General features: G+C 32.6%; 1 long non-coding RNA gene across 1 annotated transcript; it reads right to left on the reverse strand.

Annotated features, from left to right (window-relative positions):
• Positions 1 to 508: 508 nt before the first annotated feature.
• LOC150096817 (uncharacterized) lies at positions 509 to 50,925 on the reverse strand. Its single transcript, XR_016549833.1, has 2 exons — positions 50,655 to 50,925; positions 509 to 1,426 (listed from the first exon to the last, which is right to left on the reverse strand). It is a non-coding gene; the product is annotated as an uncharacterized LOC150096817 (long non-coding RNA).
• Positions 50,926 to 72,089: the final 21,164 nt, after the last annotated feature.

Raw genomic sequence — 72,089 nt, forward strand, 5'->3', positions numbered from 1 at the left:
AGTAAGACTAGCACAGAAACTACAAGCTTTAATTTCATGTATTCAAACAGGTGGAATGGATTGAAAAATTATTTTTGAACGATTCTCTGTACAAGAATGTAACCATTTAAGTGAACCCACAATGGCTGCCAAGACATGTTCTTTCATTGCTTCTTCCCACACGAAACAACATGGCTTGCTTCGTTAATAAATGCCCGAATATTATTTGTGATTACAATGAGAAACCTCGCAATGGCTGTGACATAGAAAATGAGCTAATTAACAACAAAATTTATGCGAGCCAATGGAGAGCAAGAGTTTCTACGCTAGTCCGCCTCGTAATGCTTTTGGGATGTTGTGCACAGATGCTGGTGGTCTTAAGATTTTCAAGTTATTCACACGGGAGGAAACAGAGAAGAGAAGGTAACTAAATGTGTTTTGTTTTACCATAGGATAAGTGTCATTACTAGTTACCGAATTAAATAAATGCACACACGCACACACACATAAATAAAAGACAGAAACCAGATTAAGATAAAGAATATATATTTATTAAACCTTTTTTTTTTTTGAAGCGAATATTGTTAAAATATTCGCCGTACATTAATTTTATAAAATTAGAAAACAATTAATTGATAATACACATAACGAAGATCATTTTAATATGATGCTAACAGTTTATGCACATACAGAAAATGTCATCTACATATATGCTTATGAAAACAAAGACTGTTGGTTAGCTACATAGAATCTTAGCGTTCTAGAAGAAAATAAGTACATATATAGATTCTTAAGCTGACTTATAAACACCGAAATAAGAGGAAGATTTTTCAGACTCAAATGAATTTAATTTTATGGCGTGAATACCGTAACATACGCTTTTGAGAAAATAAAATTCTAATAATTTTCGCGTTTACTCTCAAGAGGGCGTACTGGATACTATGATAGTCGAACACATTAAATTAATATTTTCATGAATTGATACAGTTAAGAAATCCACAAAAGAAAAAAAAAACAACATTAAAGAAATGTACAAATACTAAATTCACAAGAAAAACTACAACCATTGCGATTTCAAATATACCAAAAATGTATTTTAATATTTAAATATTTTGATGCATGTGAAATGTATCAAAAACCTATTTTGATAACGTCTGAATCGTTCTAATACTTGTAAAAATATCGGGAATAAATCAAGATAGTTAAAATAAGCTTAACTGGATTAAAAATAAAATCATTAAAGGGAAAATCAAACACGAAACCTAGTTTTGTATATTGAACGTTGTTTGACACGAAAAGGACTACCACCAGTTTATTTCATAGCACAATAAGATGTTTTTTTTCTGATATTCAGATAACTCTGCTCGCATCTAGTCGTTAGTATTTCATTTTGCTTACATTCAGATGTCTTTTAACGGAGGAGAGATGGAGAAGACGTAATCTGTCCCTATACATAATTACAAAAATAAAATAAAATAAATACATTTCTTGAAACATAAATAGATTTTAACATTCATAATTTTAGAGCTATTTATGTAATAGAATATATATAATTTTCTACGTTATTCGTCCAAAGCTATTCACCATTATTCGGACTTAAACGAAGATCTTATTATACTAATGCGATGCTCTGTATATTTATCTCAGAATATTTATAGAATACTTATTAATCTTCTAATTCCAGAGAAATGTACAGCCATTTCTTTATGGAAAAGAAAAGAATAATTAGGCTATTTAAAATCCACAAGCGAAAACAGAAATAAAAGTAAGGCAAAACTGTCTACAAAAGAGAACTCAACATGGATCTTAAATACACAAAGAAAATAACCAAGAAAATATCTTTTAACAGAGAACCATGTTAGACGAATCCCAGACAACAAGATATGTGTTGTTGCTCTTTGTTCGAAAATCACGATAGACGGCCAATTTAAATTTTTTTTTTTTTTTTTTTTTATCATTTCCCTTCTTATTGCATACATACGATTTTGTATTAGTTCGGATACCATCCAAACGAATGGGAGTTCCTTGCATTGCTACTTTTCATGCATTTAAATTACTGCATTCATTCTCTCTAGGGGGGGGGGGGGAGAGTCTTGTAAAATATTCAAGTAATCCTGATCAGAATCTGTTATGAAGGATTTCAATATTTTTTTTATTTTTTAAAGTAGTAAATATTTTCAAGAGTCACCTGAAAAACACGCCTAGTTTTATACATTGCCCTGTTAATAAACGTATCTCGTAGCATTCCCGGTATCGATGAGTTCTTCGAGGTTATTTAAACGCTAGTCATTCCCTAAGACGTGATTTTAGATGTATATTTGACAACATCCTTTTCAGATGTTTTTTTTTTATCCACACTGATAACATCCAGAATAATTAACGGCTTACAAGGCTGATAAAAGTTGTCTGCCGAAGTAACAACTTGTGTTTTAAGAAAAACCAAATAATCTTGCAACTAAATATTTCGTGAATACTAAAACACGCAATTATTTTTCATTCGCGTGTACACATTGCAGTACACGTGAACAGTATTACATTATATCCAGCAGCCATGTTAAGTCACATAAGTTGATACGTGGCAAGTATATTCAGTCACTAGTCCATTACACGCCTTTATCTCAAATGACCAGCAAATATGCTTATCTTTCCTAACTTTAATGTTAGAATAAGAATGGTTTGTCTTATGAAGCTGAATATATTTTTGTCGGTTACATCACGGGGGTTCTTTTGAATGGTTTACTTGTTTTAGGAGATGTAAAACCCTATTTTTTGGAAGGAAAAATCCTGATGCCAATGTATGTGACCGGCTAACTCACTTTGAGTTGAAAGTTTTATACACTCATTTTTGCATCGCCAATGCGACTGAGTATACACAGTAAAGTAAAAAAAGGAGAATGTTAAGTCTTATAAAACAAGTAATTATAAAAGCTTAATGGATAAAGTTGGCATGATCTGGTTTTCCTATTGAAAGGACAAAACACGGAGGCATTAACAATTTGAAAAAGAGGAATCGTGATTAGAAAATAAGAATGATGTCATATTGAACGGGTCTGAGCCTGTAGATTTTGATATCAAATTCAGAATCTGATATTTTTTTTAAACTCTTAACCAAAATATCCTTTCGGATAGCATTAATGATCGTGAATCTTGAAAACTATACGTTTATAACGAGTGCGAATACGAATAATCTATGAAGTCCGTTAATAGTAACGCTTGCAAAGAGAACTAACAGTCAAACCTAAGTACTACAATAAGCAGATTCCATATTTGTTCGACTCGTGCTACTTTGACTGACGGAAAAAATAAATACGCAGTTATGGTTTCATTTGATCTAAGACTCTTTAAATATATGTGAGATACTTCTGAACGCAGGAGACTTCGTAACTCACTCACGAGGAGGTCCCAACTTTTGCCTTTTGGAAGGGAACATCTTGTTCCCATCTCATCCATGAATCCTTCACAAGGATTTTCAACTGTAGGTGAAGTAGCCGATCTCATACAGAGATAGAAGATTTTTTTTCCCCAACGGGGCCCATGAACTCAGCTACTCAGTCATTGTTAACGGATCTAGTAGAGAAATGGTATATATGCTGCTTGCTTTGAGCAGTGATAGATTCAAATGAAATAACTGAAGAAGGCATAAACACATTCACTGTTTATAGGGATTTCGAAGTTCTTTCAGTGAGTTATTATTAAAGGAATCTTTCTAGGATTATTTCTGTCATGTCCCTACTAAAAAGGTTAGTTTTCCAAAGTTTTTAGTAATATATCATGTGATTAGAGACATTGTTTAAGGATACAACATTGCATTTAATGATGAAGTTGATAGAGAGAAGAACGTGAACAGATTTCAAAACACGTGTTAGAACAGAAGAACTTTAAAAAGTAATATGAGAACTGAATTCTATAAAGTAATGGCCACATCTATGTTAATACATAGATCAGAAACATAGAATTAAAAAAAAAATTTTATTATTATATAAAATACAAAAATATCCTAACATCAGCAAGATGTAAATAATAAGATCACATGAGAAGTGAACATATCAGAAAAGAATCGAATGTGTGCATCCTAAATGATAAAGCAGCAGAATGTATAGAAAACTGGAAAGATTGTCGTCATACTTTCCAGTATGGAGATAGGAAGATTACCAAGATAATTTTCCAGGAAAGCGATGCCATAGAAAACCAAGATACAACGAATTCAGAAACAGGCTTCGTGGACGAAGAAGAAGAAGATTTTCTAGACTGAAGATTCGAGTAAGATTCTACGATGAACATTTGCTGGATATTATAGATCCAGTATAGAAGATTGCTGCCATTTTAGGCAAAATGTCGTAAGATGAACTTAATGGAGTTCGGTATATTGCAATTTTTGCAATATACAGAGAAAGAAATACAAATATTTTTATTTTTGATTTATTTACGGTTATTGTATTTAGATTTTGTATTCATAAATACAAATACAAAATTCAGGCATCAAAAATTGAAGTTTAAGGAATACTTGAATGAAAAGTAAAGAAATAATGACAAGCTATTTCTGACCAAATCAAAGACGATTTAGGAGGAATGGTTCAATGTACAATACATAACATTAAGCTAATCGCTCAAATACTTCGTATACCGTACTTTGATATTTATTTACTTTTGTTGGCAGCAGTGGATGCAGAATTATTAATAATATTTACTCTATATTCAGCTATATATAATTATTCATCAATTAATTCACGTTATAAATTATTTCTAACCAGTCTGTTTACTTGGTGTACAGATTTTAGCCGTAGGCTCAAAATGATTATGATTTTACCAATGTACAAATAAATGTACCTTAATGGATGCTCCAGGACATGCTCTCAATGGATGCTCTCGTAATGTAAATGTAATAAACAGAATTTTTGATAAACAAATAGACATACTACAAGATGACGTATTTTGGAATTATTAAATGTGTGTCCAAGGATACGCTGATATGTATAACTGGAGCTCTATAGAAACGAGAGAAGTCTGATATCAAATCCATGTATGCATAAACAGTTAAAACGGACAACTGAAAAATATCTTCAGTTACAATCAAACTAACAGTTAAAATGAAATCTTGAGTAATAAATAAACAGGGATACTTTGGTAAATTTAGAACTTGAAGGTACATCTAAATACTCCAATTATATGCAGTGTACGCCTGTTAATTCAAAAAGAGGAGCTCCATGGGACTAAGAGGGAATAATAAAAATAGCACATTTAGTGTCATCGAAGAATAGCCAGACAACTGTATGAACTGTCTCGCATAAAGCCAAGCTATGTCACAACATAGAGAGAGAGAGAAGGAAAAAGCTGCCTCTTTACATGTCGTACATTCCTTTGCCACTTCTCTGAGGTATTCTGTAGCATCTTATCTGACAACGTACTTCGGAATCTGTTTAACTAATCGAATACGGATTCAAAGTAGCGGAAAAGTGAAGCACCTTTTAGACTGGTTTTAAAATTTAAATATATCAAAGAATACAATTCTTCTCGTGGTACAACGAGGACACGAAGTACTATTTTGCGAATGTGACCTTTGCTCTAAAAGAACAACGAGTAGGCTTATCGCTGTTTAAATTATGGAGCAGGTCAGTAAAGTGTGTGTCATAAATTGTAATGGAAAGAACACCTCTCAAATTGTTGACAAAGGGGCTACCTAGTTTTCTTTTTTCTTTCTTTATTTTTGTCTTTCATTATTTCCTTCTTTTACTATTCGTTTCTATTTTTTTTTCTTCCATTGGTTTCTTTTTTTATTCCATCTTTACGGACTTGCTCTTATAAGATGGGTGGAAATAGTGCAAAATTACCAATGGAATAAAAGGTCGACGAAGAGAGAGAAAGAAAGATACGCTGCCAAGGCTATTGAAAGTTGAAAAACAGGAATGTCATAGAAAGAAAGTAGAAATACAAAATCAAGGAAATAAAACGAAGATCGTTCTATTAGCGAATTAATATCACGAGTGCCGAGTAAAGATGAAACAGCTATCCCAACGAAGCATAACTTTGGCAGCTAGCTAGGTCGACAGTGTCCTTGAACGTGCCAACCCTGTGGGCGATAAAAAGGAACCACACGCCTACATAAAAATGTGACGTTAACAAACTTGCTTTGCGAAGAAGAGGAAGAAAAAAAAACTGTTAGAACGGCGCAAAAAAAAAGAGAATCTTCCAGTTATAAAAGGGCTCATGGAGAGCAGTTATTTTTAATATTCCCATCATGAATATTAGGGATTTTGTTACCATATAGAAAGGAAACAAGTGCATTGGTAAAAGTATTGTGTAAATTAAAGAATATGGAACAAAATAAACTTAGTTCTATTTATATGAGCTCATTAAGATCTGTGTTGTGCCATAATTTCAAGCAAGTCTGTAGATTCCATTCTATTGACTCAAAATGTATGCAGCACGACCATCATTGCTTGATCCATACGGTTGAACTTAAGATTTAAAAATAATACAGCAATTTGCAAGATACTTTGTCCAGTCTAGTGTCATGAGAGAGTTGAATTTAAACCTTGATGACGTTTTTAAATTTAAAAGAAATAATAAAAAAAGACTTGTATTTTGCATGTATTCATTTCTCTTGAACTTTTAAGGTTTTATAAGGAGTACGTTATCCACGTTTGCTCTTATTTGTTGGCACTAATACGAACATTGCGAGACTTTTTTTTATGATTTAAATATGGAAATAAAGTTCTTTATTCATACGGAGAGGGAGGGACTCCATGTAATCTGGCGTCAAAAGTTTGTCGGCTTCACCTTCGGATGTACTGAGCCATCCCGCTGTAGGTTTTCATTTAATAAATAGCAGCACAAAACCAAGTACATGTGAACATATCGAGATAGGAAATGCAAGACAGAAAAAAAGAAAATGTCGTATTCATTTTGGTGAGGAATCCCACAGCGACCATACTAGTCCGATGGATTTCGACTCGCCATTTTAAATTATGACTTCTCTTTGATGGTGAATACGGCAATGAATTCGTTGCATTCTTATTAAGAAAAGCATATTTCAATGCACTTTAAAATTGACTTGGTGAATAAATATTCATTCACTCCACTTTCAAGGGGCTCACTGGAACCATTGACTAGAATAACACTACACTTAAACCATTAAGTGCGCGCTAAACTTTACGTGCCCTCAACCATTCAAAGGCCTTGGTGCTAAATATCATACATCTCAAATAAATATCTTGCGTTGAATATGATGCTAAATATTTTTTGATAAAGGAATTCGTTTTCAAGCAATCTTTGATTCTTCATCTCTTTTTTACATTCATACAATTCATTTTTTTTAAATGAAGCAAATCATTTCCCCCCCCCCCCCTCACACACACACATAGATAGCATTTCGTTAACCTGAACATGCAGAGTAATTCAGGCCTCATATTTTAAAACCCGAGTCTCTCTCTCTCTCTCTCATTTCCTGTGTGGCATTCTTGAATCTAAACTTGGCAAGATTAGCCAACACACGGTACTCATTTCATTTGAGTGGCAATGATTTCCACATATTACATTTGATCTCCTAAAGATTCAGTTTACTGTCTTTTATGTACCCTGCAATCCTTTTCCGAATTCTTTTATGATTCTCCTCACCATTTCTTTTACGATTTCTCAAGCGAAGTATTATCTCAAAGGACTGCCCACCTTCCATTTTATGTGGGGACACTAAATTTTGTCTTCTTTCTCCCCCCCCCCCTTTTTTTTTTTAAATCAAAACAAATTTAGTAGGCCTGGACCAATGTATTTATCAAACATCATTATCATCAAAGATTTATATAATCAGTCTTTTATTAGAAATTTCTGTGTTCATTTTATAATTAAAACCTAACTTCTATTATCTAGATGAATTCTTTGAATAGTCATTAAATTGATGACAGCTCTCTAAGATTGATTTCTAGGTTCTCGTCCTCCCTCTTAGAAACCCCGATCTTTCGTGAAGCAAATCAGCCGCAAGAATACACAATAAAAGACATAAATACATTGGTCTCATAGCTTTTAGATGATTTGGCCTAAATTCCAAAGCAAGCTCTCCGGTCAAGTTTCGTACGAAACTTTTAGAGTTTCTGTATTTGGCTTTGAAACGATGTTGGGTTTAATATCCACTTAATTTATGTAATTTTGCATCGACGAAGTCATCGGTTCCCAACCGATGGTACGCGTACCCTAAGAAGTAAGTGCTGGGACGTTCAGGGGTACACGAAAAACAATCAGTAATGGCGGAAAAACAAGTCAAGTTAACAAAATGCAAAACGTTAGGCACTGAACAAAAGTGTCAGTATTTAAAAAACAACCGTTTTAAAAACAAGGGATACAATTTACAGAAATGGGTTTAAAAGCCAGTGCAAGAAAGGTTGGGAACCACTGGCCGAAGTGAAGCCTTATGGCTCTTTATTTTAGTAAATAAATTCCAAACATCTACAACAAGTGTCTAATTTTCTCTACTTGTTCGGTACTTTTGCTAATTCTCCTGTTTATAGCAGTACTCGTTCTATTCTACAATCAGTAACAAATGAAATTACAAGAATACTCATGACGGTAGTGGTTATCAACTATACTCTCACTAGATATTTTAACTTCGAATTATAAAAATAAAATGATAATAGATGTGTGTGGCTGCACACGAGAGCTTTATTATACTTGAGTTACAGATATACTTTATCTAAAGTATAGCTATAATTATTAAAGATATATGTAAGTGTGAGCCTCCATAGCTCAGTCGATATAGAAGAAGCCTATAAGACTTGGACAAAGCCTGTAAGGACGTCGGAAAGACCTGGGTTCGGACTTTTATCTGGTCTCTTTCGAAAGGTAAGTTAGCCGATTTCATACGGAGGTAGTTTTTTTTTTTTTTTTTCACCCCGAAACTCGGGTTTTTCGTCCCCAAAACCAGCCTCGTGAACACACGCATCTACAGATATAGGACACACCGGGAGACATAGGGCCACCTTATCTTCGAGTTACGGTTGCTGTTGCGAAGTCCAAGCACAGCTAAGAACCTTAAGGGTTTGTGAAGCTTAAGAAGAAGAAGATATGTAAGTGTCTGTACCCTAGAATACGAATGGTCAGAGTATAGGATAAGAACCCATTATTAAATTACGAGAATAACATCATTTAAAGCGATTGTTAAAAGTTGGGAATGCCAAAGGCAGGTGTTTTAATGAAATGCCCCATAGCCATCGGTCATGATTTTCTACTACAACCCTCAACAAAAAGAAACTTAGGATTTTTTTATTTTAATTGAGGTGGTCTAGTTTTACCTCTTTAAGGTATCTTAAAGGACACAAAGCGTTAAAACAAGTGATTTACCATTTGATTCTACATGTTACGTCATTTTGAACGTGTATGATCACTCGTGCCACACTGGGTTTTGGAAGTGAAGCCTTCTGCTAGAAGGTGGTAAAGTTGCAAATACCCTTTCTACAAAGACACGACAATCAAAAACATCCATACCCCTGGCGGGACTCGAACCCGCAGCCTTTTGGGTGGAAAGCGAATACGCTAACCACTCGGCCACTAAATTCACCAAACATGTTGAAAATGCAATGCCATCCTAACTGACTTCTTCAATACTTTCGTGTAAGCGTATAGAGATGGTGATGTTGTGACCGAAGGCTTATAGAGATTCCTTTCGTGTAAAGTTAACTAATCTTCTTAAGATTAGAATGGCATATTCATACAGACATAAACTAATGACGACATACTAACGGTTGTTAATATGCCGTGATAAGATTCCTGATTTGATAGGGGTCTTTTCGCAAAGAGTAAGAAATACTAGAATGAGTTTTTTCTTTCATTTTATTACTAACAAATACTGGAGTACTTTTTGTGTTAGTTTTATTGTTATCTTTTCATGCTAGGTCTAAGTTGAAACGCGAGAGTAATAGTTCTTGACGTAGAGCCTCGATTGGGCTATCGCCTAAAGGGGCTAGAGTGAGCTTGGAGTAAAAGGTTGCAGTATTCCTTAGGTACTTCCACTATGAAGGATTCCCATATAACTAGATCAGTTATTGCTTGGGTATTTTGCAGCTATTAACAACTACCGATGTTACTCTTTTAGAGTTACTGGCAGAATATTCAACCTCTTCTTCGCAAAATGGCTATGATTTCTGTCTTCTCCTAGAGAAACGGCGCGATATCAAGCATGTTCACTAAACAAACAATTATTATTTAATATAAGATTGTTCTTAACTATAAGAATGCCAGCAAATACAGTATATTATTATTATTATTCAGGTCTCCATGGAGTCAAAAGACTCATCGTATCTCTTACTGAAATTATAAATAAGAAAATAAGCACTCTACTTTTATTCTATTAATTAACCAAATAAAATGATTTAATTTAAATGATTAATTAATAAATACAATGACTACTATTTAAAAATTATAAATACACTAAATTTTGCAAATAAAAAAATTTAATTTAATTTTTTTCATATTTTAAATAAATATTTAAGTCATCATCGCATAATAACTATGAGTGGAATTCTACAAAAACATAATGGAATGCCCGAACTTAAAGAATTAAATCTATCCGATAAACTGACCTAGCACTAGTAACTCGACTCTTTTATTTGTGAATGTTTTACTTCTGTAAAGGTAACACAAGAATAGTTGTGTTCCGAATTACTAAGTCAGCATTCAAGAGTTTATTTAGACCTATTAGCCAGCAAGCCACGGGCTTACAGGTGTATGTAGGAGAACCAAACATGCCCAGATGCACTTAGTTAAGGTGAAGTAATCCCGATGTTAGGTCGAGTGGAATGATTAGATTGAAAACATCGGAACAAACCGAGTTTGCAATTCATAGAAAAAGCAACCGAGAGATTTTTGCACGATGTTAATGAGTCTCATGAGGTCAAAGGAAAGATTAAGGCTTACCATTAAAGCAGTGCACAGATTAGCGGGAGAATGGCCGAAGATAGATAACAGAAAAAATGAAATGGACCTCCTTGTGCGTTAGCAAAAGAAAGTGGCGAAGAACTGTTTGAAAATTCAACAAGAAAAAAGCAAAGAGGATAAGGTAGATGCTAGTAAAGTGCCTTACGCAGCTTCAATTAAAGCGATTGAATTAAGGGCTTCTTTTCCACACATTAACTAGCTATTTAAGAATAACTACAGATCCAGGCCTTCGTCTAACCGTGGTTCTTTCCATTAATACATACTGTTTTATATAAAAGCTGATGCTCAAGTTACCAACACAAATACTTTTGTAATGAGCTTTGATTCCTTTTTGCAATCCCAACATTTTATCGTGCAAATAACTGAATATTAGTTGTTGCTCTGCAACTGTATTTAGCAACAAAGAGCTACCATTTCGATCACATATTACTGAGTATGTGTGCGCGCGCGTGTGTTTTCAGGAATTGGTTCTTTCCTCATGATCTGTTTGTAATGTTCCCACTAGCGAAGGAGTTGGGGGAAAAAAAGCATCGCATCACAAATACATCCTAGTGTAAATCACTGTAACATATATTCATTCAAATATTTCAGCAGCGATTTAACTTTATTTACATAACTGATGAATATGATGGGTTTCATGGAGCTTCACTAGCAAGCTACGCCAACGACATATCCCGAGGCGCTCGCGGTATGGCAAGTTACACATTACTTCGACGGTGAAACTTATTATTACGAACTTTATATGGTGAGACCGGCAAGCTCAACCAACGTTAAACTGAAATACTTTTTATTACTTTTTATTAAGTTTTTAAAATGCATTTTCTTTTATGAGAGTATTTTTTAAACACACTTCTTGGCACTTGTTCATCGTTCTTATTCAATTTTTCGCGATTTACGAACATGCAGTGGTGGGCATCTAAAGTCGCAAAGAAACTGCGATATCTGTAAAACTAAACAACAGCAAAATAGGCGAATAGACGCTTAATTCAGCATAAATAATTCTGCTTAATCTTTAAAATAAAGCCATCGATACGCTTTAGATGGAAGGCCAGAGTTTGAATCCTGTATAGGACAACAAGAAGAAGAAGAACCCTCACATATATGCGAAGAATGCGTAAAACATAGAGAGAGAGAGAGAGAGAGAGAGAGAGATCTGGCTATCTTACATGCAAGAATCCACCATATGATCTTTTAATTCGTCTACTCTTTGTTAGTCGAGCTCACGCAAAAAATTAAGCAAGTTTGACCGCGGTTAGTAGTTGGAAGGGGTTCAATCGTTCGATACTGTTGGCACACTCTCCCTCGACGAATCTTTGGACTCCCTGGAGGTGTCACACAATAATAATAATAATAATAATAATAATAATAATAATAATAATAATAATAATAATAATATCTTCATTTCCGACTTATTCTGAAAACGTAAAACTCTGTAATTGTTCAGAATTCGGCAAAACATCTGCTGCCTTTATTTGAGCAAAAGGCAGATATGCCTTGTGGTATTATTTCATGGTTTTATATTAAGACAAAGCTTTAGATGAACAGCGTCCTTTGGTCAGAAATATGCGAATTTTTAATCCAATCTATAATGCCAGGAATCTTCTATAAGGACTGGTAGGTTGTTTAGATAAATCCAAAGTATGAAGAGAATTATTAGGCCTAAAAATTCAGTGTAATCACGTGTGCTCTCTGGCTGGTTAGCATATTTTGTGGGATGAAAAACTGTTATCTTGGTAGGAGACTGCTAATATACCTTCAGTTGAAGAATCATCATAAGCATTTCTCTCATACTGCGATGAGATTCGTAGTTAGGAAATTCCCAACACTTTAGACCATTGACGGAGGCCTTTTATAAGGATTTTTGAACGGAAAGTAAGTTAGCCGATTTCATATAAAGGAAACAAATACGTATCACTTGCAGAAGCATGCAATTACCAGGTATAATACGCTGGTCTGATGGGGTTATTGACTTAGCACCATTCAAACCAATCCCAGTTTCGTATCTTCTAAAATATTCTCGTGAATGCCTAAGTTCGGTTTGGTTTAGTGCAATTGTACTTGAAGTAACACAGGCAACCCAGTGATTCTCTCACTGGTTTGCCCGTTTTCTTGGAGTTGAAAAGCTTCTACTTTCATATGAGATCGCTGATTTACCGTTAACCTGAAAAGGCCGTATTAATTCCTTGCAAAGTATATGAGAATCGAACCCATGTCTTTCTAATAAGAGGACAAATGTTACTTCGGTCTCTTCAATAAACTAATTCTTATTTTCTTATGAATGGCGATTCTATTTGTCGATCTCAATGCAAGCCACAGGTAGATATGTCCTAAAACAAAAGTAAAAACATCTCAAAATACTTTAACTTATAATTCTAATTACTAGTAGTTAATATTTTGAAATTCTTTTGTTTTAGGACAGTTATCGACACAGCTAATAATGACACTGCATGATTCATGCACCGTCATTACAAAAGTAGCGGTATGAAGTTATATATGTGACTCTGCAAGTATGAATCTATCACATGAAATTTCCAAGTTATGACGCACATCCAAAATTCTGCACAACTAACAGAAGGTAGATGGCGCTACAATAACAGTAATACAGTTTAGCAAATTGTTCTGCTTGTATTATAATAATAAGTTAACGATAACGTGATGTGTTGTCTTTACGTCTCTATTTTGCCAAATGAAACGCACAATAGTTAATAAAGTTAGGGTTGTTTAATCTCATTATTAGTATATACTTCTTACATTCATTGTTCTTAGGCTGGTTTTTGTAAGCATACTTAATTCTAAGCATAGCTGCTGAAATGGCAACCTTCAAAGAAGGCGTATAGCTTTTAACTGAATCTCTCTGTAGATAGCGAAGATGAAATTTGGTCAACTTGTTCAAGATGTTAAAACGTATTTGTCTGTAGTTTATGACTGACATTACAGACGACAAGAAAGAACAAGAAGATAAATTCGACTGAGAATTGCATATCTTGTTCTGAAACAAGAACCCACAGTGTCTGTGTTTACACTGATATGATGTAGCATTCTTTAGTTTGTATAAGAGGGGGCCATTTATCATTTTGATAACCGGACTGGCTGTTACTATGTTACTGGAGACAGCTGACAAAGAACTGGCTTTTTCAATCGCATCTAACTGTGCGTTTACCAGGAATTGGCTCCACAACTCTTTTCCTTTCCACACACACACACACACACACACACACACACACTGTAGAATGGCCACATTTCATACTTTTGATTTTATTAATGACGCGTTAGACAAGCTTGCTAGGAGAAGCCACCTTCGGACGTTACATTCTTAGACAGTGTCCGATGATTATTCATTACAATGTATGCGCTGTCTGAGTACACACAAATGGATAAAGGAATAATACTGAAATATGTTGATAAAGACTGACGAATTTGAAACATTGTTCGAAAATTGAAACTATATCTTGCAAAAATAGTTTACTAAGATAGGTAGCAATAAAGAAGAGTAATTTGTTAAATAAAACAAAAATAAAAATAAATAATAAAAAAAGCAAATTATTTTAGCAGAAATAAATTTTTAATGGTGAAATCATTAAATCTAATTATGCAGCATTTATGAAATTCAATAAATTTTGATAAATAACTAATAGTAAGAGGAAAAACGATCGACCGTGAGATGTGGAATACCCTCGGAGGGTAATGGATGGCAATGCTGTAGCCAATGAAGTTCGAACTGAGGCTCGGCTATTGCTGTTACCCTCTTGCCATGATCAGAGCTTTTATAGCTCAATAACATCTTATCCTTACACTGTCCTCTACAGATAACGGGGAAGATAAAAGCATTCTTGCTTCGCCCCTTTAAGCCAGTCCTTATAAGGACTAAGGACAGCTGTTACTTTCATAAGTAATTTATAAATTTGTGGTTTTTCATAAAGTTAACGTGATCAATATACAATCAACGAAATAAATATTTTATATAATAAATTATTTCGTAAAATAAAGTGCAGTGTGTTTAAGAATACAGTATATATTACTAAATACACAATTATGTAGAAGCTGTTCTACTATTTCAATTTTAAGGTTTTTTTTGGTGGAACATATCCAGATTTTTATAGCTTTTAAAAAATCCCAACTTTTGGTTCCCATAAAAGTTTCCCAAAGATTTGAGAAAATACTAGACCAATAAGTGAATAAAAGAGAGGTTAATGTGGGCGAAAGAGGAAAACTGCACTTATTCAAGATTATTTACTGGTTAGGAAAAGCAAAATGAATCCAAGGTTGTCTGCTGTCGACTTAGAGACTTGGCAGTTAGTAGGATTAACGTGTTATTTCATAATTTCAAAATACACATCCCATCTAACAATATTACAGTAACAAAGTTACAGTAGCAAAGTAAAAAAAAAATTTAGTAACAAAGATTGTAATCAATTGGGTCTTGCATATAAAAGAGGGAGAAGTTGTTCACAGATTTCGGCAGATATTTTAGACTTTTGAAGGCTGTAAATAACAGAAAATAACACAATTTAGCTAAACATTTAAAATAAAGTAGGCAAAAGAGCGGATCGTTTATGAAAACTTTATCCAATATAAGAAAAAATTCAGACGCATCTCACTGGGCTTCAAGAAAAGGTAAAATTCGAACGATGCGCCAGAACAAGAAATGTTGGTCTCTGGTTGAATCAAAATTGAACGATAAATAAAATTCTATAGCTGGTCTATTGCGTATTATATAATAGACAATACTGATTGGGATCGCCCAAGAATCGAAAGCAGGTTATAAGAAAAGTACATTCATTAATCAAAGTAAGCCAATAGGAAGAGGTGGTTTGGTGAAATCTCAAAACCTATGCTCATCCCAATATTTTGTAAATTTTTTTACAATTTTCTACCGACATGTTTTTATTTCTTCCAATTTCGCTGGCATATTGCTTGGAAATTAACCAATATCAAGAGTATCTTAGACAAGATATCCAATGTGCATATCCTAATTGCTGATTCATAATGAAGAAATCCATTGGAAGTCATCGTCTGCACTAAATGGAAGGTCACTGACTTCGTCATCAGGAATCGGCAATTTAGAATTAACTACAACAGTCCTGCAAATCTTCTTAATGTCGCCTGCCTCTGGACACCTTTGGAGAACACCAGGTTGGTATTCTCAATGTTTCAACAGTAGAGAAATAAATTAATCCGCACAAGCCGAATTTTCGTCAAGTTTCTGGGTTTGGTTTTTTGTTTCAGTTCACAATAATTTTGGTTTCCTTTTAATATTTTCGCTTTTGATATTCTGATGTGTTACCTGTCTCTACGATATTAATGTGGACGAAAGAGGAAAACTGCACTTATTCAAGATTATTTACTGATTAAGCAAAGCAAAATGAATCCAAGATTGTCTGTTGTAGACTTAGAGACTTGGCAGTTAGTAGGATTAACGTTTCTGATATGACAGTCCGTCGAAGATTGTTTGAAGCAGGGAGGACTGCCCACAGAAGAAAAAAAGGGTTCCATTGGGAAAAGTATACAAAGATTGGACTGTTGAGAAGTGGAAGAAGGTCATATTCTCAGATGAGAATCATTTCTTAGTCTAAGGAGGGTGAATATCCTATGTTCGCAAATCAGTGGCTGTCTTTCCACCGCCTACCCTCAACAAACTCCTAAACACCCCAGCTAAAAAGATGATGACGATCCAGGATCACTTGTGCCTGTTTACGGTATGATGAAAAGTGACCAATACATAAAAATATGAGAAAAGAGTGGTCCCACAGATCCAGAAAGACAAAGAACTCATCTTCCAACAGGATTGAAAGAGTTCCTCAAAAATCACAAGATCCAATTGCTTCAGCGGCCAGGTAACTCTTCTGACATTAACCCAATAGAAAATTTGTGGGCTACAGTGAAAAGAGATTTGGAAAATTAAATTGTGAAATAAATGATGACTTAATATAATCCATTATAAAAGTATGGTTTCGAGATGCAGAAATAAGAAAAATATGTTCTACGTTGTTCGAGTTCATGACTAAGCAAATTAATAAACTTATCAGGAACAGAGGAGCACATATAAATTATCAGGGGGCATGGTAGTTTAATTTTTGTATTCTTTTCACTCTTTCCTTTCATCTCACAAATATTTCATTGTTCATAGCAATAAGATCCAAATAATATCTATAGCCAACTTCTTTGAATACTGATTTCCACATTATCTTCCACTATGAAAAAAAATCTATCTTGAAAGTAATTTTCAAAGTTTCGAATAAAGAAGAGGTTTTCCTAGTATTTTTTCGCTGAGTGCTCAAAGATTTCCGTAAATGTATTAAATGCTCTAAATGCTTTGTAAATCCATTCCTGTAGATTCGCTGCATATCTTGAAAGGGCAAAAGTTGGCAAAGGACTGGAAATGTTAACGTTGCAAAGTGGGAAAAAAAAATGGATGGTCAGAAACTTGAGGAGAAATGAATAAGAGAAACCTTCTGTGTGTTTGGGGATGGACTGTAAATAGGTGGTGAGAATATACTGCACTCATTTCAATAGATTTAATACAGAATAGATGAGTTATTGATAATAGTTCGGATGAATATGGAAGCATTCAGAGATGCATGTGGCGGAAACTAAATGCCTGTGAAAGTTGCAGTCATTTTAATATCCTCTAAAGTCAGCTATTGGATAAAATCTCATCGTAAGTGAGACTAAAATTAAACACATATACAAGGAATCTGGAAGTATAAAAATAACGTTGGAATATAAAATTATTGAAAAGCGGTTGAAGATATTAGATTCGAAACGTTGATGCATAAAATGGTGACAGTAAAACATGCATAAAACCGAATCTCTGATGACTGGGATTGAGTTCAAATACCAACCTACACAAAAGGTGAAAAACTAAAGTGAATTACAGAGGAATTTTAGTGCTGAATGTCTCCGAAAACTTTAAGTCAAGTAAATTACAGAAAAAGGTTAAGGATAGGTTGCTTGAAATTATTACCGAAGCTGTTAAAGCTGTCGGTCCAGTACATTTATATCTGTTAACTACGTCTGTTCTTTTAGCCAGTTTGTTTCCTTGAGGAATCAAAACCATTCCGCCTTTGCATGGGTCGGACAAACTCACTTTCAGTGTAGAAGTTCCTACAAAGGATCTTCGTGTCATAGACATGATTCGAATCCTATGGATGCTACAGAAAAGGGAAACTATCAAACGCAAACTGGCAAAAACACTTAAACTAATATAGACGGTGAAGTCTTCTTTTAACATTTAGATAAACAGCCACTTCATCATTAGGATATAAGAAGGAACGCATCTAGCATTCATAGATTATAAAAAGCTTCTGACAAGACAGACAGAGATAAACTCTTTGGTATACTAAAATTACTCATATAAATTTCTTAAACGCACTCTACAGCATTATAGAGAACAGTAAAAAGCATCAAAAGAGATAAGAACAGAACCAAAACATTCGAAGTAATAGGAGATCTTAGATAAATTTTAATTATTTAGGCTATGACTTTTAAGTCACAATGAAGATTTAGATATTTCTAACAAAATCTAGAAAAAGTAAGTAATAATAAACAAAACATTAGGGCTAGCAATCGTTACCAAAAATAGGACTAAGAATATATAATATTTTATCAAACCCAACAATAAGAGGCAGAGATAAGAAAAGAATCTTTGAAGTAGAAATTATATTATATTATATCACAAGGATAGCAGGTTATATAAGACTACATAAAAAGACGAATAGACATATATATATATATATATATATATATATATATATATATATATATATATATATATATATATATATATATATATATACTGAAAGAAACAAACCAAACACCAATAATGGAAACTATAGAAAAATACAAAACCACATGGAAAGAGCAACCAGTGTATATCTCAAATATCCCAAAGAGCAGTTGCAACTATATATATTAAGATGATTGAGATATATTAGGTGTAAAGAAGATTCGAGTGTTCGTGGACTGTATGTTTATTAGAAACATTAAATCTGATATGAATTGAGGCAAGCAGATTAAATACCATTCTTTTATATATGCAGAAGGTAATTTTTCTAAGTAAATTTTGATATTTCCCGCATATCTGTTAACACACACTAGTATCTGTCACAAACAAAATTTCGAGTACTTGTTACTTGCTTAGTGATTTACATTATAAATAATAAAACTAGAGTTCAATTGAAGCATATGATAAAACTGGTAGCACATTTTAACTAATTAGGTAAGAGTTTTATAGAAAATAGTAATTTAAAGGTGGAAACAGACAACGGAATTACAAGGCTAGCATGTTAGACGGCCAGCTAACTTCAATAAATACAGAAAAAGTAAATGGAAATTCAGTCACTATACTGTAACAACACAAATAAAATTCATCTGGAAATCCCTGATACAAGTGCTTTAAAAATTTGAGAATTACACGAATGCAAGTTCACGTTATCAGGAAGGAACTTGGTATTATTAATGTTCATGATGTAGATTTAAAGAATGAGAAAACAGAACAACAAAAAAAGGAAGATCAAGGTTTATGTTACTGTTACTAGTTTGTGTTAACAGATATGCGAGAAATATGAAGATTTATTTAGAAAAATCATCTTCTGCATATATAAAAAAATGGAATTTAATATAATGCCTTATTTAGTATCAGATTTAATATTTCTAAATAAAGTATAGCCCAAGAAAACTTGAATCTACTTCACACCTAAAATATCTCTCAATCATCTTAATACATTTAGTTGCAACTGGCTATTCGCGTTACATATACATACATTGCACGGTGATCCAATTATAATCTGTTTACGAATATAGAAGTGGAAAGGTTGATTAGAATCCCATAAAATTATAGATCTAATATAAAAACTGTTCATAGAAAAATAATGATAGGTTATGCTAAAAAAATTTTAATGTTGTAACCGCAACTTCAATATGTATTTCAGGAAATAGTGATAACGAAAAGAGATAGCGAGAATTAAAATGTTTGAAATAGTGGAACAAAAATATATTTCATAATCCATGTTGAAATATTGCTCTTGATAGATGTAAATATAGCAAGCTAATAAGTAGACCTATAAGTATTTAATCAAATGATAACTATATTATCATTTTTGATAAATACATACATATTCAAATAATTAACAAAAATTCATTATTTTTAAAATACATGAGATGATTTCAACAGAGAAACTTCTCATTAAAAGATATTTAATTGGGAATGAAGCTTAAAAATTACACGATTTCTAAGACTTAACTACAATAATTAATGAAAAAAAATGTGAGCATCTGATCTTGTAATCAAATAAATGTTTTTTTTTCCCTGCAACCAAACAAATCCACGAAAAACACATAATATTTACATATAAGAATGTATTTAGGCATAAGACCAACTTCCTAATCTTCAAATTATAGTTACAAAAGGCAATCTAGATAAATCGTAGGTCTTAAAGAGCCTCTACGATCCGTAGATTATTATTAAAGTATGTCAATAAAAAGAGGTAAAGGAAGCTTTTAATTTTGACAAGAATGAGTAAGTTCTAGTTTCAGCAGTGATCGTATCAGAATTCTGTATGATTGTTACTTTTGCCAGATTGTTACTCTGGACAATTTTGGGCTAATAAAGGTGCTTGAGTGGAGCAAATGGTTAATTATTATCACCAGCTAATAATACCTTGTTTCTAAATCAGCTAGAAACGATAGTATTTCCAATATGATTGGAGTTATGCCAATTCTCATTATGACTGGACTCAGTTTTGCTTATTGTTCTAAAATGCATAATAAAAATTCGTTTTATTTACATTGGCAGTATCATTATTACAACGTCATTCTCCTTATTACGAAAGCCCTGACAAAGCTATTGTGTTGACGAGATGATTCGACTGGCATTTTTCCAAGGAGGAAGTAATACGAAAATCCTGTTCACCTGCAGAACAGATATCAAATTTCCGCATATCATTACTGTGCATATTTATTATTCTCTATTTTCTATCTCATTCACTCAAAACAACCTTCTATTTAAGATCGTTTGTTTGCCATTACTTTCCTAAAACAAGAATTCCATTCAAACCATAAGTTTTTATCTACTAACGATATCTGTACGTGAAATTCTTTCCACTAAACATGAAGCGTTTGCCAAATCTCATGATTGGCTTAAGTTTTTGCATGCCCAAGCCCAATATTGACATCGAGGATATCAGAATGTTTCTGTTAATCAAATAAACAGAGAAAAGATTATTTCTCGGATTATTTTCAGTCGTGATTGCGAAACATATACATACAAAAAGAAAGCCGATCAGAACAAAGAAATTATTTATCATTAAAAATCATAAACTGCTGACAGGAATTTCTGATAGTTTTTCGATTAAGATTTATCCATTTAAGATCCTTAAGGAACTCATTCTGAAAGGTGGATTCATTAGGAATCCAACTAAACTTGTCCTATGTGTCTAGAAAATATTCGCCGACCTTTTTTCTCTAAAAAGACTCCATCATGCTTCTTTCAAAAAAAAAAAAAAAAAAGATCTTATACTGGTCTCTCTCTCAACCCCACCCCCCGGATCAGTCCTGTTTTGTCTTCAAATTCCGTCTCTTAAAGTTTTTTTCCTTAACCCTGCGAAGGTTGCGGCTGATCTAACAGATATATTACAGTTTCCATACTGTTTACGCGGTCAGTTTTGGTTTAACGCGTGTTATGTAAAGGTGTGAGATAGTTCATAGTAAATTGTATCTGAGAGATACCGCGACCTCCGATGTCAGTATAGCATTGATTTAGTTGTGTTTTCTTTGTTTCTTTAATTTCTAGATTGTAACTGAAAATAAATAAACCATCATGTATTATATTTGCATTTTTTTTTTTTAAGTTTTATCGCATTTTAGCACATACTAGTAATGAATGTATCTCTCAGATACACGCCACCTGAGCTGCAATTTTTTCGACTGCGATCTCCACACGGTTACAAAAAACAAGATACCACCCTATGTTGTCTCTCACGACAGAATAGGATAACATCACATATCTGTCTTTTGAAATGGGGATTCTTTCTATGCTATCTCAATTAAAGGATCCCATTCTATTGCTGTGTTCAAAGACTTTTTCTTTGCAGGATCCAGAGGATATCATTTTCTGCATCGTTTGCTAATATGCTTATTCCAAAACTTCTCTGTTTGATTGGTCTATTAGCTTTATCAATAGTCTGAGGTTGACGTTACTCCTTTTTTACAATTCTATTTGTTCAACCGCATTGTCGGTTGTATACTTTGTAACAAAAATACACATTCACCAGCAAAATAATTAACTATTTCTCTGTTTCTGTTTCTCTATACAGTTCTATTTGTTTTCTTTTTCATAGCGAAGCATCCTGTCATCTGTTAGAGTTCACATGCGCTATCACCAATCAATACTACGTCGTCAGCAAAATCTCAAGTAGTTACTCTTCCACTTTTTTTTACAATGCTTCTTGTGTATCCTAATCCACGTTTTCCCCGCTACTTCCAAATGTGAAAAAGCACAGTTTGAATTACAAGATTTTCTTCTTTTCCCTTGTCTATCATGCTGCTGTTCTTGTACATCCCGATTGGCTAACCGATTATCAGGTGATCCTAATTCCTCACATTTCCTTGGATTATTTGAGCAAACTCTTATCCACAGGATTTTGTGTTCAGCTTCTGGTTTCGCTATAAAACGAAAAGATGCTTCATAGGGGAACAAGGATGCTTTTATGAGGGGAAGAAGGGTCCTATCTGCGATTTATTTGTCTTACGGTGGAAACAAATAAATTTTATTTTATTATAGTAGATTTAGTAGATATGATTGCAACTGCAGAAAGAACTGGGTTTCAAATTCCATCAAAAAATAAGAGAAACCTATTTAAATTAGTTAACAAAGCTGAATTAGCGATCCCAGGAAGAGAATCTACAGATTTTTCATTGAAACCAAAGATAACTAAAGATGCCTAATACAACGAAGCTTTCTATGATGTTTTAAACTGCTATAACATTTAACATAGAAATTGCTGAAAATCAAGCCTACAAACTCTACTTTTAGATGGTCATTACAATCGTCATCAGGAAAAAGAGGACTGCTGACATTTCGATATGGAAAGGATGTTTTGACAACCGAAAATCGCTAATATCAAAATATTCAATTAGAATTTGAACACGTGACTGTTCATCATTGTTTTTGATATTTCGGTAATCCAATTTCCAACATCTAACAGACCGTTTGAATTTGATATATCGAATGAAAAAGCACTATCTTTCATTAGGCCTCAGACGGACAACATATTGATGTAAAACTGTGTCCATGATTACAATTCTAGTCCACACAGGACGTTGAATCATAATGACAGACCCGTTTGAAGTTCTGCATGGTCATCCAGTGTCTAATAGAGGAGAGTATACCTAAATCGTTCTTCCTATTATTATATTGCAAGTTAAAACAGCCTACTGATTATACTGCAAGACAGTGTTGCCACAACAACGAACAACTGTATTATAGTTGTTCAAATTTCAATTTTTTTAAAAATTGAAATTTGAACTAATCCTCTTCTTCTTCTTCTTCTGATGATGATGATAGTTAAAATGGCTTCGCAATGTTGAGTTTTTTTTTTATTTTTATGGAATTATGAAAAGTAAAAGTGGTATGTAAAAGATATTTTTATTTTTTTAAAGAACATAAAACTATACTACTAATTAAAATAGAAATGCAAAGAACTGAACGCCTATAGAGATTGATAGTCTTCTAAACTTAATGCCTACTGTTCAACTGAAGATTTTTTTTTTTGCCAATCTCTTCTTAGTATCCGATAAAAGGGTTGATATAATCGCTCAACGTTTTGACTATTATCAATTGATGTAAACTCACAAACACTTGATTCTTTATATTTTCTTTTTTATGCATCTATAATAAATTTTTTTTCGACAAAAAAGTGATGTCTCTATAGCGCTTACGACATTTTCCCTTCAGTAAGAACCTGGGTTCAAATCCCGTTTGGAATTCGAGGAGCATTTATACTAACGTTCATCAGAAGTGAATTTGTTGGTGACATATCAAGGGAGCGGGGGTTTTACTCTCGGAAATTTGAGTTTTACATCTCCCAAAACAAGCAAACCTGACTAGATGAATACAAACATACACATAGCTATGAGAACAAAAAAATATTCAACTTCTCAGTGATCTGTATGGAATAGTAGAAAAAAAATACTCCATTATGAATTTTATTATAAAAATATAATTTCAAAGATTTCGAGATTAGCGAAAAACTCTCAATGTACGCGTATTGTTATACTTAAAGTGCATATTTTATTTATTTCATGATTGCTATGTCGCATGATTGTCTATTTGACGATCATGTATTATGATTAATTTTATGAACGAGAACTTTCTAGTATGGCTTATGATTTCGTAGCATATTATGAGAACTGCATCTTATGTATGAGTGTAGCCTAAAATGAATATAGCTACGCTACGCTTCTCTAATGAAACATTGATGACACCTCCGAGTGATTAAAATTGAAGTAGATGATCATCCAGCTTCTTTGTATATTGGTCGGTCATGCAGTTTCATTCTTTGGTGATAATATAGAGATCGTCAAATACGATTCGCAATCCTGAAACAGTTCATAGGAAAGATCTCAATATTTTTATATCTGCTCCTACAGCGTACAATAGCTAAAGCCATGGATTGTTTCATGGTAGAAATGCTACCCAAGATTAAAAAGAAATCTGATTCAAAACGTATTGTTCTCGTCTCATAAATATCAGAATAGGAAATCATTATCATTATATGGGAAAATATGGAAATAAAAACATAGAAAGGATTGAGATAAGAACTCCTTAAAGCTGGTTTTCTTAGAATTAATTTTCACAGAAATATGGAAGCAACAAGACTGAACAATATTTTACTGAGCGTCTTATGCCAAGATATACATGTTTCGAAATCTTATCGACTGCTAGATAAAACTCCCGTGATGTTCTCATAGTATGAAATGGCATGTTTTACTGTAAAAATATGAGTAATCGTAGAACAGAATTGCACAAGATAGGAGAATTAGAAACAAGCTGATTTTTTTTTAACGAATAGTAATTGTTCTGCAGATCTTGCTTCGAATGGTTCCTGATTAACTGCAAAACAAAGATCAGATGCGGCACTGAAAATAGACTGATTCTGAATCAAGATGCAATGATTTTCTACGAAAGGATTCATCTTGTGTTCTAAATATAAAAGGATAAATTAAAATGAAGATATTAGTTATGCAATCTTAAAGTCACGACGATATCAACAGTAGAAATGCAACTAGTTAATGTGCCACCAGGGAAACAATCTTAGATTCCTGCCTACCACTGATGTGAACCAGTATTTCGTAGCAACTAAACTAATAGAAGCTTGGTTGCATTTAAAGTGAGCACATGATCTCACAAGACCATTTTTAAGGTTCCACAGGTACCTGCGAAACAATTATAGATTCTTGCTCAACAATGAGGTGAGACGATGCCATCTACTTTTTCGGTAACAGCTACATTCTTAACGTTCTTCATGTTGCCATTGCCAATGACCACAGACTTCTAGGGCTAACAGTAATTCATTCTTTTCATTTTGCGCTTTTGTGTTTAACTTAAAAGTTGAATATATTTATATATCTCAAATAAAATAGATGTGCATTTTTATCCAAACATCGTCTTTCAGAAACTATGGCGAAAAACTATTAAAAGCAGAGCTGGCTGTAGAAAGACCTAATTTCTAAACCATACAAGTATTAGCTCTAAATTGCAGTATAAAACACTTGAAAACTCTATTATTTTAGTACAGGCTTGGACGTTTGGCATATACAGCAGTTGGAAGACATATATGAATAACAAACCACAACACGTAGTCTGGATTCAGTATCCTTCCTGTTTTTTTTTTGTTTTTTTTTTTTGAAAATACCATAAAACGTCAACCGTTTAACTATCACTACAAACTCGCTTCTGGAAATTAAAGCGAAAATGAATTTTTTTAAGGATTAATTCTTTACACTATCTTGCACGTGCTTTTGAAACATCCAATAAGTAACGATGGGAGGGGGGAGGGGGGGAAGGACAGTTCTTTTGGAACAAACTTTCAGAATCGTCATAATTTAATATGACTGATCATGTCGAAATATTATAACTATTAATGAGAAGCTTCTGAGGTGATCGTAGTTATTTTACGAACAGATGCGCATAGAGAACTGAACGGAAAACAGTGGAAACATTTATAACTCTCTAAAAATGTCGCGATATTTTCTATTGTGCGCAAAAGTATATCTTGATTTTTATGTGAATAAAAAATCGGTCCGTTTTATGAAACAGACTGATTTTCATAATCAACACATCAGTTTATTTAGAACATATCTGATTGTAAAATAGCGATATTATTTATATTTTGTTACGAGGATTCAAAGATTTCATCAGAAACATTTTCATAAAATTCAACCTTTTGACTTCGTTTCACGCAATCTTAATTTTTTAAGAAAGCCTCGAGGTCTGGTTGGATCAATTAGTTTCCTTAAGTTTAGATACGAAACATGCTAACGAAGCAGGTTCTGTAAAAAAAGCTCTGACTTATTTGTTTTGTTCCTTACGAGTTAAAAGAATTCTTTTATTTTTAATCGGATACATTCTTTACGTATCTTTGGCAAGATGTTCAGAACGAGAACATTACTAAGTTAAGCTATTTTACCTTAAGGACAACAAAATTTGTGCAGAATCAAATACAAAATGTCACGAACTGTCTTTAATATTGCAACATACCGAACAATTTAACATTACATCGAAAATATTTATACTGGAAGAGAGAAGAGTGGAACACAGAGGCAGAGAGAAAGATTACTAAATGAATTTGAGACAACCAGTAAATATCAAAAGTCGACAATAAAAGAATACAAAGCTATAGTATTAGTAGCTAGGCTAGATAACTTTTATAGAGGATGAAAGATATCTTCAGAAGCAAAGTCCTAGTTGGCTGGAAGAGAACAACATTCGACTAGGGTATCAATGCCTGTACTAAAACATAGAAGTGCAACCTGGAATTTAACGAAGTCATGAATTACCGGTGAGAATAACGTAGAGAAAAAAGGAAAGAAATATGCTCGATATAATACCTAAGATAAGACACCCTCTCAAATAACAAGAACAGCAAGTATACAAGATCTCATCCAAAACGTCATGTATTCAAGGTGGAGACCGACTAGACTTATCGCAATATATATAACAACAAAGATGGTTTAAATTACTAACAAAATGAAGACCTATGGGTGGTAGAATGCTGAAGAAACTTTCCTACACATCAAAAGAAGGTGATAGTGTGAGGATTAACAATGCCCAGTCAATGAAGAAAGCTGAAAGAAGAGCGGAATAGAGAAAATTGGGGCAAATCAGCGTCCGACAGTGGGCTGATCCAGATTGAAGTAGGAGAAGAAGAAAAGAGCAAATACAATCCTATGAAGTTGTCTCTCTTTCTCTCTCAAATCATGTTTAATGATCAGTTTTCTGTAACTCGTCTACTTACATCAACTTGAATCTTTCCACTTTTGACATCGTCTTTTTATGCATTTCATTTAATTTTGTTTCTCCTCAGAAGTCAGAAACTTTTTAGTAATTCAATGAAATAGTTTGAAACGTATAGTATAAAATGGACAGCATTAGTTCAACTTAGCATTTAAAGTAAAATTAAAATTTTGGAGATCGGCTTTAATCCAAGTAGGAGTCAGCATGTTCAAAGATGTAAAATTCAGGATGACAAAGTAAATGATAAACAGAAGGATCTAGTTTCACAAGCATCGATAGATAATGTTAAAAAGAGAAAAACGTGCTTTGGAAGACAAGAAACGAGCTACACTGTAGTTTTAAATTTAAAAAAAAATGTCCATTAATTAATATTCCTGTGACAAACTGTTGCGTGCCGAAAATCAAATTGCCAAACAAATATGAAGTATAAAAAATCAGGTCAGCAAATCAGTTCTTTGCCAATAATAATGGCTAATTTTATAATGAAATGATTGTCAAATGATTCAAAACAGAAAGCTGTGGAAATAAAGAATCTGATAGAAAAATGAAGACACATAGGTAGCGAACTCTTTGGCGAAGATTAAAGCCTTTTGTGTGTAGAAATATAGGACTTCAAATATTCGGTAAATAAGTAGATATGAAAGTCTATAGTTTTACAACCAACATTTCGAATTTGAAATATTCAGATGTACAAAAAATCGTATGATACTGCTTGTAACGTTAATGCTAAACAGTAATCATTATGACACAAACACAATACAAAACACAATACTAATTGCTTCAAAAATACAAACCACCACATCAAGACATCATAAGGGCCATCGACATCCCTACTGCAAGAAGCTATTTCTTTTTCTTCTTACAGAAACCTAACTAAAACTGTAACAGAATTTTAATACCTCTAATAAAATAGACTTTAATAACTTATTTCTTTATTTTTATACTGATACAGCACAGTTCATCGTAAAAGACAGACTCAAGAAAACGTAAAATTGCTAAATATTTTGTTCACAATAAAACACTAAATTATGAACAGTAATAATCAACAAAATTAAATTATGCATTTCCTCTTTCTGGTTTAATTTAAACATTAAATTTCATAACGATATAAAAGAAGTTGATGTATTGAGTGACTTCTTTTAGAATGCATTCGTATTTCGTCGGGCCTAAAAGTATGCTAGCGAAAGAGCGATACATTTCATTGGTCTCCAATCAAAGAACAACCATGGCTTTGAATTGTTCTGATGTTTGACAATATTCCCAAAATGTTCAAAAATATTTGAATAAATATTGTTATTGTGATACTACGTAATAGTTTATTTATTTTTGATTCGCTTTGGATATTCATGATCAAAATCGCTGTATGTAATATACCTCAAAGTAACAGCTCCATAGGACTTGGCCGTAACTGTAACACATTTAAAAAATGCTATGATATTACTGATGTCTAATCAACGTATGTACCTTGGCATGAAACTTAGTTACATTCATAATCTTTTCTATCATTTTGATAGAGAAAAACCCAATGCTCATTGCACAGATTATATGCCATATGTATGTTCGCAAATAGGTTTGATTGTTGTACGCACAGTTAAACTCCAAGTTATCAGCTTGTATTCAATAGAAATGCCCTTCGTAAATAAAATTCTAGTCAGAGTCTTATTCTTGGATTAGACCTTTAGTTTCGTAAATGGGGAGTATAAATCACAATTTCAAATGAGGACTGAACAAAAGAAAACCAAAGTAAAAGCTAACTTCTCATCAGAATCATAACTATAGAGGAAGGATTCAAGGTGGAGTCCTTGTAAAAACTTTTCACTATGATATTCCAAAGATGGACAAGAGAGAATGTCCTTAGAAATACTCCAAAGCATGGACATGAAAATCAAGCAGAACAAATAGTGGATTAATAGTGGTTCATTTTGGAACATCACATCTGTGTGATGTCATGATCCGAAATGTGGCACTCCACAGCTTATTCAAGACTCATCAAGGATTAAAGGAAATTTCGTGTAAGAATAATAAATACAGCGTGTTGGAAAACCTTCATGATCATGTACTTAGCTTTTAGATAAATAAGTCTAAACAGTCGTCCATAGCACATCAAGACATCATAAGGATAGGAGAGTTAAACATGTTGTGCGAATGCCACTAGCAGATAACACTGTTATCAGATTTCTACTTAGAATGCTAGTTCGGTGGGACAAAAAAAAAAAAAAAAGGTTCAAATGAAAAGTGAACCTTCTATTCGCAATAAATACAAAAGATTACTGTGAAAAGTGCTTTTTTTATCATGACAATACTTGAGGTCGTTCATTTTATCGCCAAACCACACAAACACTTGAAGAAAATGGTATTCTTTACTCACTCTTTAGTACACACCAGGATCCAAGTGATGATCACTTTTTGGGTCTTATAAAAACCCACTTTTCAAACATTGACGAAATCCTAGAACCAGTGCATACTTTGCTGGAATAATCAGAAATGTTCCTTCACTTAGATGGCATTAAGAAGGTTCTGAACCTACTTAACCAATGTTCAGAAAAGACTGTACATCTTATCTTCTACATTCAGTATAAAATAAATTGACTTTACTTTGATTTACCTCATCAGAATTTAAGATCTGTTGTTCCATAATTTGACCAAGTTCATGCGTAAAATCAGAGTCAAAATAGCTTTTAAGAAATATTAATAACGACTGGTTTTAAGTGTTTGTCAATTTAAGAAATATTCTAGGAAAATTACGAAATCTTAATAAAAGAAAATACTTCACGAAGGAGTCACTCAGAAAGGCAGTCGGAGATGAAAAAATAGATTAAGTGAGTGACATCTCATCATTTCCCAGTGGAATTACACGAGCATAACAAAGGAATTGCTTCACTTTAGTTGATGAGAGATCATTGGATTGCGCTATGGAAGGAACTCATATACTAAATTAAAACGACAACTGGAAAAGATCAAGATCCCAGAGAGAAATAGAAATCTAGTTGAGTAACAAATAATCATAGATAGAAAAAAATTAAAATGTGCCCGACTAATGATAAGAAAGATCAAAATTGGCAGATGGATAAAGCACTTCTGATATAATTACAATACAACGTTTAAGTAATTACTTAGATCAGAGGTGTAGTATAGGTGACCTACGGATGGATGTTTACCTCCCTTTTCTCTTCGTCACTCAAAATTATATTATAGGTATAACGAGAAAAATAAAGAAACAGCAAACTATTTCAGGATTGCTTTTGTTTTTAATCACTAAATATTATGCATCTCCTATTGCACTATTATAACGTATGCATTCAACAAAGTATATTTTAAAATGAATTTTGTGCAATACTGTAACGGTGTTGTTCGTTTGTAACATACGTTATTTGGGGATACATTTTTATCCGTTTACTACGGATAACAGTGACATCCTCGTAAGTGCCATGATGAATACTGGTGAGTGTAGTCATCTATAATACCACTAAAATATATCCAAAACTATTCTACTCTAAATGGAAATATAAGTAGAATATTGGCATTCTTAAAGGACAATTCCATACGGCAAAGTATTTCATAACAAATTGTAGCATTACATTTTCTTAGGCTTACATGACAGTAGCGATCCGGTATAGCATCGATAGCCTCTTAAGCCTAACAGTTCGTAAACCAACGAAATACAATAGTTGATCTACTTTGTTATATGAAAGAAATGTATGTTGATTGTAAGTAGTTTCACTGATGATGAACGATATTCGCGAGTGCAATATATCAATTAAAATAAATAACACTTTTTTATTTACTTTGAAGGAAAGTAAATGCAAAGTCAATTTATATAGGTAGTTTACTTCTAAATTTATTTTGGTTTTTATTTCCGTTCCTAATATTGTTGACTGCTCTTTGCATCAGTTATAATAAGAGTTGAAGGAAAAGTTGTTAATTAATAAGAAGACTGATAATACATTTTAAGGAAATGCAATTGATAGTTCGATTTAAATGCAAGATGACATATTTCTAGACCATATAACTAAAATGTTCGCCATCGAGTGAGTGAGCTGGAAATATTCCAAATTGCTACATCTTTATTTATCATCATCCTTCGGTAGTTTTATCAGTGTTGACAGTTCTAAGTGTGTAAATGACAAAATAATCTCCTTTTTTTTTATGACCGCAGTGTTAATCTCACTTGAGGCCATTTTATCAAGACTGTGTTACACACACTTGCATACACACGTTGCATTTATTTTCAGAGAAAAATGAGCAGTGGTCATTTTGTTCAGGCTTCATATAAACAGCAACAAAACAGTATTTTAGGATTTTCCAACTTAGTCATGATGAGTAATGAACGCATAGAATTTTTCACTGTTCCTTTATAGCAAATAAACATCTGTTTGACAAAGGAATAGAATTACTGCCTTAGAATACAAATCTAGAATTAAAACGAGACCTAGAACCCGTTGATACTACTTACAACTAGAATTAGAACACTTGTAGATAATTCTCCTGTGTCCAATTTAATAAATAGCCGAACAAAATCCGATACAAACTGCATCTTTTTTTTATTCTCATGCAAAACTGATTTACTATTTTGAAATCGAGTTGGAGCATACCTTCACAAAAATGAATACACAATACACATGCTTGGAATTATAACAGCGATACAATGGTCATTATTGAGATCATTATTTGGAAAGTAAATAAAAACTCCATTCAGAGAATAAAATTACGAGAAGTGCAGACATATAGAAATCATGTATAGAGATTTAATTTTCTGGAAGTTCTTTACAAAAGAAACTTGGCAATAGTAAGATCACTTGCATCTACAACGAGCGATGGATATTTTAGATTTGATCTTGCAGTGCCTTGTGCAGACAGAAAGCACGCCCAAAATCGTATAGTGCCGTCTGAATTTTTTCGTAAACGGCTACAATGCATCACTCTATCGACTGTAGGTCGTTGACATCTTTTGAGATGTGGGTGGTGTAAGAAAGTGAGTATAAGTTGCTTGCAAGTCACCAAAATTGTTAAGATTGGATAGAGTCGGATTTTGAAGAACGCAGGCTGTGAGTTAAGTTTATATCTAAGTCGTTTCGTTTCTTGCAGGTTTTTTTTTTTTTTTTTAACTGTCGATTTTCGTGAACAATATTTTGGTGAAGAAAATGCATGCTTACCTTTCAAAAAAGATGCAGTAAATAATGTTACGGTTTATATTAAAAAAAAAAAACATACGACTTAATTGTGATTCTTTAATATCTCCTGTGTTATTGGGGCGTTTCAAGTCCCTGATAGATTAAATCTTCAGAAACAAAGCCGGTGTCTTAACAAAGGCTTTTTTTTAATTGATATCAAAGCAAATATCATGATGAACATACTTTATGCAGATGAGCAAAAAATCTCATTGTATTTGGTTTCAATCTAAGCCGTCAACACTAACATAAATGAAAGCATACAGATAAGAAAAATCCACAGTTGTAATATAGCGATGTCGTTTTAAAGTATGACCTTGTACGTTATCTCTACAAAAAAACAAATCCCTTCAAGGCATGCATACCAGTGGTTTCAAAATAGTGGTAGCTATATATTACAAGGCCATACCTGTTTACGTAACAACATTTGGAATTCATTTGTTTTAGTCATCAAGCTAAACCTTCTGTTGCGAACAAATGGCAAAAAAAAAAAAAAAAAAAATCGTATTCAACTACGTTACTAAACTTTAACGAAATGAGAAGTTAATGGTTTACTAGAACTGCTTGCCACCTGTGAAACATTCCGCTACCAACAGATGGCACTTATGCTCTTGCTAATTAGTTATTTAATCCTACTTTCAAATCGGATATCACCTATTTGCACTACATATACTACAAAATGGTATGGCTTGGAAAACATGGTACAAAATATTATATTTCTAATTTTCGTCTTATTACTTAAGATTATACCCACAAATTTTGCAGGGTGTGAGAGTGTGCACGTGTGTAATAATAACTGAAGGCTGTTTATTAGATGGCTAACTTTCAAACAAAGCGACCTTTATTCAAGCATCTTCAACATTGCTATCAACGCTAATCTGGAAGCACTCGAAGATGGTTAATGTTAACCTCAAGTGCAAACACAACTTAATACAAGGCTGGACAAATGGCTCTTAGGTGGAAATCGCACTTTATTTATTGAATTATTTTTGATAACTCTCACTATGTGCTAAGATTTCTTCAGAGACACTTATGTGTACAAAGAGAATTTTGATCTGTTCGGTTTTTTTCTTCATAAGGCTCTTAGTTATCTCCAACACAGGAAACTCTGTTGTGCTTTTAAGTAAGGATAGATGTGAAATCTTTAACAGATGTCATTCATGATTTCTTTACTTTTGAAAAATTTCGCCAACAGCTTCATAAAGGATGCGAATTCGGTAACGAGATCAAAATTAACTACTTATTCTACAATTCTGCATTTGTCCATTACAATACTCAATTAGCGACGGATAATAAAAGATACATATAATTTAAAATAGACAGTATTCACATATACATATACGGCGTTTCCAAACCGGGCGTCAGGTTTGAAAAGTTCAGTGAATATTATGAAAATAATTTCCAATATTTCAGTAATGATCTAACCTACAATATAAAGGCCGCTGCCACAAGGCACTCTTGACACAACTGTGAAGAAGCATATTATTGACTTTAAGCAAAATGTTACAAATAACAGTCATATGCTAGCTACATCACATGTAGCTAGCAGATCGTCAATGTAATAGCAAGGCATCGCGTTAAACTTTTGATAAATGATAAATGACACATTCTTGTCCAATTTTTGCTATCATACAAATGCAAATATACTTGAAGTATTTGAGAATTATTAACTATAAAAATTCAAATCATAAAACCTCTTAGACGCTTAATCATCATAATTGATGATTGTGGCGCTTGTATAAAAGCAAAAAAAAAAAAAAAGTCATGCGTCCGTTCATAGATTAAAAATAAACTGCATATTATCATTACATTACAATGCATCACTGTGTGGAAAAAGAAATAATCAAGAGAAATTCTACTGATTTAAAATTTCCGAATTTAAAAAGATACGCTCCTTCTGGTACTAGTAAAAATTCAAATGCCTGTTGTGCCAGTGAACGGATTATTTTAAATTTTAATTTAAATGCAAACTGAATGTACAGTTGTATATTGTTTTAACAGACAGAAATGCATACTGTTCAGTAGTGTTTTCCGAATTAGAAATTCCATTCTATTAAATATTTGTTTATTCCATGCATATAACGTTATTTAATTCTCTTAAAGAAATAAATCTGAAAGTATTTCAGATTAGTGACGTAAGTGCGCTGAATTTTGATATGAAAATCGACAGGAAGACAGAAAAGGCAACTACATTCTCAGTAGTGAAGCTATTGGATAGCGTTACATATTGTTATTTTAACGCAATATTTAATGAAAACACGATTAAATATGAAAACTGATAATACAAATAAGAAAAAGGTGGTATGGTGGGAGATAAGGTGAATAAAGTTATGTGGAATCAGAGAGAGAGAAATCAGTGAAAACAAGCTAGAAGTATACAAGAAAGCTTGGTTAGAACTAAAACAGTTCTAACAGTTCTAAATCAAAGAACAGTTCTGCATGATTGGCAAAATTATATTAAAAATCATAATATCAGAAAGTCATCTGACATGATTAATATTCTGAAATGTGTAAGCAGAGCTAAGGTCACTTAAACAGAATGTACGATGAAAGAAGACTCAAAACGTAAAAAGATCCAGACAAAGAATACCGAAGGTGCAGATAGAAGTGCTTTAATACATCAAATCACAGACCTGATAATAAAATACTTTGAAAGGAAATTAGTAATGACACCGCAATTATGTTGCGCTATTATAATATCTAGTACAAACATTAGGATGATTGTGATTTCGTTGCAAAAAGTAGTATTTACTGCAGCATTTTCGGATATATTATAATATCACAGAAAGGAAGACGTAATGGGATTCTTAATTAACCATATCTAAACATTAATAGCACAGGATTCGTTTTCCTAATGAAGATACACGAACGGATTACAACACATTTCTTGGTTCTTCTTGAGTGTTTCAGTTTTCCATTTTTTGATATATTTTTCTTGAGTGTCTTGCAATTATAGAATTCAGATGTCGTGCAAATCGGCCTTTTCTAAATAAGCATTCACCACTTGCACAATTTTGATAAATGGAACAATCTTTTTTGTTCATTTCAATTAAATCAAGTGAGACCGTAATGCTGATGAATATTATGCTTAAACAACTGAATGGGAATGCCTACTTTCAGTTTGCAATCTCTCAATAGTTTAATATTCTATGCTATTTTCGGCTTGTTGGCTAACAGCGTAACGTTTGTTTTTACTGCTCGGCGTTGAATCTCACATTTTGGCAAGCAGTTCCTAAAAAGATTAACGCATTTAGCGTGACTGCTAATTTCCCCATCTTCCTTTTCCGCGATTAACTTTTCTATTAATATATGTGGGAAAATCAGGTCTTGAAAGAGAATCCTGTCTGTAGCTCAGCAGAAATCTCAGTACATCTTATAGTGTTTTTAGACCTGAAATAGATGCACAGTACGTACGTTCGATATGAATGAAACTCCACCTTGTCCAGTACTGTAAACATAACATTCATACGCATCTTATTTCTAGTTATATATATATATATATATATATATCTTTGAAGACAAAGACACTACATTTATGTAGTCTTCGGGACAGCATTTTAAAGATCGAACAATAGTTAAATTATGGCCGCTTCTAGACTTCTTTTACGATAATTCCACCTATGATTGTTCCGAAACATATAGTATATTTATACTGTGGTATATTAATGGTAGATAACATATGGGAATTTTGCTCTGGAGATATGCAAACAAGGTGCGTTGTATGGTCCACTTTACTTCCAAAAAGGAAGCGTGTGATCTTACGAAAACACCAGACAATGAAAGTCGTGTGAGGCGAAAATGAGCGATGCATATTTCTATTTTGGTTATATTTAACAATACATGACGAGCAATGCTGAACTAATCGATGGAAAAAGTTCCAAATATTTCGCTCTTTTCTGCAAGATTATTACTGTTGCCTCCTTCATGGCTACAGATGTCACACAAATTGGACGTCTCCAAACTCTTATTCCAATTAATTAATGGGGATAATGATTTCACGGACCACGCCCACCAACATGACCACTACATCAAACCAATTCTGATCACGTGATATACATTCCTTCAGCAACAGCTCCCGGTATAAACATGTTTTGCTTTTATTATAAAGGGCAGATCCGAGACCGATAATATTTACTAGTTCCTATTTTATGTGGTTGATAACATGAATCGCGGAAATGTTGTTGATCACTTTGTCCACTGTAAAGTGCTTCAAATAAACTTCTTTTTTTTTTTATACTGAGGCGATATCTTTGATTCCAAATCGGGAATTCATATGACATGGCCAAACTTATTTACTTTAAGAGATAATTTCAACACTTCAAGGACGATTACTTTATCTTCCCTCTATTTAAACGTGAGACTGATATTTATGTTGTACATCTATATAAAAGAGTTTACGAAACTACAATAGACAATAGTATTATTATTATTATTGCTTTCCTTAATTTTGTCAGTTATCCAGATGTTAATGCTCGTTAAGGGTAATGAAATTCGTGTTTTGGTTATTATCTACAGATTTAATGAGTCTTTCTATTAATTGACACCTCTGGTACGCCCAGTTAATAATAAAAAAGACAGTTAATTTCCTTGTATGGGTCTACATTTGAACATCTCCACCACCAGGACACAACGGACGCAAAATGACTTGAATTCTGATATATGTACGGAAAGTGCATATAACATTATTGTTGCTTCCTTCTTATATTTTACACAAGGGAGTCCAATTCTCAAACAATGGTGATTGAACAATTCACATAATAACTACACATTTTCTAAGCGCCTCATTTACGCATTCTCATGACTGATTTCAATTCCACATAAACAACTGATGAGCATTCCAGCCTTAACATTTTTTCTTTTTTTACTTCCAACCTAAATCATCCAAACATCAATTCTTGTAGGAATTTTACCAAATTTTACTTTTAAAACCTTCCTTAAAATTTCACGTGCAAAAATCCCCAAAAATCATGCTGCTTAAGGTAACCAACAAATCATTCTCTATCAAGCTTGATAGTATTCGTAGGAAAGATGGATAAGCAAAAGATTGACAAAAGGTCGAAAAATACAGTTGAAGTATCCAACGACATTTACTAATCTATAATGAAAGTTTTGTCCATACACAACTGTCAGTTTTGGCCTTTATTTTTCGGTCCGTCCATTTTGATCTATCGTGTTCTGCTTCAACGGTAAAGAATAGTTCTGATAATTGATTGTTTCCACACCAAAGTCGGGTATTTCTTTCAAAAAAAAAAAAAAGGTTTTTTAGAATAGTGGCAGTTTCTTGCTGATCAGGTTGACATAATCATCCAAAGAAAGGGCGAAAACACTTCTTAGATTACTACCATTTGTGGGCTAAGATAAATTGGAAAGGTCTAGAAACCAAACGTGGTCTTTTCACGCTTCCGGTAAATAAATAAATAAATAAATATATATATATATTCATGCCACAGGTTGCTGGTTGCAAGCGAAGACAGTGTCTAGTTGACTACCGTCTCAACGAAGTCCAGTTTACAATGTCGAATGATCACTGTCTGCAGCTATCTGCAAATATTTCAAGCATCTTAGAGAGCTCCCCAAAAATTCTGCAGAACAAATTAGAAATAAGAAACTTTTATCTATTATTTTTTCAAATGAAAACATACTAATTAATTTGAACTTATTATGAAGACCGCATAACATTAGTCATGTGATGAAATGGAAGGTTATGTATAATAATACAAAACCAAAGAGATATATTATATAATATGGCAGTATGTGTTTACAAATTGCTAATTCTGTTTTAAAATCTGTACCGTCATAATAGAATATTGCCAATTTGCACATAATGAAGAAATGCAGTTGATAAGAAAATAATATAAGCATATGAAATAAAAAAAAATTATTAGAAATTTAAGTATATATGCGCAGTGGCAGGTTTTGCGATCATGAAAGATATATATAATCAAATTTGATCACGGATTCTATCATGCTTGATAAAATATCATCGCCCACGGTAGTTGAAAATAATAATTTCAATAAACCATCCTTTGCAATTGCTTATTTACATCTTTATGGATACGTATTTGCTAATTATACTCACAATAACATCACCTACAATTAACAATTTGTAGTTGTAAAATATTGTAGTTGTATTCGTCTTTCCCAATTTTAGTTTCGACATGCAACGTAAGCAAAAAATAAGTAAATAGAAGCTGTTGGCCTTGTGAAATAAGGCCTTCATTTTGGATAATAATAATTTGATTTCATTATTAATAAAGAAATGCTATATAAACATGTACGCGACAACCAGAAGCAAATATGAATAGAAATCAGTTGATTTTATTAAGAGAATAGTTTTGATGTTTTATTTGTTTCAAGTTTGTATATTCACCTGCTAAGTAAAAGACTGAAATACCTGCTCTCTATATAACTCAAAGCGTCGTTTGTCGTAGCCCATTAAAAACCAACATCCCATTATTACTTAAACAGTATTTCACTTACTTTATGAGTTAAGTATACGTCTCGAACTGACCGCTTGCTGTGGTATATTATTAGAATTCACCTTGAACAATAGCGTGCAGAAATGTTAAATGCTTAGCGATGACTAATGTCAGTGGTATGAAAAGCATAATATTGGCAAAGAAGTCATAGAATTCACGACCAAAGCGCATGTGCTAATGAAATAAAATTTCGCTTAAAAAAACACTTAAAATCATGCAGAAATACAATGGAAAACAGACTGAAGAAGGATAAATTTAAAGCGTGTAAAGGCAAATAGAAAAATAAAATAAAATTGTAAATACTGCTCATATTAGTTATAGCAGCTAACAGGCAAGTGTTTCGGAGGATGTGTAGAATGCGTCTTCCCTCTGACCCTCTAATAGCTTCCATTATATTATTATATTCTAATAGCAGTGCTTTGAAAACAAGCATAAATATTGAAAATATAAAAAAAAATTCTAATGTAACTGAACAAATACATAAAAAAATAATAATTTCAATTAAACATTTTAATATAGAAAGAAAAATTCAGACAGAAGCCACAAACAACATTGAAAAAATTGGAAAAAAAAAAAATAGAGCGTTCTGTAAGTTTGTGGGCAGATGTTCCAAATCTTTTTAAACAAGACAAACAAGATTTTAAGCGTTTGAGTTATATATATATATATATATATATATATATATATATATATATATATTTACACAATGGACTATTTATGTCATGCTTATGGGTTAAAAAATCTGAAGATATTAACGAAGAAAACAATAAAGATTTAAATTCGATGAGTTTCAATGTATGGTGAGTGTTATACTCCAAGGCAAGATGATGGCGTTTGAAAAAAATCAGTAGGCGTAACATTGAAAAATATAAACATGTAATTAGAACGTAATGTAAGCAAGAACATTTTGAATTTATACATAAGGAAAATGAGGAAAAATATGTAGGCTAGATAATTATCATATGGCAAACAGAGGTTGCTTGTAGCGTCAAAAACACTGCTACAAACAATTAAGCTTAAAAGTGGAAACAAGAATTGATATCGGATGAGAATTACACAACGAGAACTGCAACTCACAGCAATGAGAGAATGAAGACAATTTTTTTAATCTTAATGCTTTCATTTGGGAGTAGATCCATCTTAAAGGGATTCAGATAGAACACACCGCGATGTCACAGATTCAGGGCAAGAAGCCAATTACATTTGTTTAGCGAAATGTATATGACGTGGGCTACTAATCAGTACAATTTAGAGTGACTAATTGAAAGTTGTAAAGGTTAATAATGCAGGTCTCTTTTATAGGCTTGTACACCTCTTTTTGTTAGAATATATAGCAAAGCTTAACGCGTTCTGTTGCTCAAAAATAATGTGTAGCAGGAATCGAATCAAACAGCATCATTACAACAACTAGACAAGAAGAAGAAGAATATTGAGATTGATGAGGGACCAAAGCTTAGCTTCTTTATAACATTTGTAAATAGAAATATCTAGTATGTTCCTCTAATCACAGGAAGTGCATAGGCCTACCCATCAAAATGATAGTGGCCAATGAAGGAATAGAAAAAAAAATGCATACTAAAGCTTCTAAATTACTAATGGCTTCTAAATTATTCACATGGCTACCAGCATTTATGTTTGGTAATTTGCTATTTGGAAATGTTTAAATTAATATTAAAATATATCATCATTTTTCTGTAAGTTGATTTTATGTCTTAAACGTAGAGTCATTTAAGCCTTGAGAGGTCCCGAATACATTCTCAATGAAACAGTTTTTGAATTTCATCGCATTACAAAATATTCCCATGTAAGTAAACCGGCATTTTATAAGAAAACAAAATTCTGGAGTAAAGTAAAACATAATGTTGCTTTTGCCAGTTATGCATATGTAAAAAGTGAAGACCTCTCTTCAGACAAATAATTCTCGGATTAAATAATTTCAAAATAGCAGTTAAAAGAATAAATGCTAATATTTGATACAGTGTATGAATTGTCACACATTCTGTGGACATGAAATTGCGAGAGTTAGATTAACATAGATTTAAAGATTCGTTTTTTTTTCTTCTCTCCTTTAAAATATTTTTGGATCACAATTATAAGCATTTCAACATAATTTTAATTTGTAATACTTAATTGTTATGATTCATCATAACATATAAAAAAAGGCTCACGAATTTTTCTTATGTGTTACTACTTTAAATCGGTTTTAAGTTTATAGTTCTTACTGCCATTACCCATTGAAAATAAAGATATTTCTATCCCTTGAACACAAAGACGTGCAGGGATATCTTTACTGAATACAGCATATCGCAAAAATATTTTAAAAAAATGTAAAATATCAGAAAAAATTGTAAAAAAGCAAATTATCATTTGCTAAAGTACACTGAGTTAATACTAAATCCATTTTATATAAAAATGGTTAAAAATACCTGAGATATGCTTGCTTGTTATCCATCACTGGAAAGGGCTAACATACCACTGTACGTAAGTACATGCTATTTTTATGAAGATCATTAGCTACGACATCATCTTCACATAGAACGTTAGGCAATATCTGTTTCAAAAAATCTAAAAGGATACGCTTAAAGATGTTAAACTGGCGACGATTTGACTTTTTGCAAGACCAGCTCAAAACGTCTATTCAAAAATGAAAGGGGTCACAATATGAATAGGGATTAAAAATCCTTGTAGGCTGGTAATAAAAAAATCTGGCATAGCCTTGACAATTAGAAATAGGTATGCTATTCGGATTGGTTTACCTATATTTAGTGAAAACCAAACTACCTCAGTTTATGTGAAGCTAAGCTATAACCACCACTAACAGAACAAATGTTTTATGGATGTTTTAATAGGGAATCCAACACCTGCAGAAATAGAAGTACTCTATTTAGTTCCTTATGTAGATCTCATATGATTTAGATCCAGCACATGATACTACGCAGAAAAAATTCCTCCAACATTAATTTGGCATGTTTAATAAGGAAGCCAAACCAATTGGCTTTCTTTCTTGCTTATAGATAGCAATATACAAATATTGCCTATTACAGTGCATATGATTTTTGAAGCAAGTCTATCTATATTTGTCTGTTTATTAAAGTTGTTAAGCTAATATTATCGAATAATCCCTCTGTGTAAGTTACGACAAAATAAACATTTCGAGCCAATGTGAATTTTCTGTCATTCCAATCTGTTGATTTGGATTACTATCCTTTGTGATACAAATAAAATATCGCAAGTAAAAATAAAATAAATGTATAAGTTCAAAAGCAGCAGAACTTTTAATAATTAATTTATATTTTATGCATGAATGGAAAGGATGAGATGAAGATAGGATATCGCCTTCTGTGTAGGGGAAAAAAAATTCTGGAGACACCCAAAGAAAAGTATAAATTTTGCTTCAAGATACATATGGCGATTTCACTGCCAAGCACGCTGGTGGATCAGCAGCAGAACTAACGAACAGCCAGTTAGGGTTCGCGCAGGAAGATGTACGAAAATCAGTTGGATTTTTGCATCTGATTCAAGTCAGATAATTATAACTTCAGCATATTAGCGAATTCCGGTGCTGATATTTCTAATGGAGTCTTCTTTGGATTCCAAAAGCAAATAATTATCTTTAGAATTTCCAATAGCTAATAACAGTTTGCAAATATCTTCTTGCAAAACCATTTCTTTAGGCTATTTTTATTTCATTGAAATATTTAACACATTTAACAGTATTATATCCATTAATAGCAATAAAAGTGGCACATTATCTTTCACATTAAACAGAAAATCTTCGCACAATAATTTTCTGTATGCTGGATACGTAAAAAAAGCATTCTGTATTTTAAAAAAAAAACTTTTGGGGGCGAAATTTTTATATATATTTTATGAATTACAAAAGAGAGATTAAATCACATAAAAACCAATTTTCCACTTAGTTTGGTATCATCATTATCATCAAATTTATTGCGAATTAACTTCCTTTTCTGGATAACAATCAAAGGAAGGGAAAAAATAGAATGTTGGTCAGATTTGGTAGAACCGGTTAGGTAACTTGAGACTAGCGAAACATGTTAAATACTTTGATAATACCTGAATTAATGAGGAACAATCCGATATCACCAAAATCTGCAGTGGGTAAAAAACAAACAAACTGGAGTTGAAAATTTATGTTGAACAGAAAAAAAAAAGTAAAAATTTCACGAGAAACATTAAATACCTGTCTTATCTCTCTCATTAACATTAAATAGTTACTATTACGCGGACATATTTATGTCTTATAATCGGTACCAACTGTAGAACATTCCACGTGAGAACTTTGGCCAACAACTCGTATGCAAAAAATTTCATATAAAAATTATGTCAGCGAACCATGATCAAAATGGCTTGTTTCTGTTTTGTGAGAGGGTAATATTAATGTTGAACAGACATTCAAATCTGGAACATTCCTAATTAATATTAACATATTTTCGGTATATACTGACCAAGTTTCAAGACAAGTAGCAAAAAAACAGAAAAAAGCCATAGAAAGATACGTATTAAAATGAGGAAAAAAAAATCGATCACTTACAATTTGTCACAATGCATTGTGACATAAAATCAAGCTCACATGCAGTATAAATCCAGAGCTAATACTGGAGGCAAGCTTCAAAGTTTTGCCAAATGAAATTAAAACCAACGACTAGCTTAATGTGCTGTGTTACAATCTTCCAATAAACACTAAACAATACCAAGCACAATCTCTCATTTCTGACTAGCACTGTTTATTATTCTACAATTCCATGCTATAATGTGCATTAAAAATATAAGATGGTAAGGCAATAAATCTTTTAAAATCCTTAACAACCAACCTCTTCGATAGAGATGACATTTGATAGCATAGGATTCCATACCAGTTGTAGACTACGAATTAAAATAATGATATGTTTACAGCATACTTACAAAAGAAATGCTTTAACCAAAGCTAAAGTATGGTCTATTAAAACGTTACGTCATTGTTGAAATTATTATTTCTATGTATTAGCTTTACATTCAGCTTTGTAATTGAGTTTTTATATTTGATATGATATTCCATATTAACAGATGCAAATATATATATGCAATCTGGACAATAAAACAAAAAAGAGACGAAGATCAATAACAGCAGAAATGAAGTTTATGAGAAAAACTGCAATGTATACTCTATTTGATCACAAAAGAAACGAAGAAATTATGAAAGAATTAAACCAAGAATCAGTATTAGAAAAAAATTAAAAAATATAAACATAAATGGATGGAACACGTTCAAAAAATGAAAATAGAAAGATTACCAAAACAAGCCTTAAAGTACAAACCATTAGGAAAACGAAAACCAGGACGTCCTCTTAAAAGATTCAACGATGACTTCTAAGGCCGGAACAGGCCACGCTAGGCCTAAATCCTTGATAATATGCATGATGATGATGATATATGCAGTGCCAATCTTTCATCAACAGATCTCAGCTTGGAATATTTTCTTTAAATGTGTTCGAGCAAATACTTTTCATTGCCATTTTTGAAGTAAAATTATTCCAAATGGAGGCTTGGGTCTGCTATATATGTAGTATTACCATATAAGGAAGCAGCAACTACATTTAAACCGATATTACCTTATATTTAAACAATTTGAAGAAGAATGTGAAAGAAATAAAATATGTTCTATTTATCTGCATGAGAAACTTGTTAGTGAAGAACAAAAACTGGAATTACAAGAACTCTGAAAACCAGACTTGAAACTGAGCTTAGCTTATCTTGAATAGGATGGCCAGAGTAGGGTGGGAGAATGGAATAGATGAGGGGGGGAAAGATATGTTATGAAATTAAATCAAGTTTGCAGAACTGGCGTTTTTCTATCTTTCCCTTAGCATGTAAGTTAGTTAGAAAATAGGATCTACTAATCCGCATTTTGAGAATTGAGGGAGGGGGGGAATATAAACCCAAAAGGAGTTTTGTGAAATCATCCGGGTAAAGCAAATTATATGCTCTCTACCCAGATGATTCTTAATTCCTTATTCGCAATGTGTATATTGTGAAGATATAAAAGGTATATATCTGAACATATTTGAATTGTCAGGTTTAGCGCGCCCACACATAAACAGATGGAATAAATTCACAATCACACATACAGGCCTATATACGGCATAAGTATGCAAAGGTCCTATAATCTCTCGCGTGTGTAATTCATATCAAAGTATACGTTTGAATCTTATAACATGCGTTACACCATTCGTATTATGCTCCTGTCACATTATGTAAATAGCCCCAAAATCTAATACTGAAAATTGATAATTTCATCGCTTAGAAAAATAATGAAGAACCTAGTATTTATAGCACATTTGCTTATTTTCTAAAGGGGCATCCCTTCAGAAAAATAACATCTATAATGAAAGAATACTTATGATGCATATGAAATATATTTGGTTAAATTATTAATAATGTTTCTCTTCCTTCATAAGCATTAACACTTAAAGATATGTAAAGCTAAAAGGTAGGCCTATTCTGAAGACTGAACTTACTCATACTCATTCTTAATAATATTTATTACTTTCAGTGTATTGACTATGTCCTGTTGACAAGATGACTAAATTTCTTAAATAATTCTTTGTTAGTTGCTTTATTCGAATTATTAAAGGTTTACAACTATTCTGACACAGAACAGACAGAATGATTACATATCAAAATACATGTCGATTTTGTATTTTAAAGATGATTAAAGCGAATAAAGATGTGTGTGTGTGTGTTAAGAAGATAAACAAATCAGAAGCTGTTTCCAGTTATGATTATATTGCTAGAAATTCAGCGAAAGATCAGCTACAGAAGGCAAATAAGAAAGAATTATATCAACAAATTTATTTCTTAAAGTAAATTTGATATCATCCATTAGCATATTCAGATGAGATGTTTAAGCTATTCTTAAGGCGTGATATTATCCCTCCCAAACCTTTCTTGGGTTAAAAAATTATATTTACTTGGAAAACAAGGGAAAAAAATGAAGAAATAAAATATGTTATATAACTACGATAATTCTGTTTACAGCGGGTAAAATTGCAAATTGAAATGCATAGCATAAATCTGCATATTTTTTAATATTCCGAATAGTTTGTTTATCCATTGAAAAAAAAGCGCACAGCGAAGAGGCTTATCTGGAAGCGAGAATCCGATGACGTTTCAATATATTCATGCTGGTAACGTAGGGATCGTCTGAATTCAGCAATCTGTATTCGGTTCAAGACACAACCTTATTGTTTTATTTTCGGTAACATTTGTGCGACTGCTTTTAGAAAGAACAACGATGTTATTGCTGGTATATACTAACGGTATATTCAAGATTAGTGGTGTCATAACTCGGAGAATATTACAACGCAATAGATTAACTGGGATCTATTGCGTTGATTTTGATTTGATTTCGATGTTGATCAACATAGAAATCAAACTGCAGATGATGCTCAAATCTGTTATATAACGATTTCTGAAGCATTGCACAAACTAGTGGTTGCTGATATTTTAAAAAAAGCGCACAGTCTTTCTTCATTAAAATCGGAACGATTTTCGTGTATACATTGTTGATAGCACAATGCACAAAGCAAATAAATCGTGGGTAGGAAAAAAAACCTTATAATTCTCGAAAAAAATCAGAAAAGTTTGCTAATTTCATAACATGTTTGAACATTGGGGGGAGGGGAATTAAATTACAATTCCTAGTGATTAGTGGCACTCACTGGACACAAACAAGATGTTAATCAAACAGGAAAGTAACACAATATATAGATCTAGAACAAAAATATTCAGTAAAACGAAATCGGCTTTAAATGTCATACTAATGATATTATTTTCAGATAATTGCAGAATTTGAGGTAAACATGCTGTGATATTCTGTCGTATTTACAACTGGGAGTAGGATTTCAGTTTGCTATTTTGAAATAATTTATTTACATGTATCGTAAATGCTATTGAATTCAAATAATTCTATAATCATTTATTTCACCTCACACATATATTCATAATCTGCATTCAGATTGTTATCATTTAATTATAATTTAACAACAGACAGGAAATTTGTTCTAAAGCTCACGTTCCAGCATCTTTCGGTTTCCTGATACAAAATACAGGACACTTCCTTGAAGACCCTTGAAATGACCACCTATGTATACATTTCGAAAACCAAAAATGTTTTGTTCGATAGGACCAAAATAAATCCTGGATGCCTCTTCATGACAGAATGTTTGAAGAAGCAACCGATAGGTACACGATATATAAGCATATATTGAAAAATGAAACTATTTCAGACTTCAATAAGTCATATCAGATTAAAACCAATTGAAAGGCAGGATGAAACAAAACTTTTCATTGTGAAATGAATTAGCACCACTCAGATATCCTTTACCCAACACACCTGTGCATTATGACGAAGTCGATAGCTGAAACCCATCTGTAATATGAAACCAAATTATATGCATATAAAGGGAGTCAAACAAAAAAAATAATATAATTTAACCCGATTGAAAAAATCTGTAAAAATCGAGCTTGAAATAATCTGAGCATATCGCAGAAGCCGTTTGAAGATTATCTAAAAGCGAAATACTGTAAAAAGCAGAATCAAAAACAATTAGCACTTCAAGGCATATTCCATGATTTCAGCCCATCTGTGTAGTCTACATGATCTTCAATATTTTGATAGAGATTACTATCATAATAATCACTTTTTTAGATGTATGCTTTGCATGATGATATCTCCAACGTTAACCAAAAGTCAATAACATATTATGTGATAGTCATATTTTTAACTGACGATCTCGGAAGTAAAACATGAACACAATGAAAGAAATTAAAGGCGAGATATCACCAATATATTTATTCAGAACTGAATAATTATAGTTTCATTGATTGAATCTTACACTACTGTCCAATGTTATGGTTGTAAATAGTCTTTATATTCTAATTCTTTTCCATAAAAACTTTTATAGCTATGATACTGATTATAAGATGCCTCAGACATTTGTGGCTTTCAGCGAAAATGTACAACATAGAATACCATTTTTAAGGAAGAAGAAATAAAGAAAATATTTGAATGAACATCACTGATAATTAATCCACAAAAACAGGAAGATGATGTGTGAATAGAAAACCAAAAGAAACATACAGACTTCAATAATTCAATATGCTGACTGTCCATATAAATAACAGTTGAATTATTTATGGTAGCAGCGAGGGGGGGGGGTTCACGGATTGCGCTAAGAAACATAATCTGTGGTTACGTTGAGAAAAGCCAGTGATGATCACTTGACAGATCTTTTTCAGATACATACGTGAAGAATGGATAATGCAATAGGGCCAAGAGTAGACAAAGGCAGCAACAGATATCTCAGTTATTCTCATTATTTATGAATAAATATGTTATACAGTATCTGCTATACTATTCATATTATTTAATTATTTCCAGCATCATATGCTGGTTTAAAGTATCGGGTATTTCAAACGAAAAACAGAAACTTCGTTAAGTTAACCAGCCTATGCATTAGAAATGAAGTCTAGAATTATTCTGCTTTGACTCGGAAAACCATATTAAAAAGATACATAAATAGCCCCATTAAAGGAATAGTTTGTTTCCTTACACGGTGTACTTTGTTTATGAACTTAATATCATTTGTTTATGTTGGATAAGTTAAAGAGTGCATTATGAACGAGTGAAAATGGGTTTCCTTTTAGCCTTCACCTTGATGCCAAAAAAATCAGGTTCTTTGAGAGCGGAGACAAATGGACAGCCATTGAATAGTAACAGGAAGAGGCAGGGAACGGCTTTACAAGCAGCGGTCCCGCTATCTGTTGTCTGTCCCGTCTCCCTATCGTGGGGCCCGATTATGGAGCGTGGAGCCTAACGGGCCAACATGAATTCTGAACTGGGTGAAGGGAAGAGAGGGGGACCAAGGGGGAAATTCGTAAAGTGGGTCAAGGTCCAACTCAGGATATAGATTACACGGCATTAATCCTTAACGTATTTTTTTTTAGTATACTTAGTTTTCAAGAACTCGTCAACCTGGTTGCAAATTGAAACCGGAAATGAAATGCCGTGAGTTTGGAAACAGTACTGTGATGTAAAATCAGAATCATGAAATACAGATTCATGCTAATTCCACAAGTAATACTACAAATATTATCTGTATAATAAACTATTTCGGTATAGCTTAACGCCAGGTGAGCACAGTATAAACAACAATAAATCTTATGCACAAAAAATACTAACAAGAGTACCTAAGTGTTTCGATAGCCATATTCAGAAAAGATGTAAATTGTTCAGTCGATCTCTCCCTTCCTGAACCCCTATCCTTTCTTGAATTCGCGCAGAAATACTGCCAGTTTTATAATTCCTAAAATATAAAGGGCTAGAATATACGAAGAACGAACGTTTAATATTATATCAAAATTACCCACTAGTATTATAAGTACTTGTATAAATACATGGCTATGGATATAACTACTCATTCACGTATAAGGTAGGAATATAATGGCTTATTATTATACATACATTGGAATATAAATTTCTATTGTTATAATCAACATCTGGAAACACGAACATATAAATAAGTAAAAAATATTCTGGTTCACATACCTTATAGTCCTTATATAAGGACTATAGGGTATGTGAATAAATACTCATTGAAACTATTTGTTTCTGAAGATAATTATCAAAATTATTAATAATTTTAGTTATCTTAATAGTTGCAATATAATTTCATAACTAAATAGAAATAATTCGTTGAAATTTATTTCTTTTCCTTTTTTTTTTTACCCTTACTGACTTCGCTATCTCATTAGTCCTTTTATTATACTTTTACTAAAGAATTGAACAAAGAAAAAAAAATTAGAAAAGTAATCCAATATTGTGATTCACGTATTAACAAGGATCTATTCCATAACAATGAACGCACAATCTTATTGAAAATAATTGTTATTTAAAAGCTTTGAAAAAAATCGTGCAGTTTCGCTGTAGTCTGGTAGACTTAACAGTACACGTTCACTTTTACAATAAAAAAAAAAAAAAAAAAAAAATCTAGTCTGTTGAATCAAGTCATATGACAATAATGTTTTCATTATTGTTCTTATTATAAATTTCGCTAATAAACAATAACAGTCACAAGTGAAAAGACTGAATTTACAGTTTCCTTTCACCTACTTTACACTAATTAATTTTTCGTACACCCCTTTCCTTCCCCCCCCTCCTTCGCGCGCCTATAAAAACCACGCGCCATACTTTTAAATGAAAATGCAATCATGAAGCGCTCTTCATCTATTAATCTCACGTGGCAAAGCGTGTCTTTCGTGTCACCTCTGCTAAGCCTAACCTGATATCGACCGAGTGCACCCCACCCATTAATTAAGAATTAGCCAATCTCATTCGGGCTTCTCTGTTTTCTTTATGCATAAAATTTACCCACATTCTCATAGGTTAATTGGGGCAGCAAATGTGTAATTTATGAGAAAGAGGCTGATTACGTGTGTCTCTCCTCCGCGCTGACATCATTTGCGCCACAGAAAACACACCCAAAACACAGTACTAGTGACAAAGAGACAGTGATGAGAAAGTAACTGCTAGATTACCGTTTTCGTCGCGTTGAGAGGCGAAGCATCTTCGGAATACTGAAACGGAAGCTCTGGTCGCCTTATTCTTGCCGTAGCCGCCACCACCACCACCATACAACGCCGAGTGAGCAGCTCGTAGCTTTTTTTTTTGGTAAGTCGAAGTTTTCCTTGTAAACACGTCGACATGTTGAGTACCATCGCGAGCATGGTATGAAGTTCCTACCTTCTGTTTTCACAGTAAGAACTCCATACCTCGCTCCCGATAATACAACTGCTGGGTTCTTCACCTGCAAAACACACACACACACGGCTAAGCCTCACCGTTCTTTCGTTAGGGTTAAGACTCGTTCTGTTGCTGCTTCCATGAACGGCAATGGGAGACAACGTCATTAAGCCTAATTCACCATATTTGTATCTTCTACTTTAACCGTATGTGTGTTACAATGCGATGCTATAGCTGGGACCGTTTTCAGACACTCGCGGTGCTTAACTAATAGTAGTTTACTAAACTTACATGGTATTTTTTTTTTTTTTGGGGTGTGGGGGGGGGGCTTCCTATCAATCCAAACAGATTATTGCTAATTTAAACACACAATCATCGTAACAATATATTTAAAAAAAAAAAAATCGTTTCACGTTTTTTCGACGCAGTCTTGGCGTATACTTGGAAAAGGTGGCGAGCTCTTCAGATGGCCCAAGATCTTAGAATGGATGTCGTAAGCAGTGACTTCAGTAGGCAAAGAAACACAGGGAGGCACACAACACAATATAATCCGAACATGTACAGCAATAACATTTGCCAGATTAGGCGGTCCGCGGACTGGTAAAAAGACGAGAGTATTCTGGGAGCAACAGTACGAAGAACCAAGATGCACGAAACTTCTTAGAGCAACTCCGATGAGGACTTTTCGTTAAAAGTAAAAGCCCCGAACAACGTGACACTTTCCGACACCCAGACACAGCATCCTCTGCTGTGCACAAAGGCGACTGGCCTCGTATCTCTCCCCTAGTCGACCTGCACTAACAGCTTTCCATTTGTCGTGCCCCTTCAATCATAGCTGTCACCTTGGTACGTCTTCTCATTGGCTGTGAACTCCACCAAGCCGCGCCTCCCCACCATCCTGGCAGCCACTCAGGGTATAGTTTTTCTAGCTATGTCCAATTGCTAAAAAACGTTCGTTACGTCAGTGAGGCAGTTACACTGATGGAGTCAACATTATTACCAGCGTCCATCAGGAATTGGCCGGCGCAGAGTGGCAAATTACACGAGACAAAAGTGCTTTTACTTCTTCTGCGCAGTCGTGGAAAAAGTGTCGCCCGTCGGTGGAGAAATCTTCAGCCAGTACGGGAATTGGAAAACAACAATAATTACTTTCTTTTGAAATACTCGGCAACAATTTTTACACGGCACTGCACTGCGACTAGTCAGGCTTCGGCACAGAATCGTTTCTGAACGCTGGATTTTGTTCTTCGTAGAGAGAAGGTAAACGTCTCTTCGTAAAGACTATTAAAAAAAAAAAAAAGAAGTAAAAAAAAAAAAAAGAGAGGCCCGTACATTATTTTTCCTGGATCGCTAAAGGTATACTAAAGTAAAGGTAGCAGTTTCTTTTGCTAAGCTGTATACATATGCAACGGCTCATGAAAGGCCGCGCGCGCGCGCGCGCGCGCACGCACACACACACACACACACACACACACACACACACACACACGTCTCACTCTCTCTACCTATTCATTTCCAAGACGCCGTTGGCCCCTTTATGCACCCCTATGCTTCTTTGCGCTTCTCATGAGCGTCGTCTATTTCGCACGACTTTGTTCCCCCCCCCCCCCAAATGAAGACATTTGAAGGATGAGACTATACTTTCCCTTTTTTTTTTTTTTTCCGTCCCACCATCCTTCCCCGTTCTTCCCTCCTCGGCGGAGGCCACATTGGGCCCCCTTCTTCATGGTAAGGTCTTAGTCACGGTAATTCATAGTGCTGCACACAGGTAGGAGACTTCCCCGTCGTGAAATTAGGTGAGGCTAAGCTCGTGGTGGATTCAAGGATTTTTAGGGTCCTGCATGGGAATGACCTTGAGAAATCGCACTTTCCCTTGAACACGAACTCTTTCATACAAATGGCACCATCATTAAAACGCAATGGAAAGTTTTTTTTTTTTTTTTTTTACCCCTCTGCCGTCTTTCAGGGTCACGAAGAGACGCCATACATCTAGCGCCATCTAGGATGGTTCTCGTGTAGAAAGATAATCTGTTCAAAAGTAAAATATTGTTATTTAGTATGCACTTACTGCAACAAAGAATAAATGTTAATTAGAATAAAATATAATATATTTGCTATCTTATATGAAATATTTCAAAAAAACTATTTTTATAATTTATTTCATTTTTTATTTATTTATTACTTTTTATTAATAATTTGTAATTTTTAATGTCATCTGGAAATGTAAATTTCAGGCATGCATTTATATAAAATAAAAAAGTACTTTAGAACAACAGCTTTGACATATATTACTTGGACCATTATTTTAAATCAGTTCATGAAAAGTAAAGTAATATAGAACGAAACAGACATGTTTCGTTTTTTTTTTTTTTTTTTTTTTTTTTTTTTTTGCTTATTAGGCAAAATTTGAAATCTCTTAGCAACGTACCAAAAAAAAAAAAAAAGGATGATTCAGACAAACTATAATGAAAACAACTTCACACATTCCTCTGCAAAGTTCAGAATGTACAAGTTGCTGAAACATTTTTAACTTTTTTTTTTGGCCCCACTTTTACTGATTACTTGAATTAAAATTTTGCATAATCAAGAAACAAAAAATATTGAAAAGCAATATCATATAAGCATAGATTGGATCCATTTAAGTGTACTTGGGGAGAATGCTCAGGATATACAGCGCCCTCTAGATTTCCTACAAGCAGAAATATAATATATTTTACTAGCAATAGTAATTAAGAATATAAAATACCTGTTCTTCAAAAAAAAAAACCTTTAGTTCAGCAGTATATCCAATCCTATCCAAGTGGTTTAAGCAAACAAACGAAACTTGCCATCCTTCGGTAACGTAATAATAACATAAAACTGGCCTTTAATTATTTGAAACTTCCAGACAATACCGAAATAATAATAAATCACCTAAATAATCAATAAATTAAATACCGATGTACAAACTGGTGCAGGGAAGGGACCTACATCACTTGTAATGCTAGGGGCTTAAAATTTGACAGCATGGAACAAAAAAAAAAAAGTCACAGTAATAAATTTGTTTTCATGTTATCTTTGTATATTTCACATCTTCGTATTCCACGAAAGAAAAAAAAAGAAAAAAAACTAAGCTACTAAAAAGAATAACAGGAAATATATATAAACTTCATTGCACTTCATATAACATACAGTATCAATGTTTCTGCAAATTTAAATCTTTCTTTAATTTTAAAATTTCCTGAAACAATCACAATAAAATTATTCTGTTTTATTGAGCATAATTAAATGTACGATTCTTATAAATATTACAAAGTGTGCAGCAATGCATTTGCACGTAAGAATGTGTGTATAAGTACATGTTGATATTTTACAAATACAAATACAAGGTTAATTATTAAATGATGAATAACATAAACAAAAACCCATTTCACCTTCCTTTACCGTATGTCTGTATTGTATATAAAGAACTCGAATATTCTGCTTGCAGACAGCCAGGTTTCGCCACTACAACCCATAGTCGAAATATTGAGGTATATACAACTATGGGCTCTGTATATGGAAAAACTATAACTAAACTTTGTGGTTTTCTACTATTATCTCAGCTTAAAATCTTAAAACCATCAGACAGAATAAGAAAAGAAATTTTTATTTCTTTGAGTAAGCGAGGAGAGTAGCTTTATCCTACTCCTTCAGAAACATCAATGGATTACTTGGTAATCCGACTGACAGTAACTGACTTAAAAGAATTCTACTATTCGAAATTAAAAACAAAAAAAAAACACATATATTATAAAACTTTTATAGATAATTCAATTCAATAAGATTTTGATAAACTATTAATTAAAATAAAATTTAAAAAAACTGTTTCAGAATAAGAGGAATTACTCATGCTTAACCATTAGCCACTCGACCTTAGTAGTGGTTGGAATAAATTCAGTAAAATAGATGAAGTAACAAGCCCGACGATATGTATAATAAAATTATTAAAATAATAAAATTTGCCATCATACAACCCATGGAGAATTCAAAATTTTAATAAGATGAAAATGCACACCTTTTTGAACATCTCCAGGTTAATACAGTTTTTTTTTTTTTTTTGAGTTCAAGTCGCTCATCTCACTCTGCACAATATTCTTTCTTTTTTATATATATATATTTTTTATAAAGGAGAATAATTAATACGAATACAAATGTGTTGTTTATATTAGCATTAATTATTGATAACAACTGTGAATTTGTCTTTCATCTGTTGAATCAAACATAAACAACGCTTCATTAAAAAAAAAAAAAAAAAAGAAAATCCATGCAACAGAAATTAGCTGCCTATGGTTTACTTAAGCGCTTCTGACGAATTAAACATACCGAAGTACAAATATAACATTTTCTAGAAAGTAAAAAAAAAAAAAAAAGTACATCAATATGTGACGCATGATTCTCCCTGGAGGAATTTATTTAACGAGGTACAGTCGAAAACTGTTCTCTTTTCACGTTAAGAAGTCGAAGAAATGGTATCTAATTTAAACGCAACTTATGTACCAAGGGCCATCAATAACGGCACATTCCGTGTTTTTTACAAATAAACATCAAAGGAATGGCTAATTTAAAATTCCATTACATACAAGACTATTAAGTGGAGGGTATTTATTTACTTATTTGTTTATAGGATATGATAATTCCATCAAGACGAATTTACACTTGTAGCGAACTATTTTGCACTACTTAAAACTCGCATAAAATAATCAGAATAAGAATCAAAGCGATTGGCTAAAATATTCGTTAACAAAGCCCAACTAATAATTTTCTTAATACATTTTCAGTGATTAATAAAAATTATATGTATTTTTCCATTTTTTTTAAATGATAGTATGACGTGTGCATAAAAACTTTCCAAAGTGTCACGATATGAAAAATTCCGGCGACATCATTAAAAAAAAAAAAATTCGGAACGTCTAGCTGGAGACAGTTGATTAGGGATGACGCCGGCTGAAACGGCACTGTGCTGTCCTCTAGTGTTGCATTCGTCACCAACAGAGTCGGACAGCGCAAACGAAAACGATCCGTGGGGAGTAGCTGCCTCTACTGTTAGCTGTTTGTACAACATCCCGTAAATCTGTAGGTGGTGGCATGTCTTTTATATTCCTGTGAATGTGCACACTGACTTTTAAGGAGCGAGGTGGCTCGAAATTCACAATGGACACAAAGGTCACGATTTAATGCAGACCATCGACTCCTGTGTTGGGGGGTCAGTGAATGTAGCGCTGTAGACAGAAGAGCAGGTAGCTAAATCGCCACGCGACTTTTGACCCTCGCTACCATGAAAAGAAAAAACCGATTCCACAGATCTAGTGGGCAGTACTTGACTAACAATAGGGCCATTCGCCTATTCTCAATGGTCACTCCCCACAACTATGTTAAACTATGAGGCTAAAAAGAGTTCCCTGCTTTTGACAGACATGATGGAGCAATGTCGAATCCGGTTAAAGCTAAGGTCCGCATCAATCATCAAATGAAACGTGAATGTCTTAATTTCAAAGGTGATTTATAATTTGCCATCAGCAGTCCACTGTTCGTTACACTGCTGATGGCTTTTGTCCAAAATGGACAAAAAAAAAATAGTTTTTTTGTCCATTTTGTATTTATTGATAAATTGACAATCCTAGAATTTTGACAGATAGAAAAAAAAATTTTTTTTTTAATATGCATATTTTTGTTTCAGAACTAAATTTAAATTTTAAATAATTTAAAATGAATACTATTATTATAGTAATAATAATAGTAATAATATATCAGAAATAACTGTATATCTTTAAAAAATTATGAAAATTATTAATAAAGTATTATTGCTAATATACATGGGTAAAACAAATGCATTTCCATTAAAGTTTTCAACATCTAGTATCCAGTATTTTATTGTTCCAAAAACTAAAATGGCAGTGTTAATAAACCCTTTAATTCCAGCCATATAAAAAAAAAGCAAACCAGTACTAGTCCTTATATATAAAAAATATTAATCGTTAGAAGAAAACAAAAGAACAGAGACACTTTATGATAACTTGCATGCGAAATTAAAAATTTCCAAACGAACCAGAACAAGAGAGGGATGAAAACAACAACTTGAAATCAAAGATAGAACCGTCTACAATCACTTATTGCTGTTCCAGCAACCTTATCCATTAACAGGGTTATTTTAAGTAGATTAAAACATTACTAAAAAAAAACGCTACACAAAAGAAATTACGAAAGAAAAAAATCATAATCTTTAGCGTGGAAGATTCTTGCTTAGTGCTGAGTCAAATACAAAACCATCTTCTTGTGCCTTGCTCTCTTACATTTGTTCCCATAGAGAAGTGAAAGGCGACCGTAAACAAGAAGACGTCGTAAACGCAATACGAACTAATTAAGATTCATTCGTTAGAAGGGGAAAAAACTCTTAGAAATAAGGTAAAATGCCATTAAGAACCAAAAAAAAAAAAAAAGTCTGCTTTGAAATTTGCAAGCTGCATTATCTTCGCCAACCGTGTGTTTTGGTTCCCATTCAATTATACCAGCAAGGGGATTTGACGCAGGGGGAGTACCAGGTTGGTTGACACCTTTTCATTTACTGGGCAACTCACTCTTCAGAAAATTACAGCCAACGTCTTCTGCTGGCTGGCGGAAACTGAGGCTGCCAATCATAGTAATGGAGAAGACACATTCTTTTTGATGGGACTGGATGACCAAAGTAAGTATTTCATTTGAAGGTAGGTTTCGAAATGGTCGAACATTATTTTGGTTTTGAAAAGCGAACTCCGTTTTAAAATCGATATTTAACAACAACAAACAAAAAAGTAGGAAATGTGAAATCATGTTAATGATTATTTTTATACGCATTTAGTTACTTACTTGGTTCGTTACACTGCATTAGCAGAGAGGTGTTTTATAGCTGTCACAGCCCTCGGATGTAGAACATCTTACCTACGAAATAAAAATGTTTTAAAGTGAATTTTTATTTTATATATAAATAGGGGATACACACGTTTTAACATGTTCATGATAATGAGAATAAAAATGATACTTTCAGTATTGCGAAATTTAATTGCAATTTCGTTCTCTCCCTAAACACATTCATCTGTTTCCAGCATCAAGTGGGTGTGGTTCGTGTCCCATTGGTTCAAAATCGAATAAGGATTAATCATCAACTTACTGTGAACATTTTATTCGCTAGGCTTAGAAGTACGGATTAAGCAAGCCAATTTATTTTCTAATAATAATATACTGTACAATATGTCGAACAAAATAATTTGGATTTATCTCAAATAATTCCATAACAAAAGGGTTCCATTATTTTGAATTAAACATAATAGATTCACATAGCTATCAATAAATGGGAAATAGCTTATTACTAAGACTTGAGACAATCTACAAGTAATCTTGATATCAAGTAATCAAAATTATTCTTAGTAAAAAATAAAGTGTTTCAGAGATATGTTATTACTAACAATGCGATAATAGTGACACGGGTTCCTGTTGGATTTAGTGCACAAGAAGATGCACCGGCAGATCTTTAAGATGCACAAAGATGCAAACTATTTGGAACCCTCAAGTCAATGATAAATTCTACTTGTTTATTTATTTACTTTTCTGCGAAAACACTGTATAGGAACGAACGAGTAGGATATTTTACGACGAGTTCTATTAATTATAAGCAATATTATTATTCCGCTATTTGAAACTGAATACAAGGACTTATATTGATATCCAATTGTGCTAACCGCATCACATATACCCATAGTTCTGAGAATTCTTAATTATTATCATATACTGTAATTTTACTGTAATAATTAAGAATTCTCAGAAAGTGGTGAGGACAATGGGATACCAACATAATTTTGATTATTACACTAGATAGTAATAAAGTTCAAACTAGTAATTCCATTTGATGTATCACATCCGGTTTGAAGTTATGGTGTAAGAGCCATCTATCAATTCAAAACTGACGCATTTTGACCAAGATAAATTGGGTGATGAAAGGCTTATTCTTAAATTATGTTTAAGTAAAGCTATTTTATCCTTGAGAGTATTTCTATTCGCTGCATTCGGCAATAGGCTAAGACGTGAGAATGATGAATTCTATACAATCTTCTCAATAAAATTCAATCCAAATACGGTTATTTTTCCACATTTGTGAAGCTAAAATTAATGTTCTGTGGAATCACGCTATCTTCATTCTTTTCAATGCCAATTAATTATTTTGTCTACGAACGAAAGCAAATGATACAATTCTAGAAATACATTCATTTTAATAGCATCAAATATGAGCATTTTCCAGTCATATATAATTTCTGTGATAGAATTATACGATTTGATACACTGTAGTCTAATATAGTTAGCTAAGATACATGAGACAGATAAATTAGTGCCAGCAAATACTGAAACTACGGAAAACCACGAATTTAAACTGCAAGAAGTCCAAGAGTTTTTGCAGACCATTTTTTCGAGATTCTTACTTAAAATCTTATTTAATCCACCTATTACATTTGGAGACATCAATTGGATTTTGAAGTCAGAAAAATTATTCGAGTTCGAGTAGTAAATATATCATCTCTCTCTCTCTCTCTCTCTCTATTCCATTCATAATAGTCAACAAATTATTTTAGCTCTAAGATGACAAACGAACGGTTGATGAATAGAAAATGGACAATTTAACAAAAATAAATAAATTAAATAAATAAATAAATTTATTCATCATTTCCAATTACTTTAACTTATCTTAAAAATAGTTGTTACGAATCCAGTGTCATCCTACATCTTTGTTTGACACTAAAAGGCACTATAACGACAATATAAAGACTCGGAGGCTATATGGCCTCTCACTTCAATAGAACACCTTTCTTAGCTCTGAGAAAGAAGTCTGAGTACTACTCAAAATCACATTGAATATATATATGTATATAATCGCATGTAAGGGGAGTAATGTAAGCATATAAAATTATCACACATTCTCGCTTTTAAGAGCTCATTTCAGATGAACAAGGATCGTGTATATTTTACGACACACATTCGCTAATGCAAATCATAATGCTTGTAATTAAAGAAGAAAATTATAAAAATCTTGAGAGAGTTTTATAGACCTTGCTAACACTTGAAGCACTGCAATCTTAAGCTAAAACGAGTCCATAAAATAATGAAATTGAAAAGTTCACACAGCTTTTAGCCTAAAAAGCAGCACCATAAAGACACAAGTCCTTAAATCTTTTCAAATGAAGAATATAAAAACAATTCATCCTAGCAACATGAACTTAGTGTGGTTTGGTTATAGTTAAATTGGCAGCTAAATCCATCTCCACGCAAAGAACCAACAGTTTCTCAAATCTTTTTCACATATCGCATGCACATTAGCGGATAGACAGGTCTGAGAGTGATTGACTCTCGAATTACATATGACCATTAAGTAAAAAGACTAAACAAAAAAAAAGGCATTTTTACTGTCATACACAGAAAAATATAATGAATTTCTGGATATTTTCTCTTAAAAAAATAGAAGAAATCATTTCTTTTCTATAATGGACTTTATTTTGTAGTCTTCTATTAATGATCGTAAATATCTCTAAAAAAAAATAATCTACGATGACATAAATTGTACATCATCCTACAAACTGACTTTTGATTACTAGTTAACGGGATGCTGTTTAGTAATAGGTATTTAAACTGCTACAAACTAGTAAATTGTGGGAAAACATGAGATAATTAAATGATACTCTTTTTTGTAATGTCACTATCATGTCATCATTTCAATATAAACAGTCAAGTCAGGAAATCAAAGTTTTCTAAATACTTTATACACATCATAGAATAAAGAAATTGCCATAAGAACTATTTAAGAACTTTCCAGTTCTTAAATAGTTCTTATGTCAGTTTCTTTATTCTATTCCCCTCTCCTCTTGATTTTGGTATTGCTGATCTCACAATCTTCATAAGCCACTATGCGCAATTTAATTTTTTAATTTTTATTTATTTATTTTTTTATTTTACAATGCAAACTTTTAATCTCGCAAAGCCATTAAAACGATGATACTTTGACTTTGTCCTCGATATTTGATCATTGGAAATACAAATACATTAAGAAGAACAGAAAGAGAGAGAGAGAGAGAGAGAGAGAGAGAGAGAGAGAGAGAATGTACATTATTAATTCACACACGAATAAATACAATCATTCATAGATAGAATACTTAGAAAAACATTGTGGACTCTTGGGTATTTTCTTAAGTCGTGTCTACATAATTGGAGTAATAAAAGCTTTATTTGTACAGATATTACTCAAAAAAGTGTCAGACGAAAAGCCTCATTATTAATATCAACAAAAGCTTAAAATACTATTTGACATTTGGCTAGGATGTCGAGATAGTTGATAGCTTTATGGAAAGAAAAATGAACTATTCATCACCTCTGTAAATGAAGGTGTATCAAGAACTAAAAAAAACAAATTCATCAGAACATTTTTGTCGATAAAGCAAATTAAATATACGTCCTCAAGGGAAGATGGAAGAGAATCAAAAAAAGAATTGTGCTATCAATTACGACTGATCAGAAAAGTGGTGTTCTAGCACAAAATAATACAGGAGGATTAAATTCTTATATTTAACATTTAAGAAGGAATAAACATTACATTCAAATGTTGTTCATCCGAACATCATAGGTTAATATAACAACGATATTCATGAATCTGCATAAATAGCGTTGTCATATATCATAAAGACAATCTGCGAATTTGAGCAGTTTTTTTCCTAGACAAGGAGAGCGAACATCAGAGTCGTATTATCAACAACCAATTCTCATATTTCAATTATTTGTTAAACGTATTTTTATCTTCTCTACAATCACGTGACACAAGTAACAATAATATTTCCACTTCTAACAACTTCATAATTTATTCACTTCCATGAAGAAGCAACGACATACAACCTCTCTTGATATATGATGCAAACGAAAAATGAAAGCAGTCTGGTGTGCATCACCGGTCGAACGAGTTCAAAAATTAAAGGTATCCTGATTATTTTAGCAATAAACCTTAAGAAATAACTGACAGTAGTACCTGCCATAATGCACCATGGTTTGCAATGCTAATGCAAGATCACTATCAGAAGTCGCGAAGTATATTTCTTCTGTTTTTCTTTGTACTTTGTCGCCATGGATAAGAACACATCACATACCATCAGCTCTATTGTTACAAAACAATAGAGTTGACGAAAGTCTCTTGCTGAGATTTAAATAGTACTCCAATATACCAATAATTATAACGTCAAATTTATTCAGCAGAACTGTTGAATAAACATCTAAAGAGCAGGTTTAAATTCTCTTGCATTGGAACCTCACGTAACAGTGGAAATAACTTTTCCTGACACTGTGGAATTAGTGCAGGAGTTTATCAACCCATGGTATACACCACATTCAGTGCATCAGATATCCCTCATCCAGTCCAAACAAGAGTCCACAAATATATAAGAAAGGTCGTGCTTATTTGTTTGTTACTAATGGCGGATGTAAATCTTCATAAATTTATTTTAATACATACCAGGTATACATAAATAATAATACCACATGATATGCTTAATTAAAACTGTTTAGTATGATCTGAAAAAATAAAATATCATAAGTAAAATATATAGAGACTAACGTCTATTGAAAGCATATATCTAGAGTAAAAATCTACCACAGTTTGAAAACCACTGGTATATATTATGATTCAATATTCAATACTCTCTATTCAAATACCCACAACATCACCACCACAAGAAGGCTCAAATCGACTCGTTAACCATTATGCTATGTATGGTGAAAACTGCAATTAACTAGGTAGTTGCAGAGGTAACATCAGAGATGGTCTCTAAATATTTATACCAATTGCTTATTGGATATCTACAGTGACTGGTGTATCGACTAGGATTTCCAGATTAATTCTTAACCACGCTGCTATACTAATGTAATAAAAATTTCTCCATCCATCGTGACAAAAATCTTTTGTTACGATGCTATAATACATGCTGAAATCTTACCAGTCTGGTTGGCTCCTGGTGTATTTGCTTTCCAATTAACAGACCAAGGATGAGTTCGAATTCCACTATGACGCGGATGTTTGTGAAAGTAGCTGAGGATTTTTGTCTACAGATGTGACAAAAATCGTCACTAGCCTCCTTAGTGAGATCTGAACTTGCTTGTAAAGTTTGGTCATTACATTATCTTGATTATGTAACCCTTACGCTACCAACAGTATGCTAAATACGAGCTTTATAACCTTTCCTGGATGAGATTCACATAAAAAAATGCAGTTTTTGAAACAGTTTCTCTCACTCATTGTGCAAATATGATCATTTATGTAAACAATTTCCGTTGTAATATTAAATGTTTCGATGACCAACTTAATCGTAAATGCTGTTATACGAAAATGAGGCGATATTTAAGATTTAAATTTTCTTACCTGTGATCTGACCCTTATTTCGCGATCTATAAGGGTCAATAAATAAGATCGTATGTAAACAAGGAGACTGCAGAAACTCGCTATTAATGTGTCATCATTAATTAACTATGAAAAATTATTATTATCAAATCGTAACAATTATTATATTCCATATTAAACAAGACTATTTAAAAACAGAAATCTTGTAAATAAACAATATCCTAAAAAGGGCATACTATGAAAAGAGACAAACTTATTCTATATGCCCTAAAGGTCTAATGAACTATTGTATATGAACTCAGATTTCTAGTTCAGTAATCACATTTCGAATTCTCTCTCTCAGTGTGTGTGTGTGTGTGTGTGTGTGTGTGTGTGTGTGTGTGTGTGTGTGTTATAGAATAAATTACCTCCTACCAGGAGGTAATTTATTCCTAAATGTTCCATTGCATACAATCCATATACTTGTAATACATGTAGCTTCCAAGTACTGATTAATATTTATATTCCAATACTGTATCAATATTCATATATATACATTTCTAGATGTACATATTCCGATCGTGTGTAGTGGTACTAGTTACAATATCTTCATGTAAACACACACAAGATTACCATTTTCACCTGTTATGATAAAGCGATATGTTAATATCTTAAGATGTTTAAAACACTGATGTTCAATATTTTACGCTGCAATGCGAAAATTTATATACGATACAACAATTTTACATTTCCCAAGGATTCAATGGTGTTCGAAGTCAGCATGTTGCATTCAAACATCAAACTACGCATTAGCGACAGATGCTGAATTTATAAATGAACTATTAATGTCAAAACAAAATAATAACTGAATAAAATGATGCATACGACAGGAAAAAAAATCTGGTTTATGCAGCGCGTAATTTAAATCGGTAGTTTATTAATTTTAGTCTGGCCAGTCACCACTGCCCTTAAAGTCGTATTTTTGTCCTAAAACACAAGTAACAGAGATAGAAAATACAAACGTTAACCATCTCTGCAAACATCTCCACAGTATAAATAAACTACCTTGCTATCATCTCTTGCTTCCCATTCTCTAAGTCACTAAGATTTTCAGGACTGTATCATCATTTGTGTATAAAAAATGAATTTATTATTATGCAGAAGTAAGTTGTATCCCGATAACATTATTATTGTTAATTTTTATCCTCTGTGCATATACTGTAAGCTAAAACCTTTTTCTAAAATAAAAAAAAGGAAAGTATCATTGTCTGGTAAAGTTATAACAACAACCTAACCTAGTTCAAAAACAAACCAGACTAAAAGTATACAATGCATTAGCCCTACCAGTCCTATTGTATGGAAGTGAAATCTGGACAATAAAACAAAAAGACAAACGAAGATTAATAACAGTGGAAATGAAGTTTATGAGGAAAACTGCAAAATATACTCTATTCGATCACAAAAGAAATGAAGAAATTAAACCAGGAGTCAGTATTAGAAAAAATTTAAAAAATATAAACATAAATGAATGGAACACATTGAAGGAATGAAAACAGAAAGATTAACCAAAACAATCCTTAAATTACAAACCATTAAGGAAAAGAAAACCAGGACGTCCTCTTAAGAGATTCAACAATGACTTCTAAGACTAGGCCACTTTAGGCCTAAATCCTTGATAAGAATGATGATGATGATAATAACAACTTAGCCTCCTGCTTATTCTTCAAGCATGATCAATCCACTGTCTTTTTCCTCTTTTTTTTATCACACCCACTAAAGGTTGTAAACTATCACACGTTAGTATTAGTTCCTTGGGTGGACTAAAGATTAAGTAATCACGAATCACTTCTATAGAAACCAAATATAGAATTTATTCTATCCACTTTAGGCCTCCCATAAGTAAGGTGTGGTCTCTCATACCTGGCGATGAAAATCACTTCTTTTTCTGTTCTGTTTTGCTCTTCCATCCTTCCAAAATTATTTTGAATACCACAATTGTCAGATATTCTTGGATTCACTTTCCTAATTTATGATTATTTCCTACTGTAAATTTTTTCATTCTTTTTTCGTCTTACCTACTCCTTCCGTTTATTTTCTAAATCTTAAAACCCGCATAAATGTCTATATTTTTTTTAAAAATATAATTACATAGATTTTCTTTCCAAGTTTTAAATTATTTCAATGGAAACTTTTTTTCTAAAATATTATAAACCCAAATCTATCTATCCGTCTATTACACACACACATATATATGTGTGTGTGTATCTTTTGGTTTTGGATACTGTATATTGTGTTCTAATTATCAACAGATTTTTTTTCTTTCCCATACTCGTTACTTGATGCATTATTTTTAAGTCGGTTACCTCAAGTTCCTACTGAATATATATCTCGTCACCATGTCATCGGGTGAAAGAAAAAAAATTCTGGTAATTTTAAATACAATTATTCAAATCCGTATATCAAAAATTCCTCCTTATAGCTAATTTTATAACAGAAAGATGACTGAAACAAAAGCGAAGGAACCTTTTTATTTAATAAAAAATATTGAATTCCTCACCCTGTTTACTGTTTATAGTCATTCATCTTCAGCCATGATATTTATGTTTTGCTCTTAACATGAAGTTACAGAGGTGGCATGTTTCGTTTTGTTTTGTTCTCCAAAGAACAGGAAAAGTGACTAAAGAACACGACCGATTAACAGATAAAAATACTTTACAGAAGGTGGCTGGTATAGTTTTTAATGAATAATAATAATATAAATTTAATTAAATTATTACTTTATTTATTACGAACATTAATTAGAATTAATGATTGAAGAGATCCCTAATTAATAACATATGAATGCTTTCGATATGTACTGCAATGTAAGATCTCGTATTATCTAACGTAAGATAAAAAAAGAAAACAATGTCAATTATAATCGAGTAAAAGAAAAAAAATACTGCATAGTTTTATTTTGACTATTTTCAAACAACAGGCCTGGTATCAATAAGTGAAAATAACCTTCAAGGCGTGGTATTAGACGACAAACGGCAAGAAGCTGCTATAGCACACACACACACATACACACACAAAGCGGATTTGTGTGTTTAATATTTAAATACAATTACCTTATTAATTTCTCTCAAGCATTTCTCTCAAAGATCTCATTTCTCCCACTGAAATGAGATCTCAGCAGCAAAGAAATGAGAAGAATCAAAAGCAGTATAAGAAAGAATAATTACTAATGTATAATTTAAAGATTATCGTCAAGTTGAGGAATCTTTTATTATTCAGGTAGGCCTTCTGTTACTGAAATTATTACCGACACCAATAAAACTATTCAAGTAAAACCCAATTTCAAGTGTATGTGTGTATGGCTGTGTGTGTGGGGGGGGTATGCATAGAATATTCATTTTCAACAATAATCTGAGCAGGTGCATTATCTAGTATTACGAAACTAATTAAAGTGATAAATCCCAAATCACCCACGAATAAAATAGTGAAAATGCGTAAGATGCATTGGGTAGGGAGAGATTTAAATTTGTAATTAAAATTTCTCTCTTAATTGTATGATTCAAATATGTTTTACTATATATGCATTTATAAACTCTATCAGCTTTCCCCTAAACAAATGAATGATATTTAGAGTAATATTTATCCAGCGATGAAAATCATCAATGTATGTTACCTCGTCTGGTTATGAAGGCCTAAAATAACTTGAAAACGGACATTTTCCAATTTATTGCATATTCAAGGATATTCAGTAAATAAAATTTCTTACGAAAATAAAAACAGTCCAAAATAAATTCAAACACACTTATTTTGTTTTCAGTAGACTAAAAATCAAAACTACATCTAACGCTGTGAAAGATGGTACACCAGTACTTCCCACATACTTTATGAAAATGCAAAAATATTTCATCTCAACTGGTTTCTTGGTTACAGGTCAGGAAATGCCAAGGTCATCCACTGTTGGTTTCATCATATTACTCTACTGCGTTTTTCTTGGCTCATAACTTTATGTGGGAAGCTACCGATGAGGGCATGTGGAACTATGAGGGCTTTTTTCTTTCTAAATAAATACGTCAGTTAGGCTTACTATGTTTAAAAATCAGGAAACACTTAACTTACAGTACTCATATTGTCATTAATGCCCAAAAGAATACTTTTTTTAGCTTTACTCTCCATCTCGAAATATTTGGTAATGTTAAGAATTATTATGAAATAATAAAATTTTTACACTTGTTGATAAAGTCAATAAAATTTCAAAATCAAGATTATAACATGATCACGACATCAAAATTACATGCAAAATTAACGATCGAATTTCATGAATCAGGATTAGGTTTAGTGTGTATTAAGAAAGAATTTCAAAAAATACAAGTATGCCGGTCTCCTATATTTTGCTATTTATAATTTTATGTTGACCTTAAACTTTAGCTCTCTGTACCCAGTCAACCAATGTTGACTAGGTACAGAGAGCTAAAGCTACTTTATCAAGAGGCTTGATAAAGTTTCTCCCTTCAATCCCACACATTTGGCAAGGTATGTGTGCAATCTCCGAAGCGAACATGAAAGTACCTGTTCTCCCATGAAGCTGCATATTATATCTGTGCATACCTGTTAAGAATATAAATTTCAGACTTCAATACATTGATTTTTACAAGTATTTAAATTCGTCTTGAAGCAGGTAAATAACCTGTAAAATGTCCTAGCAGATGATACAAAATGGTTACTCAAATGTTACTTTGTTTTATTTGTACTAGAAGCTGTTTGACTTCCATTTTTATTTTAAGAACAGTAAATAAATCGTATTCACTTATTTTATTGAAATTATCCTTCACTCCCATGAAAAAAAAAAAAAATCCTTCACATTAGGTGATAAACTGTCGTTTCCACATGTGGACTCTATAAGATACCTCACCCACCAGGCAATGGTGTTCTCCGTTGGCAGAAAGGGCTTTCATTACTGGGTGTGAAACATTATAGCTGCTCTTATTAAAGACTCGAAAAAAACTTCATATTTGGTCTCTAGATAGGACTTCTAGATTTTATAAAAGATTTATTCCAGAAACCTTATAAAAGTAAAGAAAAAAAATGAATAAAATCCCATACTAGTGTACATAGGTTTACAACATTTTTGTGGGGGTGGGAGTTACATTATTATTATTATTATTATATTATTATTGTTGTTGTTGTTTCACTGAAAGAAACTTGAATATTAAACCTGGAAACTCAGAAAAATTGACTGCAGAACACATATAGTATACCTACAAATAATACTAGTTATTTTCCTGTCCATGTAGTTAACAAATATTATCTTAGCTCTATCAGTTTGTTTTCAAAATCAACAGTTAATGCCAAAACTTTCCAAGTTGAAAGAATGACCTTTTCTGAATCCATTTATGTGCGTGTTCACACACACGCACGCACGCACGCACGCACACACACGCGCGCACGCGCACGCACACACACACACACACACACACACACACACACACACACACACACACACACACACACACACACACACACACACACACACACTTTTAGAAAGGGATAGGTCAATATTATTTCAAAACAAAATCATTAATATATAAATGGAATTGAATTAAACTAGTTATAATTATTAACACGAGATGGAACCAAATATTTGCCATATTCTTGTCATTTTTCTTTTCAATGGTGGCTGAATGTACTAAACTACCTTGATGATAGTCAAAGGTGAAGACGACGGCCTATCCCTTTCTAAAAGTTACTATATATTAAGTGAATGAAAAGGCAATAGAAATTTATTTTATTTTTATTATATTTCAGGAGAGATTATGTGATCCTATTTAAAAATGTATAAACTAAAATATAACAAAATAAGCTTGTTCCATGCCTATTAACTCACACATGCAACGTGTGTGTGTGTGTGTGTGTGTGTGTGTGTGTGTGTGTGTGTGTGTGTGTGTGTGTGTGTGTGTGTGTGTGTGTGTGTGTGTGTGTGTGTGTGTGTGTGTGTGTGTGTGTGTGTGTGAACACGCATTAACTGTTGATTATGAAAACAAACTGATAGAACTAAGATAATATTTGTTAACTACATGACAGGAAAAAGTAAAACCAATAATCAGCATGTATACAATTGAAGAGTTTACATAAAGGATGCACTTTTACTCACTAACAGTTTTAATATTGATATAAATGGAAATACTCGTATTATTTCAAAACAAAATCATTAATATATAAATGGAATTGAATTAAACAATGAAGTACTAACTTCATTATTGCTAGACAGCAAACCATACATTAGGTTTTAGAACTGCATTTTTGAACAGGAATTACAGACGGTGTATATAACCCATACATGACAGAACAATTTGGACAAAAATGTCTTCGCTAAAATTTGAGGCAATGGACATAATTCACTCAGAAGCAAAATTAAACCGAACATTATTACACTGGAATAAATAAAAAACAAAATCTGTACTTTTTGAGATAATAAGATACAAATAGATTAAGCAGAATTAAAAAGGAAATATATGAGGACCAAACAGTGATGCTCTAGTTGATAATAAAAGTAACTAAAATAATCTGAAGAGGTAAAGTTGAACTTGTGTAAATAAATCAATACACTATAAAGCAATTTGAATCAATTATGTGAACAAAATGAAATATAATATAGAAACAACTTTTCAATTCATTCTATTGAAAATGTAAGACTGGAAGATTATTTGAAAATATGGTTTGAGGAATGCAACTTTTAGAAAACATTTATGTAACAAAATGGTGAAAGAAATAAAAAATCTTCAAAACCGTAAACATATTTAAGTTGGTTCGAGTTCTTTACCTAAATTTGCACCAATAGCAAAATATAAAAGTCAAGGAATTATTGACCAAGCGAGCCTATTTAAACGCACAAAATTAAGTTCAGTTGCCATTTATATTATCCAGTATACTCGCGCCTGTAATGCAGCATATTTTATTAAAATGATGAGATCTTCCTATATCCATCCGCTGAGGAGTTTGAAATAGCTAATTTCTCGAAGTATATTACAATATCAAACACAAGCACAATACTCGGTGAAATTTCTCTGATATAGTTTCCTTGTTTAATTTGAGAAACTCTTAACATAATAAATTTTAAGAAAGAAATTAACCAAAGGCATTAGATTCGATGGGTTCCCAATATACTTTAGATGCTATATCTATCATTGGAATTTAATTCTCTGGAATGTTGAAAATTCCTTATGAACTCATAAGATTTGAAAACCCAATAAATAAACTGAGTTAATTAACGAACAATATGTAAATAGGAAACAAAGAATTCAATGCAATGTCTCATTTATATTCAGGAAGATAATATCATTTCATTTGAAGCTGCTATTGAGTAAACAATTATAATCATATTTAGCATATCAGGAATATATTTTGCTGGTTTTAATTTCTATTTATTATTATTTAATTCTTCTTATTTTATGTGATATTTTAACTCTTTATTTGTTACACCACTTCATTAAATTAACCATTAATTTATATAGGCGCTTTATATCTAAGTTCAGTTATATATTTCACCAAATACATTACACGAAAAGGGCAGAAAATCTCTAACACAATAGTGTTTCTTGGATGGGCAAATGGGTAAGGAGAAAGAAAGAATGTATTAGCTAGAATGTACTTGAAATTATGAACTTATTCAAACGAAACTAACCAAAACATCCACCTACTAATGTAATACTTTTCGAGTCTGTCAGACCCTAGATTCGTTATTTATGCTCTTTGTGCATAAGTTTAAATCTGGATTATCACCTGAAAAGATACTTGTTCGAATTAGTTGCCAATTATGATAATAATATGGAATATTTTCTTTGAAAGAAGCTGAGCAGTTTCGTGTAGGAATTGCAGGGGTTTTTCCTCTATACAATATTTTCTAATTCAAAATTTGATTCTGGATGAAAATCTTCTTTATCTAACCTAATTAAAAAATAGGTTCTTAAAACATTAATAGCTACAGTTCTCTATAAATTATAACTTAACTGGTTTTTACAGATTTTCAGCAAAAAGTGTTTCGCGAATCTTTTAAAATATGATTCAGCGATCAGTGAATATTCACTGAAGAAACTAATGTTGGCTATTTATTTTATTTATTTATTTTAATTACGGGCTATTGAAACAGGTAAGATACAGATTGCTCATCAAATAACATAAAAGGAAAAGATCAACAGGCAGGTAAAGAATCAAAAGATTCCATTCAAAGTAATGAGAGGTAATTTGTTTAAAGAGAAGTCCTGAAGCCACTGAATTTAAAGCATAAATTAAAAATGATTCATTAAAAGTGCCACTTACATGTAGCTCAGACTAAAAGTGAATTAAAAAAAAACCTCAATTAACAGTTTTGAGGTGGCGTTTAATGGTTTTATTATGTTAAATGAACTGTTTGGAAGTTCCTATATATTAGTGTTTCAATTTGTAAACTCATACCAATATCGATTAATTAACTTGAGGAAGTAGTAATAATGCAAGGATTACTCAGACGTATAGGATTACACAGGCAGGAAAATGTCACAATGCCAATGTTACGTTAATTATTTGAAACAATTGCTAAATCTCTTGGGATTGCAGCACAGATATCTGATTTCCAGCGTGTCATTTCCATAAGAACATATGCAGGTGTACTGTTTATCTGAAGTGGTGTACTAAATTTGTAGCCAAGCTTGATTTCAAATATATCACGTTAACATTTCAACTAATTTGTAATCCCATGAACTTTTTAAGATCGCTTTTTTCCCTATATTGCAAAGACTCCTTATAAATTTATTTACTTTCGATTATGAAACATATTTTCTTTTTTTAGAAAAAGCTTTAATTTCCG

The sequence above is a fragment of the Typopeltis vanoorti genome, chromosome 18 (genome assembly GCF_054136105.1).
Source record: "Typopeltis vanoorti isolate ZY-2024b chromosome 18, IOZ_Tvanoo_1.0, whole genome shotgun sequence".
NCBI lineage: Eukaryota > Metazoa > Arthropoda > Arachnida > Uropygi > Thelyphonidae > Typopeltis > Typopeltis vanoorti.